Source organism: Prionailurus viverrinus, chromosome B4 (assembly GCF_022837055.1).
Source record: "Prionailurus viverrinus isolate Anna chromosome B4, UM_Priviv_1.0, whole genome shotgun sequence".
Classification (NCBI taxonomy): Eukaryota; Metazoa; Chordata; class Mammalia; order Carnivora; family Felidae; genus Prionailurus; species Prionailurus viverrinus.
In genome coordinates, this window is record NC_062567.1 from 31,824,452 (window position 1) to 31,895,728 (window position 71,277).

At 44.4% G+C, this 71,277-nt stretch overlaps 2 protein-coding genes across 9 annotated transcripts in view; both read left to right on the forward strand.

Annotated features, from left to right (window-relative positions):
• The first annotated feature begins 13,193 nt into the window (after window positions 1-13,193).
• On the forward strand, window positions 13,194-48,561 carry ADA2 (adenosine deaminase 2). Of its 8 annotated transcripts, none has more exons than XR_007154014.1 (12): window positions 13,194-13,284; window positions 16,539-16,906; window positions 19,480-19,705; window positions 21,047-21,257; window positions 31,129-31,256; window positions 32,966-33,056; window positions 34,799-34,907; window positions 37,974-38,131; window positions 38,676-38,878; window positions 39,119-39,258; window positions 41,558-41,796; window positions 47,671-48,561. XR_007154014.1 is itself a non-coding variant. In XM_047866999.1 (11 exons), exons 1-10 carry the CDS (start codon window positions 13,205-13,207, stop codon window positions 39,216-39,218), a joined length of 1,674 nt encoding a protein of 557 aa, XP_047722955.1. In that variant the 5' UTR covers window positions 13,194-13,204; the 3' UTR covers window positions 39,219-39,258; window positions 41,558-42,401. The 8 variants fall into 8 exon arrangements, 6 of the variants coding, with proteins under 6 accessions (XP_047722955.1, XP_047722956.1, XP_047722959.1 ...); XR_007154013.1 differs by lacking the exon at window positions 47,671-48,561 and adding an exon at window positions 42,597-43,137; XM_047866999.1 differs by lacking the exon at window positions 47,671-48,561 and having other exon boundaries at window positions 41,558-42,401.
• Window positions 48,562-64,777: 16,216 nt separating this feature from the next.
• The window catches only part of HDHD5 (haloacid dehalogenase like hydrolase domain containing 5), an 18,695-nt gene continuing 12,195 nt past the window's right edge, over window positions 64,778-71,277 (forward strand). Inside the window, exons 1-2 of the mRNA XM_047868089.1 lie at window positions 64,778-65,026; window positions 71,225-71,277. The exon at window positions 71,225-71,277 is cut by the window's right edge and continues 151 nt beyond it. Coding sequence (XP_047724045.1) covers window positions 64,778-65,026; window positions 71,225-71,277 — 302 coding nt within the window. The remainder of the gene's footprint in view (window positions 65,027-71,224) is intronic.

Here is a 71,277-nt window from a genome sequence, read left to right on the forward strand (position 1 = left end):
CGAGCCCCATGTTGGGCTCTGTGCTGACGGCTCAGAGCCTGGAGCCTGCTTCAGATTCTGTCTCTCTCTCTCTCTCTCTCTCTGCCCCTCCCCTGCTCATGTTCTGTCTCTCTCTCTCTCTCTCTCAAAAATAAATAAATATATATATTTAATATTATTTCCTTCCAGTGGACCTCAGTTTCTCTGCATAAAACAGAGCTGCAAGCACATTTTCATCAGCATCTGGAGAGGGGAGTAAAGAGAGGGTGTGGCCTCAGGAGACAGATGCCCACACCTCATAGCTGGTTCCCTGGGCTCAGCCTGTGCCACCCGTGTGTCTCCTTAGGGGAAGCTGCAGACATGGAGACAGCTGGCGGCACTGCTTTGAGCTCTGGGAGCAAAGGAACCAGGCATTGCCTTCTGAGCTGCAGTGCCTCATTGGAAGCACTGTTTTGAAAGAGTCTCCATGGTTGGTGATGAGAGCACAGGAGTTCATCTCAGTGAGGAGTGGAGAGGACCTGATTCTGTTTGAGGGAGGAGGATGGAGTGATGGGGGCAGAGGAGAGCAAGTATTTTTCTCCTGTTCTCTCTACTTTTCCTTTCTCTTCTCTCCAGTTCATCAACTATCAGGCACCATTTAAATGTGCCTCAAAATAAACCTTCATACTTGGAACTCTTTTCAGCTTGCCTTTGCTGACCCCCATCCTGGGTAAAATGTCACTGAGGAGTGGACGAGTCTGGATGGGCCCTGTGTAGCAGGAGGAGGAAAGCACAAGTTCCTCTCATTTCCTCCTCTGGTGTCTCCCTCCTCCTTCCTCTGGATGTTGCTCAAGGTCATGTCAAATCTCACCTCCTTTATGAGGCTGTCACCAACTCCCCTCCTTGACCCCCAAAGAATTTGGGTCTTTTCTGTGTGTAGATAATGCCATATATTGCAATTTAACTTTTCCATATGGACCCGTCTCCTAAAATGCAGTGGTTTTTAGATCTGGCTGCACATGAGAATCACTAGGGAAGCTTTTAAAAAAATACCAGTACCCAAGACCCAAGCCCAGGGACTATGATTTAATTGGTCTGGGGTGGGGCTTAGATGTGTGTGGCTTACAAAAGTTTCCCAGGTAATTCTAAAGTGTAGTCAAGGTTGAGAATGGAGAGCTGGGACCAACATTCTTATGTCTGCATGAATGGAAGAATTGACCATAGGATCCTATGGAAAGCAAGTGGCCTGAGAGCCAATACTAGCCCCTGGGTAGTCATGGGAAGGAAGGGCAAATAGAAGTGTCCAGTAAGAAGGTGGTGAGGGCTTGTGCAGTGGGCACTGTCAACTCATTCTCCAGAGGTGTGATGTACACATGGCCTCCTGGCCCCTCTTGGTGAAGGAGACTGAGGTACATATGGAGTCCTTGCTCCAGAACCCCTCTTCCCTCTAGTGATCTTGTATGCTTTATTTTTCACTTACTTTCTGTTTTCCTCCCCTAGAGGGCCTTAAGCACAGGGCAGGTGCAGTGGTCCTGGCTCAGTCCCTTACTATGTGACCTGGATGGAGTTTATTGACTTCCCTAGACTTCAGGTTCCTCACCTGCCCACTGGGGATAAACGGCTTATCTCCTGAGGTTACCATGAGCATTACATGGAACAATCCCTGTCCTGGGCTGAGCCCATGGTACAGGCTCAGTGGAGAGCTATTTTTACCTGGTCCCACCTCTTGGTAGCTGCAGAACTGACGAGACACGCTGGCTGTTGAAGCCTTGGGGCCCCAGTGGCCACACCTTGTACAATAGAAACAATAGTATGTCCTTCAGATTTGGGAGGTAACAGGCAGAGCAAAAAAGAGGCTGTCAGGAAGCATGGATTCCTCTGCTCCCTGTTCCTCTTTACTTCAGTTTCTTTCTCTCTGCACCTCTGTCTCTATCTCCTTGCACAGACAGGTGCCTCCTGGGATACCCCCTGAATTGGGGACTAAAGAAGAGGTGGAGAAATGTAGTACAGGGATAAGGAAGTGTACTTTGGGGGAAAAAGTCCTGCTTAAATCAGAGTAACAGAGGCTGTCAGTGAACAGCTGAAAGACCCTGTTCCTGATGTTCCCTCAGTGACAAGAACTGAAGCCTAAAAGAGGTAAGGGAAACTAGGTGGCTTCTTTCATTTACTTATCCACTGAACAAACATCTATGGAGTAGTTGTAAGATGCCGAGCACAGTGCTTGACGAGTGAGTCTCTGCCATCAGAGAAGGTGCATCTTCGAGGTAGAAACACACAGGTACCTGGAACATTTCAATGTGGTGTTAGTGTTGAGGGCTGAGCATGCAAGGAACACCTGACCAGCTTCTGACTTGGTTTTTGTCCTGGGAGAAGGAGCCAAGACTTCTGAGAGTAAAAACAGTACAGCTAAGATTGGAAAATAGGAGTTGGCCAAGCAAAGGGGAATGAAAAATCTTCCCATGTGACTATGTGCTGGGGCCTGAAGGCAACAGGAGCCTGGCTTGTTCGAGGGAATGGCGAGGAATTCGGTATGACTAGCAGGAGATTGTGGGGTGAGCAATGAAGCTAGTGAAGTATTCTGGGAAACCTTTGGAGCATTTTTAGAAGAACGACATGCTGATTTGCTTTACTAATGTCTCTCCTTCAGAGAGGAGAAAATCGTTTGTGCTTTGCAGGCTAGATAAGCAGAATGGAATTCTTGGAGGAGGCAATACTCAGCAAGTGAGGAAGGCCTGGCTGGCTCAGTCGTGCGCCTCTTGATCTTGGGTCACGAGTTCAATCCCATGTTGGGTGTAGAGCTTACTTAAAAAAAATACTCAGTTGGGTAGATATCTGGATTTCTGAGGTAGCTGGCCCTTTCCTACCATGCTCAAGAATCACACAGCAACCACCAGGCCAGGAGGTGCAGGTGGTCCTGCTGTTACCCTGTCCACAGATGGTGTTACCCCAAGAAAGCTAAGGTCCTCACATGTATAGCAGAGAAAATGCTGGCCAAAATGTGCACAGTCACACTAGAGGCCAATTCTTGTCTTTGGATTCAGAACCCACTTTCAAGGTGGCAAGACACATTTATAGGTGTGATTGAATCTCTGAACTTGCCAGAGCAAAGGACCAGAATACAGGCTCATCAGGTATGACAGGTGTAATAAAGAAAAAACTGCCACTCCGCTCTCCCCCCAAAATAAGAAAAGAAAAATAAGAATGGAACAATGAAAATTGTGGAGAGGGCAAAGGTAAATGTTGGTGCTTGCAAAGAGTGTGTTTTGGAGACTAGCAACAAAACAATGGAAGATAAGGTTACTCCAAGACAAGGTCTGGTTCCTAGAGATACTTCAGTGTTTCACCAAAGATGGATAAAATGAAAAACAAACAAACAAGAACATCCAGCCCTTATCGATATGCCATTGGCATTTATCATCACCTCCCAGGCTGTCAGGTGTGATTGTGCAAGATGAGAACTGCACAATTCTAGGGGGCACCATTTACATCACTGACATAGACTTATCTATTTATAATTTTCTGCAGATGGCACAGACACAGGCCATGTAGGTGAATGTCTGTGCTGACTCACCATCTTTTGCAAGACACTGATCTTATTTACCTCTTCTCCATTACACCAGGTTGAGAAAACTCAAATGTCTACTACCTGCAGCAAACACTCAGAATTTTCTTTTCCTCTATACTTTCTTTCACTCATTCATTTGTACATTCCTACCTGCCACTTGCTTGCCTGCAGCAGATGTTTGTGGGGTATCTACTCTGGGCTGGACACTGTGTACTCCTTAAGGACACCACAGTAAACAACCGTTCAGAAAGCCCTCAAGCAATTTCCAATATGAAGAAGTATATTAAATAAACAATCATGGAAATACATAAATACAAAATTATAAATTGGACACATACTGCAGAAGAAGAAGAAAAGGGTATTATGAAGAGTGTAACAGAGGAACTGTATTTAGATTGCAGAGTGTTCACTGAAGATTTCCCTGAGGAAAAGCATTTACACTGAGGCCTGAACAATGAACAGGAGTTGGCCTGATAGAGCAGGGGAGAGGTCATCGCAGGCAAAAGGAATCACACTTGAAAACTCTTAGAAGTGCAAGCGTTCACTACACGTGAAACGCTACAAGAAGGTTGGCCAGTGGGCAAAACGGAGCAAGTGGGGAGAGACAGTGGGGAGATAGTCCCAGGACCAGATAAAACATGGCCAAGTAGGTTGAGAAAAGGAGTTTGGATTTTACTCTTAGTGTAGTGGATTTTTAGCAGGAAGGGCCATGGGGGACATGCTGAGATTTTGTGCTTTTAGATCGGGACAATAAATAGAAAGGGACAAAAGTGGAAGCTATTAATGTAGAGCAGATGAGAGATGTTGGGGCCTCATGTTGGGTTTGCAATGGCAGAGGAAGATGTGGATGACAAGACCTATGCAGGGGGCCAGGCAGCGTCTGGTGAAGGTTGGTGTGGGAGACATGAATTGCATCAGCCATTCCTGGTCTTCTACAGGGGGAGTCAGGTTTCTGACAAAGGCAATTGAGTGGATGAAGGTGCCTTAATGAAGAAGGGAAAATTGGAAGAGGATCAGGTGCTGTGAGGAAAGGAGGTAAAAAAGTCAGTATGAGCAAAGTTGAGTTTTAGATATTAGAGTTTCCTCAGTTACTGTGTGACATATTGAGAGACATGAGCTGAAGGGCTTCTCTCTATAGGTTCCCTTTCTCTGTTTGCATCCCAACAAAAGGGACAATAAAAACAAATATTTAGGGGTGCCTGGTGGCTCAGTCTGTTAAGCGTCCAGCTCTTGATTTTAGCTCAGGTCATCATCTCAGTTTGTGAGATTGAGCTCAGCGTCAGGCTCTGTACAGGCAGGCTTGGAGTTCTCTCTCTCTCTTCCTCTCTCTGCTGCTTCCTTGCTCATGCTGTCTCTGTCACTTTCAAAATAAAGAAATAAACTTAAAAAATTAAAAAAACCCAGAAATCTTTATTGAGAATCTACTGTGTGCCAGCACTCTGCAAGTCATTGGGAATTTGGCAAGGAACAAGAGAACATGGAAGGAAGATGAGTAAGTCCTGGGGATCTAATGCACAGCATGGTGACTATAGTTAACAACACTGTAGCATATACTTGAAAATAGCTAAGAGGTAAATCTTGGGTGTTGTCACCATACACACACACACAATGGTAATTATGTGAAGTGATGGATGTGTTTACTAAACTTATTATAGTGATTATTTCACAATACATATATATATCAAATCATCATGTTGTACAACTTAAACTTACAAATATCATATGTCAGTTATAGCTCAACAGAGCTGGAAAAAAGAAGTACATTTAGAAAAAGATAACACAGAAGGCAGTAGAACAGAATGGGGTTTTATGCCCTTGCCTGGCATAAAAAACTGATTCTGGGCTGTACTTCTGAATGTGTAAAATGGGCAGATTCTCCACCTCACAGAGTTGTCCCGAGGACCACATGAGACAATGCTGGTAATGCATTTGAGCATAGTTTATGGGACACAGTAAGCACTAAATAAATATTAACGATTTTTGAACATGTATTTACTAAGTGTTGCAATCTGACGAAGCAGGTAGACCCTGAGCAAATAATTTCAAGGGTGATGAATTGTTGGATCCCTCAGTCTTACTTTTCAGAGTTTGCTTTTTAGAAACATGAAATGGCTCATCTGTAGGAATTCTCCAGTCTTTGGTTAGTGACCATCTGTTGAGCTCTGCTGGGGTGTAATGTTTGTGGTTTGTGTATGATACCACTCATCTCTCTACTCTGCAAGGTCACTTCATTGGCAGACCCGGCAGCCTGAAAAACAGGAAGAAGGCAGTCTGACTGGGGCCGTGCCGTGCACTCAGGCCCATTGTTTAAGAGTCAGAGGGTTCCACAGGCTGACCCCTACCCTACAGCCCCCTCACCCGCCATGCCATTCTCCCGGAGGCTCTCCAAGCCTTTCAGCTGAAACGTGTAGCACCTCCCTCCATATCCCTAATAACTTTTTATACTGCTATTCTCGATTTATTTTGTTTTAGGCATTAGCTGCAGGCTTCCTGCTGTTGAAGATGTAGGTATCTCTCAGCTCTTCCCCCTACTTCTATCACCACACCCACGTTTTCCTATCTCTCCATCATCCCTATGTACTTATATGATTTTGTTAATTCTATATTCGGTGCTGTATTAATAATCATGTGTGGACACTGCTAAGCTATGTAATTCACCATGATAACTTTTCCTTTTCAGCACAATCTGTATTTCACGGAATTCATAATTGTCTTTTGCTTGCTTATTTAGTTTCTATATCTTTCCCCCTTATTCATCCTCAAATTCTCTTTTCGGAAACCCTTAATGCAACCAAACATATTAGATATCCTACCAATTTCATCCTGACAAAACGCTTCCCCAGAGGCTCTTTTCCCAGCTCCAGCTGCTGGAGGACTGGCTGCCCCCAGGGATACAGCACTGTTCTGGGCTCCGGGCTCTGTCCCTTTCTTGTGTTAGCTGCTCTGTTTCCTGGATCCCCTGAATTCCTTTCTTCTGGTTCACCCTCTTGTTATAGATGGTTTGGAGTTTTTCACTTTGTTCCCAAAGTCCCCACAACTTCACTGTGATGGCCTTGGTGTGGCTCATTTTCATCTGTTTGGTGGGCTTCCCAAGGACCCTTTCTGTCTAGACTCACAGGTCTTTCTGTTCTAAGATGTTTTCTTGAATGGTTTCTTTGGTTTTTCTCCACTCTGCTTTCTCTTTCTGCAATGTGCAGTTTTCATACATTTGATTTTTTTCTTAAAAAAAAAAATCTTTTCCCTTCAATCTTCCTTTTGTTTTACCTTCTGGAAGATGTTAACTTTATCATTCAACTTTTCTCTAGTTTTTCATTTTTACTCTCCTTCATTTTTGCCAAGTTATTTTTTAAAATTTATTTTGAGAGAGAGAGAGGGAGAGAGCACCAGAGAGGGAGGGGCAGAGAGAGAGGGCAACAGAGGATCCCAAACAGGCTCTATGCTGACAGCAAGAGAGCTTGATGTGGGGCTCAGACTACAAACTGTGAGATCATGACCTAAGCCAAAGTCAGACACTTAACTGACTGAGCCACCTGGGCACCCCTGCTAAGTTATTTTTCACCCTTTGACTATCCCTTCTTTATAGCATCCTGTTCTTGTTTCATGGGTACAATACCTTCTTTTACCTTTCTGACACTAATAATGTTAGATGGAGTTTTCTTTGCTTTTCCCGTTCTGTTTCTTCCATGATACTTTTTGCTCTGTCATAAAATAGATTCCTCAAATGTAGTGGCTCCTGGATGTCTGCTTCTATTTAAGAATGGGGTAATGCTACAAGCCCTGTGTACATGGGGAGGGGTGATCTGGTAAATCCCTGTCAGTATCTTTAGGGCTATTCTTGGGGGCTGGTGAAAGCCCCAAGGAAGGCTTTTCCCTTTTCTTGGTTGAAGGCTTTTCCCTTTTCTTGGTATGAAGTTGGTTGCTGATGTCTGAGAGACTAGTAGGGAAGAAAGTCTTGTTTAGTGTGCAATATTTCAATATTATCTTCATTTTTAGCATGATACACCATCCTTTTTTTCCTTTTTTTTAATGTTTATTTATTTTTGAGAGAGAGAGAGAGACAGTGCACGAGTGGGGGAAGGGGAGAGAGAGAGGGAGACACAGAATCCAAAGCATGCTACAGGCTCTGAGCTGTCAGCACAGAGCCCAATGCGGGGCTCAAACTCACAGATGGTGAGATCATAACCTGAGCTGAAGTCAGCCGCTTAAACAACTGAGCCACCCAGGAGCCCTGTACATCATGCTTAACTAGGCCAGAAACTGTTTTACTCTTCCCCAAAACAAATCTGCAGTGCTCTGCTGAAGAGTACAGGAAGAATGTCTCTGGCTATAGGGGTCTGGTTTTGTCCTTGTGTTTAAATGTTCTAGTTTGGGGGCCTGGCTGGCTCAGTCAGTGGAACGCATAACTCTTGATCTTGGGATCATGTGTTTGAGCCCCATGTTGGGTGTACACATTGCTTAAAAAAAAAAAAAAAAGCTCTAGTTTGCATGGCTTTTTTCCTAGGCATTCCTTTGAAAGGTTTCCAGGGGCCCCTGGGTGTCTCAGTTTGTTGGGCATCAACTTTGGCTCAGCTCATGGTCTCACGGCTCATGAGTTCAAGCCCCATGTCAGGCTCTATGCTGACAGACAACTCAGAGCCTGGAGCCTGCTTCGGATTCTGTGTCTTCCTCTCTCTCGGCCCCTTCCCTGCTCGCACTCTGCACTCTGTCTCTCTCTCTCTCTCAAAAATTAATAAACATTAAAAAATAAAGGTTTCCAGTCAGTCCTCTGTTCCTCCTGTTCCCAATCTGCCTTCACCCTACTTCCAGAAGTACCCAAGGTTGTTTCTTAGATGTACTCACTGCTGGTTTAAGATTCTACCTTTTTCTATTAAAAAAAAAATGTTTTTTAATGTTTATTTATTTTTGAGAGAGACAGGACATGAGCAGGGGAGGGGCAGAGAGAGAGAGGGAGACACAGAATCTGAAGCAGGCTCCAGACTCTGAGCTGTCAGCACAGAGCCCCACAAGAGGCTTGAACCCATGAACTGTGACATTATGACCTGAGCTGAAGTTGGTGCTTAACTGACTGAGTCACCTAGGCGCCCATAAGATTCTACTTTTTACATCTTCTAAGTTATTTGCACTTGTTTATCTACCTCCCAGCTTCCAAAAGTATTTTGTTATTTTCTCCATTCCTGTTTTTTTCATATTTATGGGAATATGCTTTTTTAAAAAAAATCTCTTTGGGGCACCTGTGTGGCTCAGTCAGTTAAGCAACCAACTCTTGATTTGGGTCATGATCTTAAGGTTTGTGAGATGGAGCCCCATGTTGGGCTCTGCACTGACAGTGTGGAGCCTGCTTGGGATTCTCTCTCTCCCTCTCTCTCTGTGTCCCTTCGCCACACTCTCTCTCAAAATAAATAGATAATATTTTAAATAAATATACAAACAAATAAATAATAAATCTCTTCACTGTCATTTTAGTGAGGCTTTAGAGGGGAATTAAGGTTAATTTACATGTTTGATCTCCCATCTGTAACTGAAAATCAGTCCATGCATTTATGAATATACTCTGACTCATGAGACAGTTGGAGAAGGTCTCACTTAGGACCCACGTTCCTTGCAAGTTTAGTTATCTGGGTCTCAGTCCACAGTCAACAAGGAGTAACACATTACAGGGAAGATCGCTAGATAAGAGACCCACCAGAAGTAAATATTAACTGCATGGGGAGGAACAGAAAAATCATATAAAAAGTATATACTAGCCCTGCCATTTAGGACAGGGTCAAACAGTGTCACAGTATTACTAAATATAGTGATAGTATGCAATACAAAGTATAATAATAAATGTTCATAATGATGATCTTGACTTATCAATGAAAGGTCAAATTATGTTCATCATGCTCTAAGAAGCCAGAAAAAAAAACAGTTTAAAAAGATTTGTATAGGGAACATTACTTATATTGTATAGTTGCATAGTTACTTTGTAGTTTTAGAAATATTTTCATGTGCATTAATTTAACACACACCCTCACTTACTTGGTAAAAAAAAACTTAGCGGGAGGAATATTGTTATTCTCCCCTTATTGCAGATAAAGGCATTAAGCTCATAGATGATAGATGTTAAGAATTTTTTTCAAAATCAATCAGCAATTCCTTGAAAGAGCTAATTTTTTTGCTTTGGCCATTAAAAGCACAAGCTCCAGGGGGCTTGGGTGGCTCAGCTGGTTGCTTGGGTGTCCAATTCTTGGTTTTGGCTCGGGTCATGGTCTCATGGTTCATGGATTTGAGCCCAAATCGGGGTAGACTCTGACAGTACAGAGCCTACTTGGGATTCTCTGTCTCCCTCTCTCTCTCAAAAATAAATGAATAAACATCATAAATAAATAAATTAATTAATTAATTAAAGCGCAAGCTCCCAGTATCTGGAAAAATCATCTTATGCCCGATAATACCTGTTTCTGTGTCCCACCTTTGCTAATTGGGCTCTCCTACCCGGATCTGCCTTTCTGTCTCAAGGGCCACTTTCCCACAGCAGTGGCTCCCTGCCACCTTGAAGACCTGTTTCCTTGCCAGCAGGTAAGGCAGTAGATGGAAACTGCCTGAGTGCAAGTCCACACTCCACTCATTACTAGCTGTGTGACCTTGGGCAAGTGACCTACCTCTCTCCAAATACTTCAGTGTACTCTCTTGTCGAGGGGGCTAACGATAGTCCCTACCTTATAAGACAACTAAAGGATTAAAATAGGCAATATATATAATTCTCAAGAAGTTTTAGCTATTATTTCCTTTTTTTTTTTTTTTAACTCTGGGGGTCAGAAAACCTTATTTATCTTGTATAAAAGTGGCATATCCAGGGGTGTCTGGGTGGCTCAGTTGGTAAGCTTCTGACTTTGGCTCGGGTCATGTCTCAAGGTTTGTGAGTTGGAGCCCTGCATTGGCCACTGTGCTGACAGTGCTTGCAGAGCCCACTTTGGATCCTCTGCCCCCCATCTCTTTCTGCCCCTCCCCTGCTCAAGGTCTCTTTCTCTCTTTCTCTCTCTCTCTCTCAAACATAAATTAAAAAAAAAAAAAAGTGGTGGATCCAGCACTTCACACCTTCAACCATAAGAAACTCTCCTATGCTTTGCCATGTGTTACACGTCTCAATGGCATGTGATTCATGGTATTGACAGGAGAGGGAAATGTTTTAATGAAAATAGTTCTCAGATATTTATGTAGTCAAACACCATCTTCAATTCTGAAATCCTCTCCTGTCTCCAGTTTAGGGTCATAACCCACCTGTCCTTTCAAACTTCATTTCATTTAGGTTAAGCTTTGTAGTCACTAAAAGATGCTTTGGTTCCCTTTTTCTGCCCTGAAGATTTTCAGATTCTGAACACAAAGCCAGTTCTGTTTCTGATGGTAGTCTTCAATAAAACGTAAAAAGCAGAGCCCTGTTCCATATTTTATGGTCTCCTCATGTGGCAGAATATTCTTCCAGCATGTTCTCACCATTGTACACTGGGGCTTACTGTCATCAGATGCCACACCTGCTCTGCTAAACAGTGCTTAGAGCCACACCCAGCATGTCTGATGGCCCCAGAAGGCAGAGAGGTGTGCAGATCCTGCTGGTCAGTCTCCCGGGTCTGACCCTGCTTGGGTTTGTTGTTTCTGATCCTGTGTCCGGGTATGCACTCGCCCCTCTCCTCCCTGTTTCTGTCTCAAGATCTGGGTCCCCACTCCCCTGGCCCAACCAGCTTCAGCCTGATGCAATAACTCCAGCCTCAAGACCCACAGCCCTCCCTCCCCTGGCTTACTGCACTTCCTGGCCCAGTTGTGAGCTGGAGTCTCCAGAGCCTTTGGGATGTGAACATTAGCTCTTACTCTTAACCAAAGCTTTTGGAAAGAAAAGTTTTATCTTTTTAATTTTTTTTTTTTTTGAGAGAGAGAGAGAGATAGCACAAGTGGGGGAGGGACAGAAGGGGGGGGGGGGGACAGAGAATCTGAAGCAGGCTCTGTGCTGACACCTGAGAGCCCAACACAGGGCTCGAACCCATGAACTACAAGATCATGACTTGAACTGAAGTTGGATGCTTAACCGACTGAGTTGCCCAGATGCACCAAGAAAAGCTTTATCTTTAACTCTGATCTGGTATCCTAAAAAATATTCCAGTGATTTATGTTCACAATTTGGCAATTTGCCCTCTTACCCTTGTACTTTAGTCAATTTTGTCTGTCTTTACTACCTGTTTGTTTCTTTTGATTTCACTGACTTTTGAACAAGTTAATGTTGAACTTGTGATGAGGGAATTCTTAGTTCCTCTGTGTTTTCACTCGCGAATTTCTTGCTGTTTATGAAACAGATGACCTTTTTACTGTTTGGAGAAGATGATGTCAGGGGCCCCTGAAGTTACAGTTGTTCAGGAGATGCAGAAGTGGAAGTGCTGGAGGATTTGTGGGTGTCTTTGGAGGCAGACGGCCCGAGACAGGGCTGGGAAGGAGAGGGGCACATGGCAGGCACGAGCTGTAGAAGTCACTGGTATAGTCTCACATGTCTTATTTACCTTGACCTGGATGATCTATCACGATAGTTATTTCCCGTAATAGTAATGGCTACTGTTTCTTGAGAACTTACTATGCTCCAGGCACTTTGCACACATTCTTCATTTAATTCTCACAGTGCACCCGCGTAGTCATTGCTTTTATGACTTCCACTTTCAGATCAGGAAACTGAAGCATAGAGAGTCTTTTTTTTTTTTTTTTTTTTTTTTTGAGAGAGAGACAGAGAGACAGAGAGCGTACCAGCAGGAAGGGCAGACAGAGAATGACGGAGACAGAGGATCTGAAGAAGGTTCTGTGTTGAGTGCAGAGAGCCCTACGTGGGGCTCAAACTCACAAACCCAAGATCATGACCTGAGCCCAAGTTGGTTGCTCAGTGAGCCACCCAGGCACCCCTGAAGTATAGAGAGCTTAAATAACAAGGCCAAGGCCATACAGCTACGAATGGCCAGGCTCAGTTCTGTCAGCTCTCCCTCAGGAGCCATTATCCCTCTTGCCTCTGGCCGCTCCTCCTTACGCCCTAGCTCCTGCCTCACCCCTTCTTATTTCCTCAACTACTGTGCTTCCAGATCCCTGATTTTCCCCCTAAAACGTACCTTCTATTATATCTACTTTTTTACCCGCTGTTTAGTGGGTTGTCCCACAATTGACAGTCACATTTTAAGGAGGGGTATACTGCCCAAAGTTTATGAGCAGATTTTGGAGTACTTCTTTGTGGCGCTTGTTGTCTAAGCTATGTTCTGGACCCTACAATGACATCTCACGCACAAACACCCATATATCTTCCCCCAAAACATACATAAGCCCACACGTGCATATAAACTCACATAAACACATAGACACATACAAAGATGCATACAACTGCCCCCACAAACATATACATAATCCCCACATGCATAAACCCACATGCACACACATGCACACACACAAAGATGCACACAAAAACCTGCCACAAAATGCACCTGAACACATATAAACACACACATAAATCACCCCACAAGTGCATAAATGCTCACACACGCACACAAACGTAAACCCATACACGCAGGCCTACTTGTTGCCTCAGCTCTGCCAGACTATCTTCCTTGCCTCTCTTTGGAGACCCGAGCAACATGAGGCTGAGAGGAAGTGAAACCTGCCCCAACAGGAAGTGAAAAGAGGATGGTGAGCTTTTCTGGTGCTTCTGACACAGCTGTCGGGGGACTCAGCAAACAGTCTGCAGTTTCTGGAGCTGCTCTGAGGTAACTGGGATCCCCTGGGGTGGGGGTCCAGCTCATGAGGTTCCAGTAGGTAGCTGGGAAGCTGGGCACTCGGGCTTTGTTTCCCTGGCAGCAGCCTCCCTGCCCCCTACCTTAGGTGAGTTTGTGACTTTCGGTGCAGAGGAAGTGCATAGCCTTTCTCTACAACAGGCTTTTGAAAATGGTTGTGGGCCCAAGGACATTCACTCAGAGTCACAGATGCACATGGTCCGTTTCCTTGTTCTTACTCTGGGAACAAACTATTTTTATAGAGTTTTCATGCACCCTCTTTTAAAAGTAAAAGAAACTTTTCATGATGAGAGAGATGAAGTAAGCATAGCAGTAATTATCACAGGGATTATTTCTCCTTATGCTTGAGCAGGCTGGTCCTGGACCAGTGTTAAATAAACTTTTATCTGTCAGGCCAGGAGAAGTTGCTAGATGTGGGGCACACAGCTACTTCTGGTGTCCCTGGAGAGGACAGAGTTGGAGATTTAGGAACTTAGTGGCCTCTGTTATGTGTTAGTAAGGAGAGAGGGAAAGGGGCTGGGGCTGTCGATTGGAAGACACAGCATGAGATGGGTGGGATGGTGACACAAATGTCACTCTCCTCTTGTCCTAGAGGTTTCAGCTGTTGGCAAACACTGTAGCCTCAAGACAGAGTCAAAGACTTCATGAAGTTGAGGGGGTTCCTCAAAAGTCCATCTCTCTGATTCGGGTAGCTACCCTACCATAGCTGTGGTACTGGAGTAAATAGTGTCCAGTTCCTTCTTAAAATCCCCTGTTGGTATCTGATGTACCATTGAATAATTGAATGTTAGCCCTGGAAAGGACCTTGGAGATAATGTATTTCAATGATTAGCAAGCTTTCCATTTTCATCATATCCCTGCATTTCTATTTATTTCATATCTTTCTTTAAATTAACTTGTTTTTAAATTTTTTTATTCAACCTAAACAGTGATATCATGTATCACTAATGATACATGTATCACACTTTGAGGACCACTGATCTAGTATAATTTGCCCTTTTCACAGATGAGAAAACTGAGACCCATAGACACTAAACAGTTTGTCCAAGGTCTCATGGTTAAAGACATCCTAATTTGGGACTGATCCTGAGGTCTTCCAATTTATAGTCTTGATTCTTTCCAGGATACCATATCCTACTATGAAGTATGAAGAAACAATTCCTTTTTTTAAAAAAATATCTATTTATTTCAGTAATCTTTATACCCAACATGGGGCTCAAACTCATGGCCCTGAGATCAGGAGTTTCATGCTCCTCTACCTGAACCAGCCAGGTGCCCCACATTTCATAAATGTAATTCAAATAAATAAGCAGGTAAAGTGCTAACAGTGTCTAGAAGGAGGAGACCACTAAAGGTGAGTTTCTTTCCTTCCGCTGTTCAATCCTTGCTCACTGCCAACCTGGACTAGCAGCTTTTAGGAAGCTTTTAGAATCTTTGAATGCTAATGTTCTGAAATATCAAGATGATATCTCATGGCGTGACTATTGAGTAATTGTGCTGTGATAGGATCCCAGAGAGTCTCATCAATCCAGAGATGCAGGTCTTACATTCTGGTCTAATTTCTTGTATTACTTATTTACTTTTTTCTCCAATCTATTTTTTTCTTTTTCTTTTTTTTTTTCTTCTGATATGTCTGTTATTTGGGTGTTGGATTTCCTGAGCCAATAATCATCTCATTTGTTTCTCTCTTATTTCATCTTAATTTCTAAAAGATGGTCTTCAATTCCATCTTATAATATTGCTAGTAAATTTTAAGATTTCAGCTCTTGTATTTTTAATTTCTAAAAGCTCTTCTCATTCTGTTTATTTAATTTATTTTATTTGAGAGAGAGAGAGAGAGTCAGGAAGAGGGGGAGGGGGCAGAGGGAGAGAGAGAGAGAGAGAGACAGAATCTTAATGACACAGGGCTCCATCCAACAACCCTGGGATCATGACCTGAGCTGAAATCAACCAACTGAGCCACCCAGGTGCCCCTATTTTGAAATTTATTCTTATTTTTTTTTAAGTTTATTTATTTATTTTGAGAGAGAGGGGGATCAAGTGGGGGGAGGGGCAGAGAGAAAAAGAGAGAGAGAGAGAGAGGGAGGGAGGGAGGGAGGGAGGGAGGTTCCCAAGCAGGCTCTGCACTGTCAGCACAAAGCCTGACTTGGGGCTCAAGTTCATGAACCATCAGATCATGACCTGAACCAAAACCAAGAACTGGTCACTTAACCAACTGAGCCACCCAGGTGTCCCTTTTTTTTTTTTTTTTTTTTAAGGAATCTACACCTAGCATGGGGCTCAAACTCATGACTCTGAGACCAAGAGTTGCATGCTCCATCAACTGAGCCAGCCAGGTACCCCTCATGCTGCTTATTTTTTATAATTCCCTGTGGCTGGGGCACCTGGGTGTTTCTGTCTGTTGGGTCCAACTTCGGCTCAGGTCATGATCTCACAGTTCCTGAGTTCAGGCTCTGTATTGGGTTCTCTGCTGTGAGCACAGAGCCCGCCTTCTGATCCTTTGTCTCCTTCTCTCTCTGTCCCTCTCCCTCTCTCTCTGTCCCTCCCCCTTTCAAACACTCTCTCAAAATAAATAAATAAACATTAAAATAATAAGAATAATTCTCGGTAACTGTTTTATGGACACAATATCTTTTCATATCCTTCTTAGGATATTAAGTATGGTTCTTTTGAATTTTTCTTTTATTTCCTTCTCTTGTCTTCCTTCTCTGTACATGTGTGGTTTTGTTTATTTGTTTGTTTGTTTTGTTTGTTTTTAACTTTCTTTATCACGTTAGAGGCTTTTTTATATGTCTTGTGATCTCTTACTCTCTGGTGATATTTAAAAGTGAAACACTCAGGGTGCCTGAGTGGCTCAGTTGGTGGAAGCAACGACTCTTGATTTCAGCTCAGGTCATGATCTCACGGTTCATTCTTTGGCTCTCAAAATAAATAAATAAACATTTAAAAAAAAAAGTGAAACACTAAAAATCTGATTGCAATGTCTTCCTCTACATGTGAGCAGGGCTTGCTGACTGAAAAGGTCCACTTTTTTAAAGAAGGCCTTATGGTGACTTATTATTTGGGAAATCCCTTCATGTCTGTACTTGGAAGTCTTTCTTCTGGGGTCTCAGAGAAGAACCCTTCTGTATGCTGCCTCCTAGTAATCTGAAAACAGAGTGGTAGAAGGAAAATCAGAATTTGATGTTTAAATCTGCACATTTTTGCTGACCTACTCCCTTCTTTAGTCCTGTCAGGTTTCCATCTGAGCAATTTCCTCTTCCAGGCATCCCAATGCCTGTGGATGGCCCATCTGGGTGGCCAGCCCTGCTCTCCCTGCTTTTGGCCGTGGTGATGCCTTTTTTCTGCTCAGCCATATCCATAGATGAAGCATGGAACCAGCTGTTGATGAGAGAGAAGATGATGCAGCTGGGGGGGCAGCTGGTGCTGACCGAACAGGAGGAGCTAGCCAATGAGAGGCTCATGGCCCTCAAAAAGGCTGAGGTGACACAGGCGATGAGGACCCAGAAGTTCCCTCCCAGCATGCACTTTTTCCGGGCCAAGACTCTCATTGAGAAAAGTGAGGTGTTTAATATCCTGAAGAAGATGCCAAAAGGTAGAGGTTTGGAGATGGTGGTTTGGGGGTGCTGGGAAGGTAGGGAGAACTAAACTTGGAGCTAGTGTTGTTATTGGAGCTGTTATTGTTCTAAATGGAGCAGTGAGGGGTGCCTGGTTGGCTCAGTTGGTAGAGCATGTGACTCTTGTTCTGAGGGTCAGGAGTTCAAGCCCCACATTGGGTGTGGAGCCTACTTAAAAAAATAATAGTAGGGGCACCTAGGTGGCTCAGTTGATTAAGCATCTGACTTTGGCTAAGGTCATGATCTCACAGGTCATGAGTTCAAGCCCCATATTGGGCTCTGTGCTGACAGAGCCTGGAGGCTGCTTTGGATTCTGTGTCTCTCTTTCTCTCTGCCCCTCCCCTCTCTGTGTCTTCCTCCCCCCTCCCCCCCCCCCCCCCCCGCTGCTTCCTGCCCCCTCTTGTGCTCTCTCTCTCTCAAAACTAAATAAACATTTAAAAAAATTTAATATAAATAAATAAATAAATGGAGCAGCAAGAACCCCACTTGGCTACTCTGCACCTTTGTTCTTGCTTCACAGACTAGGAAGGGGGCAGTCTGAGGGGGCTGCCACTTCACCCTGGAAACACAGAGCCCTGCTTCCAAGGGGACTCTGCCTCAGACAGGCAGCAGGGAGTGGGTGCCGGGCATTACTGTCTTTCCTGACAAAGCTGATGTGTCCACCCATAAGCGGGTATCTAGGCCCATAGGAACTACTGCTTTCTTCACAGCTTTTCCCACATCTGCTTCTTCTGCCCCGTCTCAGGCTGAGGTACCAGAGTATGATGTGAATGTTTCTCTTGAATAAACACATTTCTAGTAGTGTATGTCTATAGTATATATACATTTCTATGAGAAGTAAAATAATTACCATCCGGCACACGTAAATAGCAGTTTGCAGCTTACAAGGACTTTTCTATACCTCTTATTTTATAACATTTTGGGTTTTTAAAAATGTTTATTTTTTATTTTTAAAAAAATTTTTTTTCAACGTTTATTTATTTTTGGGACAGAGAGAGACAGAGCATGAACAGGGGAGGGGCAGAGAGAGAGGGAGACACAGAATTGGAAACAGGCTCCAGGCTCTGAGCCATCAGCCCAGAGCCTGACGCGGGGCTCGAACTCCCAGACCGCGAGATCGTGACCTGGCTGAAGTCGGACGCTCAACCAACTGTGCCACCCAGGCACCCCTAAAAATGTTTATTTTTGAGAGAGAGAGAAAGAGAGAGGCAGAGGACAAGCAGGGGAAGGGCAGAGAGAGCGGAAGACACACCTGTCAGCGTAGAGCCCGACGCGGGGCTCAAACTCAGGAGCCTTGAGATCATGACCTGAGCCGAAGTCTGACGCTGAACCGACTGAGCCACCCAGGAGCCCCTATACCTCTTTTATTTTAATGTTAAATATGGAAACTAAAAAAACAAAGAAACAACTGTGCAGTTGGTAAAGTCACATCCCCACCTGATGGAGGACATAAGGTTTAGAGAGGTGACATGCCAAAGCTCACATAGCTGTGACACCTAAGTGGCCCGTGTCAAGGCCAGGTGCTAAGAGCAGGAAGAGCAGAGGGACAGTGTATACTGTGACTTGAGGAGTGCTGTAGTCTAGATTGGTGTCAGGTCTGAAAGAAGCATAGGGCATCAATGGCAAGCCTGCAGGCCAGAAGCTGCCTAGATACTGGCTGGAAGCAGGGAATGCAAAGCCAATGCGTGGGCGCTGGGAGCAGGCTGAGAAGACTAAGGACAGTTGTGCAAACAGGACCAGGGTGGGAGCAAGGGCTGAAGCTCATCCCTCCCCCCCACCCCTTTTTAAAGTTTATTTACTTTGAGAGAGAGACACACACACAGCTCAAGCTCATGTGTGGGGGAGAGGCAGAAAGAGAGAGAGACAGAGTCCCAAGCAGACTCTGCGCTGACAGAATTGCTGATGCAGGGCTCAACCTCACAAACTGAGATCATGACCTGAGCCAAAATCAGACACTTAACCAACTGAGCCACACAGGTGCCCCTGGGCTGCTTCTCTCTCTCTCTCTCTCTCTCTCTCTCTCTCTCTCTCTTTTTAATGTTTATTTATTTTTGAGAGAGAGAGAGCCAGAGTGTGAGTGGGGTAGGGGCAGAGAGAGAGAGAGAGAGAGGGAGACACAGAATCCGAAGCAGACTCCAGGCTCTGAACTGTAGCACAGAACCCAACGTGGGGCTCGAACCCACAAACTGTGAGATCATGACTTGAGCCCAAGTCTGACGCTTAACCCACTGAGCCACCCAGGCTCCCCTGGGCTCCCTCTCTTGAATAAGGTCATCATGGCTTCTGACTAGTGAGGGATGCTCCCTTCTTAAACCAGAGCAAAGCAGGCAGTGGCCATCCTGGGGAGATAATGGCAGACATAGGCCTGGGAAGTCTTTGCGCTGGAGTGGGAAAGGTACATGATGTGCAGTTGTGGGGAACTCTGCCAGATAGGCAACCTTGTGATTCTCACTTCTTGTCCATCTGCACTGTCCTCACAGCCCCTGAGCCCTGGAATCTGGATTTCACCTCTTTTGCTTCACTTCTACCCCTGCCCTCCTTCCCTTTCCAGGGGCTGCCTTACACGTCCATGACTTCAGCATCCTGAGTATGAACTGGCTGGTGAAAAATGTCACGTACAGGCCCCACTGCCATTTCTGTGTCACCCCAAGTGGGTACTTGAAGTTCAAATTTGCTTATCCAGCGCCCCCCACTCCTAAACCAGCAGAGTGTTCGGAGTGGGTTTTGCTGGAGAAATATCGAAAGGAGCTACAGAATGTCACTGAGTTTGACAACAGGTGAGTGTGGTTCAGAATGTGTCACATGCTCATCATAGGTAGTGGGTGGTGTACAGGTATGTCTTAGTACAACCCCATTTATGAAAATCTGTCCTTAAAAAAAATCAGGGCACCTGGATGGCTCAGTCAGTTAAGCTTCTAGTTCGACTCTTGATCTCAGCTCAGGTGTTGATCTCAAGGTCATGAGTTCAAGCCTTGCATTGAACTCATCATATATATATATATATATATATATATATATATATCAGGAGGCCTTTTCTTTTAACTTTACAGGATACTTTGCTTCACAAAAGCATTCAAATAGTAATTTTCTGGTTCATTTAAAATTCAATCTGATCTGCAAAAGGTATTAAAAGTGACACTATTGTTGCATCAAATGAGATTTGTCTAGATGCTTAATTTCCAACAAGAGGAAAAGTTCCCAGCTCCTGGAATAATGATGGTCCTTTGGTGGGTGAAACAGCTTGAAAACATGATGAAGCAACTTCCTAACAAATTTGTAAAGTAATATTATAAGTAATAACTGTTTTTTAATCATAGAACCATCTACAGAGTGCTTTTTTGAGATTATTTCCCTTTATGAGTAAGAAATGTGAAGTTCAGTATGGTTAAGGAAGTTGCCCAAGACCACACAGCTAGTAAATGGCTACTCAGGGATGTAAACCTGAGTCAGAGTTATTTCCATCAACAGAATACTATACAGTAGGTAGCTTAAACGATGGAAATTTATTTTCTCACTGGTCTGGAAGCTAGAAGTATAAGATCAAGATATTGGCAAGTTTGGTCTCTCCTGAGGCCTTTGTCCTTGGCTTCCAGACAGCCGCCTTCTCAGTGTGTCCTCACATGGCCTTTCCTCTGTGTGCACACTCCTGGCATCTCTCGTACCAGCCCTATTCTATTTGGGCCCCACTGTAATGACCTCACTTAACCTTAGTTACCACCATAAAGGACCTATCTCCACATACAGTCACATTGAGGGTGAGGATTTCAACATATGGGTTTTAGGGGGACACAATTCAGTGCATAACACCCTCCGAAGAGGCTTAGTCTAGGGTGCAATGGGGTCAGACTGGCCAAACATGCACAGGGGAGCAAGACAGCCTGGTTAGTGGGAACATCCTACCTGAGCTGTGCCCTGAGGAGCATAAAGCAGGTCTCAGGGATGGGGGCCTCCATCAGAAATCCTGGGGTGCTTTCCTTGGCCTCTCATCACTGCTCACTGTGATGCATCTGGGTTTGCTTCTGGGTGGGAGAAGTGAGGTGGGCAGGACTCCTGCAGATGCCTGAAGGTGGTGGCTTGAAACACACTTCTTCAATTTACCCTCTTTGTGTCTTATGCAGACTTCTTCAGACTTTCACTCTGATGACCGAGAACCCTGAGGTGGCTTATGCAAACCAAGATGCTGTCTGGTCCAAGTTTAATAGTATCTTCTTCACAATCTCTGGCCTTGTCCACTATGCACCAGTGTTCAGAGACTATGTCTTCCAGGCACTGGAGGAGTTCTACCAGGACAATGTACTCTACCTGGAGCTCAGAGCCATGCTGTTCCCGGTGAGCCCACCTCTCCTCTCCTCTGCTCTGGCTTGACTTTCAGATGTTACCTTGTAGGTCTTCACAGGCTCCCAATTCCAGTATTGGGATAGGGACTGGATGCTGCCTTCATCTCAAAGGGGACATGTGTCCTTCCAGGGATGACCATGAGCAAGGAAACCTGAACTGTACTTGGCTGGCTCCCACAAAATTATGACCTTCACCCTCACTGCCCTTTTACCCCATCTTCTCTTATGATCTCCACTTCTCCCCTTCTCCCCTTCTCCCGGATACACAGTGCCTCCCAGTTGCTCAACGTTTCCTGCCCTTGGGCTCTGAGCAGTGCCTCATGCCTGGACCTTTCTTGCCCTGTCTCCTTTCATATCAAAATTTAGCTTCCCAGAGTCCCTCAGGATCATGCTTTTGGTACTGGGACAGCTATTGGGTCTGGCAATTGGATCACCCTGGTAGCCTGGGGAGAACGGATTACTGTGCGAGGGTCACCCAGTGAAAGAGGTGGGGATGGAGGCTGGGAAAGTAGGGAGACCACAGGTATGAGATGACAAGGCCACAGGCACAGTAGCAACGATGAGGAAGAGCTCGTGTGCTGGAGGAGGAATCTAGAGGTTTTACTGACTAACTCTGGTGGTGAGGACTCTACTGCAACTGGCTGGTATTCGACTTGGGTTGTCTGGTGGTGACATTGATGGTGACATTGAGGATATAAGAGGAGGGGCTGGATGGGAAGGGAGAAATGGTTTTAAACCTGTAGAATGGAGGTGCTATGAGACATCCCTATGAAGATGTCCAGGAAGTTGCTGAATATATGACTTTGGAACCCAGAGGAGAGAGGGTTCTAGCCTGGAAATACATGTTTGACATTTGTCTGCAGAAAGGTAATCTTTAAAACTGTGAAAGGGATGAGGTTCCCACAGAAGCTGCGAGATGAGAGGAGGAGTGGGCCTGGAAGGGGGCCCTGCGCACAGACATCAGATGGAAAGTTCATGAAGTGGACTCAGAAGGAGCTGTTCTAAAAGTAGGAGACAACTAGGATGGCTTCCACAATAGGGGAGGCCTCACTCAGGAGAGCACCCCCAGGCGATCAGATGCTCCCAGACCATTCCTCTGGGATATCTGTTAGAGAGAACTTCCCTGAGGACTATTTGTGGGAAGGATTTGGGTATTGTGGGAATGGGAAGGATTTCTGAATCCTCACAAACGTTGGAGATGGTTAAAGATTCTAAGACGCTTGGGGAAAGTAACCTTTGTATAGAGCTCTCCCCTATATTGTATCCTAACTAGTCTGCTCATTCACTGAAATATTTATTGAGCGCGTCAACACCTTGGTGACTGACCTTCAAGTTTGTGGCAAGGCCCTCAGGATGGCATTATTTTGGCTTTGTTACCATATTCCATGGTCTTTATAGGTTCAGAAATTGTATTGTTTGTACAGTCAGAAGTGATAGAGCTCCAGAGGACTGACACACATTGAGCAAGTTCATAAGAGACAGATGTATAAACAAGAAAGGCAGAATGCTGTTTTTTGGAGAAAAATCAATCAGACCAGACACTTAGAGCTTCTTGATTGGTAAGTTCTCTCCTTGAAGGCAAATTGTAGCCTTTCCTAAAGCCAAATTATAGCCAGAAATGTGTTGTTGAACCAGAGCCCTCATAAGCCTGGTCACTGAGCTCTGAGAATTTATGGGAGTCCATGACAGTGTTCTTAACCTTGAGAAAAATCCAATGAATTCCCGGGGGGGGGGGGGCGGGGGGGAGGGTGGAAAGTGCTCGAATAAGTTGACTTTATTGAAGACAGTGTTTTCTTTTTCTTTTTTAATGTTTTTTTTTTGTTTGTTTTTTTTTGAGAGAGAGCGAAAGATAGAGAGCACACATGAGCAGGGGAGGTGCAGAGAGAGAGGGAGACACAGAATCCAAAGCAGGCTCTAGGCTCTGAGCTGTCAGCACAGAGCCCAACACGGGGCTCGAACCCATGAACTGTGAGACGGTTCTCACAGTCTGACTGAGAGACTGACTGAGCCGCCCGGGCATCCTGAAGACAGTGTTTTCACATGTATTTATGAAACTTTCTAGGAAACAATATAATGTACAGATTGTGATATTTTTGCATTCTAAAATTTTTTAAAACTTCTCTGTGGGATTCCTAAACTGACTTTACTACCCCTAGTTTGATTTAAAGTGTTTAAGGACTTTCTAATGAAGGATTTACGTGTCCCAAGAACCAGTAATTCCAGTTTGTGGGTCAGGGCTCCCTTTCCCTTCTTCTGAGACAAAGCTTCCTCAAGGCTCAACTCTCCCAACCGACCCACCTTTTCCCTTAGTTATGTTAATACCCTCCTTGAGGTTAGCTCAAGGCCAGGCCCTGGAGGGTCCTGGTGAGCTGGCTCTCAAGTAAGGGTGCCTATCTCCCCAGGATCTGACGTTTGTTTGATAATTAAAGCTTTAAGCACAGTTCTTGGGAAGTGGGAATGGGGCTGACCTTTGTCCCTCAGTAGAGCTTCCATTGGTTTTGGGAGCAGAGTACACAAATGATCCTTTTCCAGGAAGAGAGAGTGTCCAACAACCTCTTAAGAGAAGAATTTCTGTAAGAGATGCGCTGGCCCTGGACCTGGCCTAGGTAAGGTGAAAGAAACTGTGCTTCCTGGAACAATTTATTCCCATGTTTTTTGACTAGGAAATCGTTCTGTCTCCAAGCATGCACTCCCCACCTGCCCCCCATCTAAGCCCCTCCTCCTGTCTGGGTCCCACTTAGGCTGGTTCGTAGGTTGGCCAATCCCTCCTTCACCCCCTTCCCAGGACTGTGTCAGTCTGTATGTCCCCTCTTTGTCTCCTGGTCATGTGGGTATTCAGCACTAAGCAGTTGTTGCCTCGTTATTTATGTCAGATCGTGAGATATTTCAGACTGGCCCCACATTTTATATTGCCAAGAGGCACCAAGAATGATAATCACGCTTGTTGGTTGTGGTCCTTAAACTTGGCTGTTCATATGAATAATTCAGAGGTGCTCTTTAAAATTCGTGTTTGGACCCTGACCTCCCAGGGTTCTAATTCTGTGCTCTTGGGTAGGACCAGGAAGCTACAAAATCAACTAGCCTCTTCCTCTCCTCCTGGTGATTCTAATGCAGATGGTCTGACCCAGACCACACTTTGAGAAAAGGCCTTCTTTGCCTTGACCTTTACAAAGCACTTGAGGTGCATAGCAAGGTTGCATTTTACAGATGTGGAAACTGAGGCTTGGAAAAGCCAGAGTTTGACCAAGATCACGTTGGTGACTTGATTGGGTGACTGGATAGATGCCAGGGTGCTGGACTTGAGCACTAAGGCAGCCAGGCTTCATCTCAAAAGGAGCCCCAGAGAAGGCATTCTGCTGTAAGTCTCATCCTTCTGTAGGGAAAAGAGAGTCCCTAGGATTGGCTGAGCTGATGATTCACCCAGAGTGCTGCTGGCCCCTGCTGGGGGCCAGGGGCGGGGGTTGCTTCCTGTTGGGCCATTCCAACAGCTTTCTCAGCGTGGGGCATGGGGGAGGTAGCCCGTCAAATCCTGGCGGAGCCCTGGGCTCCTTAGGGGGTGGAGGGAAAAGGAGGGAGGGGGGAAACTGTGGAGGGTTTGGGTCTTGGTCGGTTTGAGGGCTGTGACTTTCATCTTGAGCCCGATGGAGAAGCATTTAGGGGAAGATGCTGAGCAATTGGAGGGAGCAGTTTCCTGCTCCATTGCTCCCCCTTTTCTGCGGGGGTATTTTCTCCTTACCATGCTGAGTGGGCTCCAGGACATTTAACTTGGGGACCCTGCCTCGCTCCTAACCTCTCTTCCCACTCTGCCCACCCCCCACCATCCTAGAAGGTGGAAGGCTGCTGGGATTTGGGATTCTGGAGAGGCTGAGGGGGATGGGATGTGACCATTTGTTCTGCTCTGACCCTGGAACAAAGGCCTCTTGCAATAGAGAGTCTATGCCTTAATGCCCCCCATTAGCCAGAGTAGGGGGAGCCATCAACACATTAACAACTAAAAACCGTCTGCACTGGAATTCTTTTACTGAGCCGCACAACCTCCCCCTTCTTGCTAGTGGGGCTAATTCAGGGCCTGGGATGATGTTGATGGACTATCCTGGCTGCTCAGCCTCCTATTGTGTTACTAATGCTTGATAACAAAGGCTACTTGCCTTTAGCAACAGTTGCTAGGCGGGTCTTATCTCCTGGGCTCCAGTCCCTTCCCCCACGGCCAGAATCTGAGGCCCAGACTGGGTCCTGGCCAGTCCTCAGAGTGGAGCTCTTATAAGACCCCAGAGGATTATCAACAGGAGATTGCCCTGCTGGTACTTATTGACAGGGGGTCTTGGGAGAGAGACAGGCAGTGGCAGAGAACCCACGATGGTTGTTCCCAGATGTTTTCTTGGATGCTGTCACTTGTATAACAAACATTACTGGCACTTCTACCCATCCCACCCTCCCCACCCCCCCCACCCCCCCACCCCCGGGCCAAGGTTTTTCCTAGATTTTTGGCAGAGCCTCCACTGAAAATTCCACCTGGCTTGTTGCTGAAGTGACCCCTGTTTCGTGTTACTGGTATAACTGCAAGAATAATGACGATCGAGACTGGAGGGACCCTCTTAACTGCTCTCCTTTATAATAGCATTTATCCTACTATGCTGTGTTCATGCTGTTTACTTCAAATCCACAAAATGGTAGATCTTAACCCCAGCTGTACATTATACATTAGAATCACCTGAGGAGGTTAAAAACAAACAAACAAACAAACAAACAAACCACACCAGAGGTTCTACCCCAGAGATTCTGATTTAATTAGTCTGGGGTGAGACCCAAGCATTTCCCTCTCCCTAGGTGGTTCTAAAGTGCAGCCAGAGCTGAGACATTGAGCCCCCCTAACTGTCACTATCACAGAAAGGGAAAGATGGGCTGCTGTGATGACTGGAGACACTCAGGGTCAGCAAGATTCTGAAACTCAGCAGACCTCCAGCCCTCACTCCCACTGTGGAGTATGACTCAGTTTCTTAAGCTTTCTGAGCCTCAAAATCCTCATCTGTAAAATGAGAACTACCTACTGTTGTAGTTTTGAGGATTAAATGAGATGATGACATAAAAGTGTGGGCATATGCTTGGCACATAGTAGCTGAGTAAATGGCTGGTAAATGAATGGTGCTCTAGTAACTCATCTTTCTAGGATAACTGCAGATTTTGGGTTGTTTTTCTACATCTGGTGATGATAATAAGATTGATGCTAATAATATTATTATTAATAGTTATCATTTCCTTTTTTTTTTTTAAGTTTTTATGTATTTATTTAAGTAGTCTCTACACCCAATGAGGGGCTCAAACTCATGATCCCAATATCAAGAGTCCCAATATCAAGAGCATGCTCTTCTAACTGAGACAGCCAGGCACCCAATAGTTATAAATTCTTTTCTTTCTTTCTTTCTTTCTTTCTTTCTTTCTTTGAGAGAGAGAGAGAGACAGCATCCCAACCAGGATCTGTGCTGTCAGTGTGGAGCCCATTGTGCCCAGTGTTCGTGGGGCTCCAACCCACGAACCATGAGATCATTGCCTGAGCCCAAATCAAGAGTTGGACGCTTAGCCAAGTGAGCCACCCAGGTGCTCTCCTCCTTTTTTATTCTTTTTATTTTTTCTCAGTTGTTATCATTTCTAAGTGCTTTACAAATATTAACTCATCTGATCCTTGCAACGATCCTATGAGGTATGATTGGCTGGGGCAGATTGTATCTCCACTGTGAGCCTAAACCCAGAAGGCTGCCCAGAATCCCCTAACCAGCTGTGAAATTTCCTCCAGTACCATGCTTCACAGCAATGTTCTAATCAGTCTAGCTGTGAGGCCGGGAGGAGTTGCAGGTCTCCCCCTGAAAAGGGTCTCTTGCTCCTTGAAATAGGGGTGCTCTTGAACATTCAGATCCTGTCCTAGGTGCTGCCACAAAGCCTGCAGATTCTTGGCTGGAGGCCAGAAGCCCAAGAACACAAGGCACAGGCGGCCCTGGTGGTGATTTACTGAGGCACCAAGAGACCAGGGGCATCTGTATCTGCTGCCCCAGGAGCCAGATTCCATCTTTGTGGCTTTCCATGCTATGGGAACTAGCAGTGGGATTGGAACCCTGCAAGGCAGGGGTCCCAGATTCTCCAGCAATAAGTACTGCAATGATAGAATTGATGGCTTGGAACTGCTGCCATAGGCAAACCCCCACCAAGCCTCTGGTTGTATCATTTGCATATCTGTACATCCTTGTTTAGTATGCCAAGGATCTTCTTGTAGACAGAATTGTCATTTGTTGATTTTTCTAAAAGGTTCTTTTGTCTCCCTTCTGTTCTGCTGGCACTACCACCCCTCCAACATCCATCTATTTATCCATTCTCCAAAACATGCTGCCTGGGGCTGAGTAGTTTTGAAACTCCAAGTGGACAGTGCTCTTCCTCAGTTAATGCTTATTTATGGAGCTCCTTCTCTGGTGCTAAAGGAGGGGAGGTGGGAAGACCCAGATGACCTGGATCCTGCCCTCAGTGGCCTGCAATCCAGATGGGCTGTGTGGGCACATGATTCAGTAATGACACAGCAGTCAAGGCACAGTGAAGAATTACGTTCTTCCCTTCTGCAAATCAGCTGCGTAAGGCCAAGACAGCTTCAGGTATCAGTTCTGGGATGGGTTAATGCAATTGTTCTCAAACTTTTACACTCAAAAATTTTGGAGGATCCCAAAAAGTTTTTGTTTATGTGGATATTATCTACTATATCTTGTATAATATAGCCTTCATTAGAAATTAAAACTGAGAACTTTCCAAAACACAAGCCTACATAAGCACACAATCCATTATTTGTCAGACTAATATTGTCACACATGATGCAACCTCTGGAAAATTCTGCATATTCAGGAGAGAATGAGAATGTAAAAGACAAATCTTAAGTTGAAATCTTAAAATTTTTATGAGGAGAGTTTTTGATTTTGCAGATTGCCTGTAAAAGTCTAGGAGACCCACAGGGGCTCCCTGACCACACTTTGGGAACTGCTGGGGTACAGCATATAAGCTCTTTCAGCATCAAAGATTTGAAGATTCTAACAGAGTGCCTGGAAGTCTGTTGAAGCCTTGAGCAGTGACAGGAAGAATTCTCTTTTTAGAAATCTCTGGTGAAGGGGCGCCTGGGTTGCTCCATTGGTTGAGCCTTTGAGCGTCTGACTTTGGCTCAGGTAATGATCTTGCAGTTCGTGAGTTTGAGCCCCACATCAGGTTCTGTGCTGACAGCTCAGAGCCTGGAGCCTGCTTTGGATTCTGTGTCTCCCTCTTTCTCTGCCTCTTCCCCACTTGTGCACTCTCTCTCTCTCAAAAAATGAATAAACATTTAAAAAAAATTTCAATAAAAAATATCTGATGAAGTAGGAAAGAACAAAAATAACTTTTTCTTTACTCTCTTAAGGTTCTGTTTTTGGGGCCTGCAAGTTAAACTGGCAAAAGCCATATTAACAGGAGAAAAGGCATACACATTTTATTTGATGTTAATACTTAATTTTTATGTGCATGGAGACCTTTGTAGAAAAAAGTGAAGACCCAAAGAAGTGGGTAGAACAGGTACTTATACACTGTTTTAACAAGTGGCGATAATTTGTGGAGAAATGACAAGGCAATAGGTTTGAGTTTCTGGGGCAGTAAATTGTGGGATAGTAAATATATGGGGGAGACTAATAGAAGATAAGAGTTATGTTAGGTTTGTGCAGACCCATCTCAGAACTGCCCTTCTGTCTCCAATGATAAGGGTCGTTTTCCTGGTGTGGGAGATGAAAGGGGGAACTTGCACCAACAGAAGTTTATGTCCTTTTAGGCAGATAGGAGGAGAGCAAAGATCTCTGTGTTTGCTGCTTAATTGCCTTCCACTCAAAATAATTCTTATGCTGGGGCGCCTGGGTGGCTCAGTCCGTTAAACATCCAAGTTCTTCTCAGGTCATGATCTCACAGTTCTTGAATTCAAGCCCCACATCAGGCTCTGTGCTGACAGCTCAGAGCCTGGAGACTGCTTTGGATTCTGTGTTTCCCTCTCTCTCTGCCCCTCCCCTGCTCACACTGTCTCTCTCTCTCAAAAATAAACGTTAAAAATTGTTTTAATTATTATGCAAAAGTGGCATATTTTAGGGTGGCATGGTCTGATCCCCTTCAGTAAATAATAATAATAATAGGTTATACTAGATACTGAGCTAGCAGTACCTAAAATTCTCTCCTCTGGAAAGTTCTGGCAGCCTTAACATTCAGTAAGCACTGTTGTCCATTCCTAGACCATGCAATCAGGGAAGATACACCTTCCAATAGTTGAGTCCAGAGATTGTGTGAGAGGCCAGGCTTCCCTGGGGCATCAGCAGAGGAAACCAAAGAGCCAAGGCCAAAGGGGCCAAGAGAAGGGGCTGGAAACAGCTGCCTGTTCACCCCACTTCCCCCAACCCAGGCAGCAGAATGGACACCTCCCCAACCCCCCACCCCCAATCCAGAGATGAAAGAACAAAAAAGCTGCTCTGTGTGTTTGGGGAGAAGAGGAGGCAGTCCTGCAACAGAAGGTGGCACCTGCAAGGTGCAGCTAAGAGGGAAAGTGGAGGTGCCCCAGGCTGGCAAGGGTGCTGTGAGGCAAGGGACCTGTGGGAAAGGAGAAAAGGGTCCTGGAGAGCACCCAGCTCCTGGGATGCCAGGATACAAGAATTGACCCCAGTGAGGAGAAAGGATTCCTCTCCATTAGGTGGTGAGATAGTTCGAGGCTCCCACTCTGCCTCTCAGCCTCTGCTCCCTGCACCCTGGTGGGCTCTCGCTCTGTGTGGAACCATTGCTTCCTACACCAGGACACTAGCAATGCTTTCACCAGCGGGGCCGCTGCTTGGCTTGCTTGCAGAGCAGGCTTCTCAGTTTCTTGCATATCAAATCCCCCTTGCCTTTCCAAGTCCGACCTCACCACCATGTCCCCTGAAAAACTTCTCTGATCCTATCCAATTAAAAAGAGACCTTTTTCCTCTGAGATCCCATAAACCTCTATTTAGCACTTAATTCTTCCTCTTTGTATTAAAAAAAGGAATAGAGTCTGTCTGCACTAAATTAGAAACTCCTTAAGGGCAGGCATCTTGTCTCACTCACATTTGTTTACCCCTTCCAATGCCTAGCCTCGTTCCTTGTACACTGCGCGTTTTTAATTGATGTTCGTGGAAATACCTTCTGCATATTATTTCTTCCCATCCTCCTTTGCCCCACAACCTCTTTGGAAACCCCCGCATCCTGTCCTGAATCCTGACCTGCCAATTTGTGCAGGGGTGAGAGCTGACCCAGTGACAGGAGAGGGCAGAGGGAGCGGCAGGGGCCATGTCATTGCTCCAACCCCCTCCAGCCTGTCACCATGGGCTTGGTGTGGCCCAACCTGCCAAGTGGGCACTTTGGAGGGGACTTCTTTATACCCCTGTCCTCTCCACTGTGTCTTTCTACTTTGTCTTACCCACGGTCCAATCCTGGCTCTTCTCACTCTGCCACCTGAGGGGACATCCCACCTAAGAGTGGGAGAATGGGAAGATAAAGTAGGTCTTTGGTCTCCTCTTTTTGGCTGTCCTCTCCCCAGCTGACCTGTTCTTCATTCTTTACACAAATACCTTTCGAGCACCTACCATGTGCCAGGCACTGTTACAGATGCAAGGACCCAGCAATGAATGAGACAGGCAGACACCCTAGCTTTGTGGTATTCAAGAGCATTATTCCAGACATGACTAGGACTTCTGATAAGTGTCAGAAGCTGTTGAAGGCACTGGACAAGGAAATTGTAGAGATTTAGAGATTATTGGCAATGGGAATGAAGTTTTGCTCACCTCTGATGTCTGACCAGGACCATGCTTCCCTCTCAGGTGTATGAACTGAACGGGACTGTCCATAGCCAAGAGTGGTCAGTGAAGACTTACAGAGAAGTGGCTTGTATGTTTGCAGAAAAGCATCCTGGGTTTATTGGAATCAAAATCATTTATTCGGATCACAGGTGAGAGAGAACACGGCTGAAGCTGCAGGATTTGGGAGAACAGGATGCAGGTAGAGCTACTAGACTTGGAAGGGAAGGGGAGGAGAAAGGGAGAAAGAGGGAGGCTGGGAGGCCGGCTTCTGAGACCCACCCTCCATGCCAAAGAGCCATGGCTTTGGCATGCATGTTCCTGCATGACAGCAAAAATCTATCTCTGAAGTCACTTCTAGTTCGAATCTTCACAACCAGACTGAAATGAAGAAGTGTGGCAATTTTCCAAATAATTCTAGGCCTTGACCTCATGTTGGCCTGGGTGATTCAGTTATGGGCATGTTTTTGCCAGTATGTTCAGATAACTGGTCTATTTCTTTGTTTCAGTTGGCTGGTGGGGTTCTGCTTCATGTCAACCATGTGCTGTCCCTGGCTGTGTAGTTGGCCTTGATTGGTGACCCAGCCCTGAGTGACAGCTATCTCAGAGTCTGTGTGTGGATGTGTGACCTGGCAGTGAGAACAAGGACCCACTCTTTCCCCAAGCAAGCACAGAAAGCTTTAGAGCTTAGTTTCCCTTCTTAGTTTTATCCAAGGAAGGCTCTCTGTCAAAGGCAGGCCTGTGTAAGGACTGTGACCCACCTGCGGGGCTGGAGATGCAGGGGTGGCAAACAGATGGGGATCACACTGAGTCAGTGCTTGGGGAGGGGCAGCTCAGCCCTAGAGGTTGGGCTCTGGATGGCAGTCAAACCCCTCCCCGTTCCATTTCCCCTGAATCCCCTTCACCGTTTGTGAGAACAGAGGCCTGCACCTGTGTGCTAGTTGGCCAGGGTGGAGCTTGCGGGCTGGGGCCCCACTGGTTCCCCTCAGAGGCTCTCTGGGGGCCAGTGGCAGGAGGGTGTGAGGGCTGGGTTGCAGGTGGTAAATCCTCCTGTGATCCCTTAGAGGATCTGCAGGAGGGGGAGGCTCTGCAGGAGAGGGAATGGGCAGGCATAGGGAGGGGGCAGGAGAAATGTAGGCCCATAGAACTGAGGAACAAGTGAGCCAGCTGCTGTGCAGAGACCTTTGTCCTGTCACAGAGTTGTGCCAGACTTTTCTTTTGGTGCTTCTGTTGTGCTGCTTGCTTCACCCCTATCCTGGGCTTGAACAGAGAGGGTACAGACAGAAGTAAGACAGTTTGCTTACATGGTTTCTGGAGTGCCCAGGGCCTTGCTGATTCAGCTGGAGGGAGAGGACATACAGTTGTCAGGTCCAGCTGACTCCACAGGGAATTGGGCATTCATACAATTGGGAATTGTAGCATTTCACAGGTGTCCAGTGAACAGAGAGCTGGCCTCTGTACTGCACCCATTCCAGGAGCCTTCGTCTCGGGGATGCAGAGCAAGTTTCGGACAAGACCTCTTTGCTTCATACAAATGTGGACAAATGAAACCTATCCCATGGGTCTCCTTTCCTCACTTGTTGTTCAGACACCAAAGTTTCCTCTAGAACCAGCCGGACTCCTCAAAAGGGTGGATTTGGGTGAAATATCTCTCAGATGTATCCCCTGGAAGGGATCACAACAGCATGGGCAGGATAGGCTCATGTGCTGAGGGTCTGAGAAGTGGTTACTGAGTAATCTGGACTAGACCAGCCCCAGGCACTGGGGGAGCTGCTCCGGGATATGGGGTCCCCCCGGGGTACATAGGTCCGCCAATGCCAAGTCACACTGTCTCCTATGCTTTTCTCTGTCTCTCCCACAGAGTCAAAAATGTGTCCTTCATCATGAAATCCATCCAAACAGCCATGACGCTCCGAACCATGTTCCCCAGGATGGTGGCAGGGTTTGACCTGGTAACAGACCCTACACAACAAAGCTGTCTGAGAGCAGGGCCCAGCAGGCAGCTCTTTGTGAAGGCCCTGGCAGCATGCACTGAAACCTTCTTCAGAGGCTCAGGCTGTCAACCACAGGCCTGGCCAGGGTTTAGCACTGACCTTGTGTAGGGGCCTGCAGGAGGATGATAGTCACAAGAGAAAGGAGAGCAGACAAGGCCAAAAGCCTGAAAAGGGGAGTTCCAGAATAAGGAAGGAACTCAATGAGGTTGGGTAGTAATGGTGGGCTTATTTTCATTTCCCTGCCCTCCATCCTCTTTCCAGCACATGTGGCCTACCTACACCTGCCTCTTAAAACTATAGCACATAGAGGGTGGTCTGGAAGCAGAGATGGGTCTAGCCCTGGGCAAAACTGTCAAGGATGGGAAAGGTGTCCTCTGTCCCTTCATCCATTTGCTTCCTCAGCTATTTTTGAAGCTGCACGTCCATAGTGGTGTCACTGCCTTGACCACCGCCAACCCCCCGCCCCCTCCCAAATCAAAGCCATAGCCGAGTTCTGATAGCCAGAGCACACTTCCTAGGTGGCAACTCATCAGTCTCATTAAGGAAGCTAAATTAGTTTAAATAAACTGGCTAAAAGGCACTCCTGACTCCCTCTTATAGGGAGGGAGTATATCTGTACATTTTACCTGAAACTGGGCTTAAGCTTTTGCTTTCAGAACATCCAGAGCTCAAAGGAGTGGATTTCAAGGAATCATTTTGTTTGCACTGGGATGCCTTCCTGGGATCTCTGGGGGGTGCTCAAGGATCTAGCCTCTCCAGAAAGGGGCAGAAGTTCCTCCCATCTCACCTTTCCCCTCTGTGTGCAGCCCTGACAAAGGGGGCTGAGAAGAAGAACCTCTAGTATAGAACTTCCAGAACAGTTCATTCAAGGACTGTAATGGACAAGTTCTAGAGGGAAATTGGGATAGGAAGGGGGGTAGATAGTTGTTCAAAGGAGTCTACTTGCAAGTTCCAACTCCCTTTCAAGCCTGCACTCCATTCCACTACATTGAATACCTGTATTTGGCTTATTATAAAAATGTTCCATTGCCCCCCAACAAATTAAAATAGGCATTCTGAAGGAGGTACCCATTTTATCCTAAGGCACCCTTACTCTTGGCATGCAGCTACAAGCCCTGGGGATATGTGTGGTTTAGTTTGAAAAGCATAGTTTTGTTGTAGTTACAGCTGAGGCACTGAGTCACAGAGGGACCCTGCCAGGAAACTGACATGTCCAAGGACCCACAGGTAATGGGTGACTGAGCTGAGTCTGGAGCCTTCCTGACTCCTGGTCCAGGGCTCTTGTTCTCTTGCACTCTCTCTCCATTTTCTGTGGGTCTGTCAGTATCTCAATGTCTTGTTTTTTCTGTGTCTCTCTGTTGCTCTTGCTTTCTCCCTCACTCTCTGCCCACAGCAAGGAGCTCAGGGCTGAGCACAGGGACTTGGAAAGTGGTGTCAGAACACAAGGTGGAAAGGGGTGGGAGGATACGAGATAGAGCCTCTGACTGACTAAGCGGGGGGAATTATTTAGGGGTAATAATACACTTTCTTTTCTTTTCCAATTTTGCTGCTGGTCATTTTTAAAAGGCTATGTGACAATGGCCTCAAGTAGTAACGTCAGGTTATAAGGAAGAGTATTCACAGGCTATTGAGGGTACCATCAGCAAATTGAGGCATGGACCAAGCAGACAGCTCCATGTCCCCTCCTCTCTGTCCTGCAGGTGGGGCATGAGGACACTGGCCACTCCTTGTATGACTACAGGGAGGCTTTGATGATTCCCACCTTGCATGGCGTTAAACTGCCTTACTTTTTCCATGCTGGAGAGACAGGTGAGCCATGTGGAGACGAGCAGGACAGAGATGGGATGGATAGGAAAGCTCCTTATCATCACTCAAGAGAACTGATGGGATTCTGGGGCAGTATTGGTATTGTTGATAGTCATTTTATGGCACTTGTCCATTTCATATGGAGAAATATGTATTCCCCCTGGAGAAGGAATAACAATGATAATATAACAGTATCTGGCATTTTACATATATTATTTCTAATTCTCACCCCAGTCCTGCCAGGAAGGTGTTTTTATCCCAATATTATTTATTTTTTATATTTTAAACTGTACTTTATTTTATTTTTTATTTTTTAAATGTTTTATTTATTTATTTTGAGAGAGAGAGAGAGTGTGTGTGGGTGAGCAGGGAAGGGACAGAGAGAGGGATAGAGAGAGAATCCCACACAGGCTCCACACTGTCAGCACAGAGCCCAATGCAGGGCTCAAACCCACGAACTGTGAGATCATGACCTGAACTGAAACCAAGAGTTGGACACTTAACCAACTAACCAATCTCTATCCCCATTTTATAGATGAAGAGCCCAAGGCTCCAAACATAGAGTACTTGGCCCAAGGGTAAAGAGCTAGTCATTGGTGGAATTTGATTTTGAATTCTTTCTGATGATCTCCATTTTATAATCAAGTTGTGCTTAAGAGGTTAATTCACCTGTCCAAAGTCACACAAGGGTAAGTGGCAGAAAAGGGACTACAACCAGGCAACTAGGAGGCTCTGTCCACACTCATCAGTGCTGAAGAGGAGACCCCACCCAGCCCAGACAGCTTGACTAGTATTGTTTATGAAATGCCATTAGCCCAGCCATGCCTTTGCTCCCTAAAGCTCACTCCACAGGTTCATAGGTCGTCTCTCAGAGCTTCCCATATTCCAGTCCTTAAAATATGTAAGTCCTAAGCAAAAGGAGTCCCAGATCATGGCTGCAATTTCAGGTTAAAATGAAGATTTGGGGGGCTTAGATCAGGAGGAAATCTTGCTGCTACACCCCACCTGGTGTCCCTGAGTACTGTAGGCACCTGTCACCCTTAGAAGACCAAGGAGATAAGTGGAGAGCAGTGTGGGGGCTTGGATTTCACAACCAGGCTTAAACCTTGGTTTATCACACCATCTCTCAGAGGAAGGGTATGTGTGCCTTACTCTCTTATTTCCTGACATTTCAATCAATTTAGACCCAATTTAGATCAAAACTGTTCTAGGAAATTTGAAGAATTGTTTGTGGGGGATGGGGCAAGGGAGCAGGGGGATGTTAACCTTGAAGAGCTTGTGGTCTAGTTGGGAAAATCATACTTACCTGTGTGAAATCATTTCAACAGTATGAAACACTGTAATAGGATCTAACCAAATTCCAAGACGAATGGCCCTAGGAGAGGATTTTGCCAGGAGCTGGGTATTTGATACCTGAGACTAATGTTCTTATTTTTATTTATTTTATTTTTTTAAGTTTATTTATTATTTTGAGAGAGAGAGACAGAATGTACATGTGAGGAGGGAAGGGGCAGAGAGAGAGAGAGAGAGAGAGAGAGAGAGAGAAGGAGAGGGAGAATCCCAAGCAGGCTCTGTGCTGTCAGCACAGAACCTACCAACCATGAGATCATGACCTGAGCCAAAATCAAGAATTGGATGCTTAACTGACTGAGCCACCCAGGTGTCCCTAATGTTCTTATTTTTTAAAAGGAAGAAATCTTTGAAAAAAAGTTCTAGATAGGAAACCAGTGAAAATCCACCTAAAACACATGCCCTAAAAAGTAATGGGAATTCTTGGACTTTATTCCTAACAGAACAGTGGAGTTTTCATATTTTATATGTGGGTCAGTTAGGATGCTTTTGGCTGCCAGGAGTGGAATACACACATTCAATAGGTTTTACAACAAGGTCATCTGTTATTTCACATAATAAGCAACCTCTGCTGTTTTCATCAAGTTCAGGGTTTACCTTACTTGGTTGTCCATGAAGTCACATTCAGGTTAGACAAGATGTTTCCTCTAGGGTATCTTCTTTTATCAGGGAGGAAGCCCAAGATCTCCCCACCAATAACCTTCCAGGTCAGCATTAGGACTATCCTAGTTGCAAGGGAAGCTGGGAGAGTCAGGACCTGTCATTTTCACCCTCCAAAGAAAGCCCTGCTAGAAAGGAATGTACAATGGGGATGGCTGGTAAGTAGGCAGCCAATGCTATCTGCCACTACTTTGTCAGTACTGGTCATTGTGATCTGGCAATTGTCTTGCAATTGATATTGTTAAAGATATAAATTAAATAAGTACATACAAGTAACTATAGGGGCACCTGGGTGACTCAGTGGGTTAAGCGTCCAACTCTTGGTTTTGGCTCAGGTCATGATCTCATGGAGCCTGCTTGGGATTCTCTCTTTCCCCTTCTCTCTGCCCCTCCCCCCCCTCAAAATAAATAAACTTAAAATTTGTTTTTAATTATATTGAAAGAGTTTGCAACACATTGTTGTAAAAAATCATGAACAAAATTCCCAGAAAATAGCTCTGGAAACAAATAAAAAATGGAAAGAAAGAATATAGGCTGTGGATTCAGATAGACCAAGGTTTAAAACTGAGTCTTGGGGCGCCTGGGTGGCGCAGTCGATTAAGCGTCCGACTTCAGCCAGGTCACGATCTCGCGGTCCGGGAGTTCAAGCCCCGCGTCGGGCTCTGGGCTGATGGCTCAGAGCCTGGAGCCTGTTTCCGATTCTGTGTCTCCCTCTCTCTCTGCCCCTCCCCCGTTCATGCTCTGTCTCTCTCTGTCCTAAAAATAAATAAATGTTGAAAAAAAAATTTAAAAAAACAGAGTCTTGCTACTTGAGTATGCTCCTTCAATTTACAAAGCCTATGTAAGTTTCAACTTCCTCATCTGTTACATACATACATAAAATAAAGGTTTGCCATACCTCCTCTCTTTTACCTCTCTTTAGCATTGTTATACGAAACTGTGTGTGTGTGTGTGTGTGTGTGTGAACGTTCTTTTACTTGCTTGGGGATCTGAAGCCTTTATCTGAGGATAGTCTATGGGCCAGATCCATCTGACTGGAGACTTCCCCTTTATCCACAGACTGGCAGGGTACTTCCATAGATAGAAACCTTCTGGTTGCTCTAATACTGAACTCTACCAGGATTGGCCATGGATTTGCTTTGACCAAACACCCAGCAGTCTGGGCTGACTCCTGGAAGAAGGACATCCCCATAGAAGTCTGTCCCATCTCCAACCAGGTATGCATGATCCATGGCACCAACCCAATACAATCTTTCTTTCCAACCTCAATCTCTGTTCTGATTCCCAAACTTTCCTGTATGATTTCTAGCTCCTGAACTCACTTGTTTTCTATATTCCTCTGCTGTCTCTCTCCCCTTAATAAGTTATTTAGGAATGGCCCTTTGCCTAATCCATTCATAATGGCAGCAGTTGAGGCAACTGAGGCAGCAGTTGAGGGTCCCCAGTGGGGTGGAATTTGGGGCAAGGCTAAAAACAAAGCTAAAGGGACATTGAGGAAGGCCAGTGAAGTAGGAGGGGCCATAGAATACTTTTGCTTTCACAGCTGCTTGGGGTTCTTTGTGCACCTGCCTCTCCTGCTGTGTTCCAGAGAGCTGCTCTGAGCCAGACCAAGAGAGAGACCAAATGTTTGTGAAGGTGAAGAATCTTGGAGAAAATTGGGAAGAGTATGAGGACTGGCTCTATTCCTTGTATTGTACCCAGAAGTCATCCCAATGTTTTTGGGTCAGAGTTTGTCTTTCTTCTTTGCTTCCTGTTGGGCAGGTTCTGAAACTGGTGTCTGACTTGAGAAACCATCCTGCTGCTGTTCTGATGGCCACTGGGTACCCCATGGTGATCAGTTCTGATGACCCAGCAGTCTTTGGTGCCAAAGGCTTGTCCTATGATTTCTATGAGGCCTTCATGGGTATTGGGGGAATGGCAGCTGATCTGAGGACACTCAAACAACTGGCCATGAACTCTATCAGGTGAGGGTCCTGTGTACTTCCCAGATCCCCAACTCCCTCTTCCACCTCACAACTTGTGTTTATCTCTAGTAGAGGTTTATGGCAGAAGCTTAGAAGGTTTCTTTGGGTTTTCTCCACAACACCTCTGTTTTGTTATTGCTCTCGGATTGGGGAGAAATGTGTTCTGCAAGCATCTGAGATCCCCTCATCTGTTTCCCAACCCTTTCTCCTGGGGCTGACCTAAGTGCCTTTTCTCCGCAGATTCAGCACCTTGATGGATATTGATAAAAAAGCTGCCATGAAAACCTGGGAGGAGAGATGGAATAAGTTTGTAGCTGACCTGGCCGGGAGGCCAAAGTGAGAAGACAGTCACTTATTACCCTATTCCTCTGCTTCCCTCTGTAAGCTGTTTTCACCTTCTGTCAATCATTCTTGAACCCACACCAGTATAGTTTCTACCTCCATTCCTTTATCAAAATTGACATCATGAAGGTCATCAATGGCCTCGACACTGATTATCCTTTCAGGAACACTTAAACATTCTACCAGACTCATCGTTTTGAAATATTCTTTTCTCTCAACCCCAGTGACACCAACGCTCTTGGTTTCCTTTCTCTCTGGCCATTGCTTCTAGGGTCCCTTTGCCAGTTGCTCTTCTCTATCAGATTTCTGTGTCGGATTTCCTCAGGACTTAGTTTTGCCTCTCTTCTATTCATGCCTCTGCTTCTTCTCCTCTTTGTTTTCTCTTACTCTATAGTGTTTTCCTTGTAGTCTCATTCATTCCTTTGCTTTTAAATACTATTTATTTGCCGATGATCCCCAAATTTATTTATTTACTTGGATCCTTCACAAGAATCTCAGAAACCTACTATGTGCAATTCTCAATCTCTCCCTTTTAACCTTTTCCTGGTCTTTCCCATCTTGGCAAATGTCATCTCCATCCATTCTACCCAGGTGTTGAGAGCAGAAATTTTCAGTGAAATTGTTGATACTGCTCTCTCCCCTGTTCCCTGCATCAAAATGTATCTTGAATCCTCCATGCCTCTCTACCTGTGTTGCTATTGGCTGAGTTCAAACCACTATCATTTCTTGTCTAACAGTCTCTTAATTGAGCTCTCTTTCTTCTCTTTGACTTCATTTCATTTTTCACAGAGCAATGGCTTTTTAAAAATTAAATTAAATCAGGTTACACTGCTTACAACTCAGTGCTCTTAGAAAAATCCAAATGTTTCAACAGGGCATGTGGCATCCTGTTTAACCTGGATTCCTTTCAGCATCATCCTACCCCAGTCTCCCCCAGTGTACCAGACGTTGGCCTCACTGGTCCTTTGTTCCTCAAATATCCCAAACCCTATGCTGCATCAGAGTCTTTTCTCATTCTTTCTGACTGGGATATTCTTTCTTTCCACTTTTGTCTGATTCCTGTTCACCCTTAAGGTTTCACATTTCATGTCATTGTCTCAGAAATGTTTCCTAGACCCCTAACCTATTAATATCTCTCATGGCACCTTGCTTTTTTCCTTCATGACTCTTAGCATAATCTGTAATTATATATTTATTTCTGTGTTGATAGTCTCCCTCCCACCAGACTGTAAGCTCCATGTGAGCAGGAGCTAATGATTGTTTCATGTACATTGTGAACACAGAGCCTAGCTCCATGCCCCAAACCTAGTTAGTATTCAATAAAAGATGTGTTGAATGAATGGATATAACTGTATGCATTGAGCCAGTTGCTGAAGCAGGAGGGAACAGAGCAGAGTCTCCCCAAAGAAAAGACCTCATATGATCAAATTCTGGCTCATAGCCTAGTCTTCAGGAGAAGGAAGGCATGAAGCCATCCCTGTCTTCACTTGACTAAAGGATGTGAAGAAGGATCAAAAAATTCCTTAAAAGTCACAGATGGATTCAAATATCTTCTTATCCATCAGCCATCACCTGATCTGAGTTCATAGGCAGCAGCCAACCATCCCTCCATTAGTAGTTTATCACTCTTTGGTTCATGACACTGGGAAAAGTCTTGTTGATTAGGGGTCCTCAACCACAGACTGGTACCCAGATGGAACAAGATGACCTTTAAGATCCTGTCTAATTCTGACAGTCTTTGATTTATTGCCTTAACCAATCCCAGTAGATAGCACATAGGTCCCAGCTCAACTGACTCACATTTAATAAATGGTGAAAATGGGAACTTAGCTGAATGGGCTTTTGTAGCAAGTTGCCATGACAACAGGGGTCTCCCAGGAGCATAAGGTCTCTGGCCTAGACTTGGTGTGATCACTGATTTGGCAAATTAAACCAGCTACAAGTCTTGTCTTCATGCTTGGTTCAATAGGCTGAGTTCTAGCAAAGAACTAGAAACATCAACAGAACCAGACCCTGAGTTATGAAAATGTGGGAAATAGGTTGTAGCCCCCCTGGAACTGAGTAATATTTCTTCTAAGGGTAGTTAAATCTGATTTCACGTATTCCTCCTGTAGGACTTCCCAGAAGGTACACTGACATATGTTTTTTGGAAAAACTTGCATATTAATTGAATTTTTGTAAACGAAATCATGCTGTACCTGGGGTTTACTATTTATTTAAAGGAAATCTGAAGTAAAGTCTTCTGTTAATGAAACGTATTTTTGTAATTTGAATTCATGTAGTCTATATTTATTTATTTCTTAGAGTGAGGTTAAATCCTTTTTTCTTCTTTGCCAGGTGAATTGTCTGGGCTGGAAAAACCTAATGTCCAGGGCACCAAGAGTCCCTGACTTGCCAGGCTTATTGTACAAGTCCCCATCATCTGGCTTATGATGAATGCCTTGGTCCAGCCCCCTCCTCCTGGGTCCTGGAGCTTTTTGTCAGTTGGCACAGCTCCCAGGAAGGGCAGGGAGACTTCTGGAAATTCAAACTGAGGGAATGTTGTTGGAGATGTGAATCATCTTATTTCCCAACAGGTGAGAATTTGGGATCCAGACTCAGAGAAAACCCTGGAGCATTTTTCTTATTATCTTGAAATAATGTGAAACCTTCAGAAAAGTTGTAAGAATAGTACAAAGAACTCTAACATACTCTGTCTAGGTTTCCCAATTATTGACATTTGATAACATTTGCTGTATCATTCTCTCTACGTATCTGTATCTCTTTCAATGTCTGCATGATAGATCCTATTTTTTCTAACCAATTGAGACTTAAGATGCAGACAGTATGGCCCATTACTTATAAACACTCCAGTCTATATTTGCTGAAGACAGTGTCATTCTCCTATGTAACCACAGTTTAACCATCCAAAGCAGGATATTAACATTGATAAGATACTACCATCTCTCCCTGGCCCTTCCAGGCATGTTTCTTCTCTCTGCCCAGAACCTGACCCAGGATCACATGTTACATTTAGTTATCTCTTGTCTTTTTCAGTCTGGAACAGTTCTTCAGTATTTCCTTGTCTTTTGTGATGTTGACATTTTAAAAAAAGTTTTTATTTATTTATTTTGAAAGAGAAAGAGAGAGAGAGAGAGAGAGAGAGAGCGAGCGAGCTTGTGCATGCGTGCAGGAGCAGAGGAGGGGCAGAGAGAGTGAGAATTCCTTGCTGTCAACAGAGAGCCCACCTCAGAGCTTAATCCCACAAACCAGGAGATCATGACTGGAGCTGAAATTAAGAGCCAGATGCTCAACTGACTGAGCCACACACTCAGGCGCCTTGTGACCTTGATTTGAAGAGTACAGACCGGTTACTTTGTAGTGTCTCTCATTTCAGGCCTATGTAATGTTTCCTTGTGAAGAGATTCCAGTTACACATTCTTATGAGGAATACCTCAGAAGTATCTTTGTCCTTCTCAGTGCATCATATCAGGGGACACATGGATTGTGTCCCCTGGAGGTGGTCTGCACCAGCAAGCAACAGCCAATTGTTAAAATTTCAGCCTGTTGTGAAACCAATGGTGGTCTGAAATTGGTCATGATGGGAGTTTTTGTAATATGTATAAATATATTTTAAGTAAGTTCCAGGCCCAACGTGGAGCTCAAACTCATGATACTGAGGTTAAGAGTCAGCCAGGCAGCTGGGTCATTGGAGGAATTTTTACATTACAGAAATCAGCAAATACAAATCAGTGCGCATCCAGCCCCCCCAGCCAGTAGTTAAACATTTATCTGTATACCGAGGCATACAATGTCAATCTGTCCCATTATGATGATGTTCACTTTAATCACTTTGTTAAGGAAATGTCTGCCAGGATTTGACACTGTAAAACTTTCTACTTTGTGATTAATAAATATTTACTGGGGAAACACTTTAACTCTATGTAAACATCTTATTCCTCATCAAATCTTTAACCCATTAGTTTTTGCAGTCACTGAAGATTGTCATCTGAATCTTCTACTACTCCAATCATCACTGTTCCACTTAATTATTGCTGTGTAACAAATTATTTCGAAACTTAATGGCTTAAGAAATAATATAAATTTGTTAGCTCCTACAGGTTTTGTGGGTCAGGGATTTGGAAAGGGACCAGCTAGGCAGTTCTAGTTTCGGGGTCTCTCATGAGGTTGCAGTCAAAATGGTAGTGGAGCTGGAGCAGCTGGGGGCTGGCCAGACATCTTGTTTCTATACAATCTCAGGGCTCAGCCATGGAGTGTCCACATCAGCCAGTGTGGGTGGCTCATGTGTGTGAGGAGGCCAAAGGCTTCAAGAGTAAGTGTTCATGTAGTAAAAGAGAAATGCTATTGTCTTTTCTTTTTTCTCTTTTTAAAAATTTTTTTAATGTTTATTCATTTTTTGAGAGAGAGAGAGAGACAGAGACAGAGCACAAGTGGGGGAGGGGTAGAGGGAGAGGGAGACAGAATCTGAAGCAGGCTCCAGGCTCTGAGCTGTCAGCATACAGCCTGATGCAGGGCTTGAACCCACGAATTGCGAGATCATGACCTGAACCGAAGTCAGACACTTATCCAACTGAGCCACCCAGGCACCCCTGTTATTGTCTTTTCTTTCTTTTAAAAAAAAAAAAATTTTTTTAAGGTTTATTCATTTCTCAGAGACAGAGTGTGAGTGGGGGAGGGGCAGAGAGAGAGAGGGAGACACATAATCTGAAACAGGCTTCAGTCTCTGAGCTGTCATCACAGAGCCCAATGCGAGGCTTGAACTCATGGACAGTGAGATCTTGACCTGAGCCGAAGTTGGATGCTTAACCAACTGAGCCACCCAGGCACCCCTCTATTGTCTTTTCTAATATGACCTTGGAAGTTACATGGTATCACTTCTGCCATCCTTGATTGGTGATATCTCTCCAGTCTAAGCCTTCCCAGTTTCAAGAGGAGGGGACAGAGACCCCACTCTTTGACAGAAGACTATCAAAGTCACAATGTAAAAAGAACATGTAGGATTAGAGATACTGTTAGAAAATATTTTAGAAAATATAATCACCAAATATTGACTTCTTCCATATTTATTAGTTGCCATTCTACTATAAGGAAGAACTTCCTCTATCTATCTATCTCTATCTATCTATCTATCTATCTATCGATCTATCTATCACTAGGATTCATGGATCCTTATTCTATTCAGTGGACCATAATCTAACACTATCATCATTTCTTTTAAGATGCTTACACTGTTCCAGGGTTGACCTTGGGAAGGAACTCTGTTAAGCTGGCTCCTGTGACTCTAATAAATTCTTATGACTTTTTTTTTAGAATTTCCTTACTTTTTGACACAATTAAGTATTTTAGGTTCATTTTGCACTTTCCTTGTCTCGTGCTGGATATGAGCTCTTCTCCAAAGAACTATGATTCCTTTTAGTAGAGAATACTTAGAAGCCTTGATTTGAGCATTAGATGTGCTCATTGTTACTGGTGCATGTGTGTATGCACACATAAATATGATTCATATATATGCATACATAACTATAATTTATATTATGACAAAGAAAATCACACTCCCAAAATGGTGTCACTTAGGCCAAGTCACCATATTGGGGCTTAATACCTAACTTCACTGCAGTTTCAACTTGTGCCAGAAATAGAAGTCTTAACTGGTCAGTCAGGAATTTTCTGATCAGCACCAATGAGATAATCTGCTACATGGGCCCTCTCCATCCCTCAAAGATGAGGTAATCTACCTAATAACAGCCCCTGCCCTTCACCCTAAGGGAAGGTGACCTTGCCTGGAACAGTCTTCACTTTTGTTAATAACTTCTTGCCCCACTGTCTTTCTTATAAAAACCTTCCATTTTGTACAGCTCCTCAGAGGTCCCCTCTACTGCTAGATGGGAGGCTGCCTGATCCTGTGAATTGCTTAATAAAGCCAATTAGATCTTCACATTTACTCAGTTGAATTTTTTTTCATTAACTGTATATATTAAAACTCACATGCGTAGAGGCACCTGGGTGGATCAGTAGGTAGCATCTGACTCTTGATTTCAGATTAGGTCATGATCCCAGAGTCATGGGATTGGGCCCCCCATCAGGTTCCATGCTCAGCACAGAGCCTGTTTAAGATTCTCTCTCTCTCTTTCTCTCTCTCCCTCTGCCCCTCTCCCCCACTCATACTCTCTTCCTCTCAAATAAAACACACACACACATATTTATACATATACATTTATATCTATTTCCAAATTTATCTGTGTGCATTTAAACACCCTGAATTTGCAGGGTGCCTCGGTGGCTCAGTTGGTGGAAGCATGTGACTCAATCTCGGGGTTGTGCATTCCAGCCCTATGTTGGGTCTAGAGTTTACTTTAAAAAAAAAACACAGACAAACCATGAACATGTACCTATACCTCCAATTCCATTCAATACCATGAGTTTATTCTGGCCTCAGCCCTTCCCATGTCTAACTCTGTTCCCCAACAGTGAGAAATCTGGTTCCCCCATCCTCAATGTGTCTTTATAGTTACTGATTCCCTGTCTGTGTTGTCTATCTTTACCCCCCACTGCCACCTCATCTGCAGCTGGCTCTGCTGATACCTCTGGTCCCAGATGCCTCAAGGAAAGGGAGGGGAAGCTATGCACAATAGGGAAGGGAAGGAAAGAGAAACAGATTTGGAAGGAGACAAACACAGGGACATTTTAGAGCATGAAGAGATCATTAAGTGATCATTAAATGAACGGATTCACTGTGGTGTTACTGAAGCTCTCCTTTCAGGGGCTTGCACTTCATGGATCTTTTCTAAGAGAAATTGTGTATTAGTGATTCAAAATTCTTTGTCTTGGGGGGCGTCTGGGTGGCTCAGTCAGTTAAGCATTTGATTTTGGCTCAGGTCATGATTTCATGGTTGGTGAGTTCGAGCCCCACATCAGACTGTGTGCTGACAGCTGGGACCTGGAGCCTGCTTCAGATTCTGTCTCTCTCTCTCTCTGCCCCTCCCCCACTTATGCTCTGTCTCTCTCTCTCTCAAAAATAAATAAACATTTAAAAAATAATAATAAGATTCTTTTTTTTAAAGAAGGTCCTTCAAATATGTATAAGCCCCAGGATCCCACAAAATCTGGATCTGGGGTCTTTCTCTAGGTCAGCTCTTCATTTGGAATAAGGAAAACAAGGGAAGGTATGTTGAGTTGAAAAGACTTGCAAAACTGAGAAAAACATTATAGGCTCTCAGCCTAGAAGGGATCCTGAAAGTTATCTAAACCATCACCCCTTGTGGAAGAGCTGCCCCAAATAATCAGGCCTGCTTAATTTTTAAAGCTCACCAGAATAGGATTCTGTAACCTGCCCCAGTCACCCAGTCTAGAATCCCAGAATGTCCCTTTTCCCAAGGTCAGGAGTTTGAGTGACTGATGTGATCCTTGCCTCTCACAAGAATTGATCACTAGAGGATTGGATATATATAACTGCATCTATAGACCAGCATTAAGTTAGCATGCTAGATTATAAATATTATTTTCACATACATAACATATGTTACTTTGCATAGCTGTTATTCAAAAAATAACTTAACCTTCTTGGTCTTTTCATCTCTGTCCAGGAAGGGTGTAAATAGAGGTGTGGGAGCTGCTGGCTGTCTGGGAGCAAGGTGGGGACCGGGAGAAATTTTGAACTGGCTTTGCCAGAGAAATATCCATAACACTCAATGCTTACAGGTATTACTGTCTCCAGGGCAGAGCTGCTGAGTCTCATTTTGTCCCAGCTTGTAGCCAAGAACCTTTTCCTCCTCTACCTTCAGGGTGTCCTGGATCTAATCTTCCAAAGGGAACTTGCCTGGGGACTGTCCTTAAACCACATGTTAGGGGGATGAGATCTGTCTTGGTCCAGCCAGACCTTCCTGGGGCTAAGCCCCTTCTGGGGTGGGAAGGGTAGGAAGACTGGAATTTTTAGATTCATAGAATATCAGAGCTGGGAGAGGCCTAAAGATCATCTTATCTAACTCTTTGTGTTACAGAGGCCTCAATTAAGGCTCAAGGAGGGTAAACAGCTCCCTCAAGGTCACAGGGTAGGTGACAGCAAGTTTCCAGAGTCTTAGGTCTGGGCTCATACAACATAGGGCTGTTCTCTTCTTGTCTGAAGCACCTGTCAGTAACAGGTTTCCATAAACTCCTGGTGAGCCTAGGTCAGTTCTCTGGTTCAGACGGTGGAGTTTGGGCAGCCTCAGCCCCTTAACCCACCCTCAGACAACCCCTCCACCCGTACCCTTGCTTAATGAGGACAGAACCTTTAGACCTACTGGGAGCAGCGATTTTCCTCCTGGGACAGGCTAACCCCTCCTGTGACCCCTGGCTCTCCTTTGGCGGAGTTCCAGTCCCGGAAACTGGCTTAGTTTCCTGTCCCCCACCAGCAGAAATGGATTGATTCTTGGAGCTCAGGGCCTCCGCCTAAGGGCCTTCTCTTTGTCTAGGGTCTCCAGGCAGAGCGCAGGTCCAGAGAATCTCCACCAGCCCCCACCTCCACCGCTCCCCAGCTTGCAGACAGCTGTGGCCCTCGGAGACCCTCGTGACTGCCATTTAGTGGGAAATGGCCCGAGACAGAAGCATGTGGAAAGCAAATGGCGATTAGTGCGAGACTGAGGATAGCAGGAAAGACCTTTCCCGGCGGGAGCCTCGTCCCGTCACCTGTGGCTGGCGGCGGGGGGACTGCGGCATGCTGCTGACCCCTGGTGGCCACTTGCGGTACCACAAATGCCTCCAAGATCTACGAGCACCGTTTGGTTCCCTTATCCTCTGCTGTCGCCTCCTGTCACTGCTGGGAGTAACCATATAATAAGTTACAGTAGTAATACTTTCTGATTGTAAAACATGCTTATGGTAGCAAATTTGTAAACTTTAAAAAGTATAGATGAAACAAAAATCACCCATACTTCCACTACTGTTACTATTTTGGTCCATTTCCTACCCACAGTAAATAGTCCTCAGGATCTCATTCCAGCACCATCTCCCCGCCCTACCCCCCTCCCTGCTTCTGCCTTATTACCTGCCACTACCTCACTCATATGCTTTGCTTTTGCTGCCTCAGCTCCCCTCCCAGGTAGAAAGGCCTGTTCTTGACTTTGGGACGTCCTACTCTGTTGCTCTGTACAAATTTAGAGTACATAGTACAAGATGAGGGAATAGTGCCATAATAATTTTTAAATTTTATTATATTTAAAATAAAAAATTTTGAATACGTATGCAATATCATTTCAAAATTTAAAAAAATGTGAAAAGGATAGATTGGAAAGTCTTAAGCCTGTCCCAACTTCACCCCATCCTCCTTCCCACCACACCCATTTTTCCCACCATACGTATTAGTTTCTCATGCTTCTTTATGCAAAATAAACAAATGCAAATATGAATATTCTGTTTCCTCTTTTCTGATACAAAAGGCAGCATATTATGCACACTGTTCTCGGCTTTGCTCTTTGTATTTAACAATATGCCCTGGGGATTTTTCCATTTTGGGTCAGGGAATACTTCCTTTTTCTAACTCAGTGTTTCATTGTGGGAACATGCCATAGTTCAATTAACAAAGCCCCTACAAGTTGCATCTGGATTGCTTTCAAATATCTCTTATTATAAATACTGCTGCAATAGAATAAGTACCTACTTTGTTCAGTGAATGAAGAAAAGGCCAAGTAACAAGAGCCTTGTGAGCATTTCCCTGGGTTCATAGACTTGTGTCTCCCCCTGCCCCCCCCCCCCCCCCCCACTGCCATTCTTTCATGACAGCAGCTCAGGTGAGGCCTAGAGAAGGTGCTAAATCATCATCCCTGCACTGGTTGGTGGGAAGCAGGGTCTTGGTTTATAGGTCATAGGCCTGGGCCAGGCAGGTTAGAAGTAGAAATGGAACAAAGAAAAATATGCAAATGAGATTTTTAAGGAAAAATGAGGCATCAGTTTTCTTTTCTTTTTTTTAAGTTTATTTATTTATTTTGAGAGAGACAGAGAGAATGCAAGCAAGTGAGAGGCAGAGAGAGAAACCTAAGCAGGTTCTGTGCTGTCAGCACAGAGCCCGGCATGGGGCTAGAACCCTGAAACCATGAGATCATGACCTGAGCTGAAATCAAGAGTCAGATGCTCAACCGACTGAGCCACCAGGCACCCTTCAGTTTTCTTTTCTATCAGACACAATTTTCTGTAGTACATACGGGGCTCTTGCATCACTGTCTGCTCTGGAAAGGGGTGGAAGGCCAAGGGATCAATGCCTTAGTTGGTGAGCTCTGGTAAACGCTTATTTATTTATTTATTTATTTAGAGAGAAAGCACAGGTGGGGGAGGGGCAAAGAGAAAGGAGACAATGAGAATCCCAGGCAGGTGCTACTCCTGACTCGGGTGCAAGATCATTATGTGAGCCGAAGTTGGATGCTTAACCGACTGAGCCATCTAGGTACCCGGAAAAGGCCTTTTCCCGAACCTCCTCCTTCACTTGCTTCAACCATGTCCTGATGCTTGGAGCTCATCTAAGTTCCCAGACGTCTTTCAGAAAAGCCCTGCTCTTCTTTAGCCCTGAATAACTCATCTAAGGCCAAGTGCAACAAAGGAGAATAGGGGTGCCCGGGTAGCTCAGTCGGTTGAGCGTCTGACTTCAGCTCAAGTCATGATCTCGCAGTTTGTGGGTTTGAGCCCCACATTGGGCTCTGTGCTGACAGCTCAGAGCCTGGACCCTGTTTCAGATTCTGTGTCTCCCTCTGTCTGCCCCTTCCCCACTCATGCTCTGTCTCTCTCTGTGTCTCAAAAGTGAATAAATGTTTAAAAAAAAAAAAAAGCAGAATAGAGTGATGGAGAACAGAACCTCTTCCCAAAGAGGGAAGTGGACTGGGCTGTGCACTCTGCTCTGGATTGATTCCCATCTAGGTGATTGCGCAGACCTGCCTGGACATAGGAGTCGTTTGAAAAGACCAATACAGGAGAGAGAACAGAGTGCTGGGCCTGGAGGTCTGAGCTCTAGCTCATGTGAGTGTGTGTGTGCATTGACCCTTGTCAAACCTGCTCACGGCCTCTAAAGTCAAAGAGCTCATTTTTGTCACTACAGGTGCTGGGCTGAGTGTTTTCTTTATTTTTTTTTTAAAAATTATTGTCAAGTTAGCTAACATACAGTGTAGTCTACGTTTCAGGAATATATTCTCATGATTCATCACTTACATACAACACCCAGTGGTTATCCCAACAAGTGCCCTCCTCTATCCCATCACCCATTTCCCCCACCCCCATCAACCCTCAGTTTGTTCTCTGTATTTAAGAGTCTCTTATGGCTTGCCTCCCTCTCTATACCTTATTTTCCCTTCCCTCTCCCCATTGTCTTTCTGTTAAGTTTCTCAAATTCCACATATGAGTGAAATCTTATGATATCTGTCTTTCTCTGACTGACTTATTTTGCTTAGGATAATACCCTTCAGTTCCATCCAGGTTGCTGCAAATGGCGAGATTTCATTCTTTTTCATCACTGACTAGTATTCCATTGTGTATATATACCACATCTTCTTTATCCATTCATCATTCGATGGACATTTGGGCTATTTCCATTCTTTGGCTATTGTTGATAGCACTGCTATAAACACTGGGGTACATGTGCCCCTATGAATCAACACTCCTGTATTATTTGGATAAATTCCTAGTAGTGCTATTGCTGAGTTGTAGGGTAGCTTTATTTTTAGCTTTTTGAGGAATCTCCACACTGTTTTCCAGAGCAGTTGCACCAGTTTGCATTTCCACCAACAGTGCAAGAGGGTTCCCATTTCTCCACATCCTTGCCAGCATCTGTTGTTTCCTGAGTTGTTAATTTTAGCCACTCTGACCAGCGTGAGGTGGTATCTCATTGTGGTTTTGATTTGTATTTCCCTGATGATGAGTGATGTTGAGCATCTTTTCATGTGTCTGTTGGCCATCTGGATGTCTTCTTTGGATAAGTGTCTATTCATGTCTTCTGCCCATTTCTTCACTTGATTGTTTGTTTTTTGGGGTGTTGAGTTTAGTAAGTTCTTTATAGATTTTTGATACTAACCCTTTATGTTATATGCCATTTGCAAATATTTTCTCCCATTCTGGAGCTGTGTGTTTCTTAGAGACCTTTCTGGCTTTGACATTCTGTTCTCCTATGCTCTTAAGGAAGAATTAACACTGTAGGAAGAAACCATGTTCTATAGGAAGGCCAATAGGAACAGTGCATGGGGGAAGGAGATATCATCCTTTTGGGAAAAAAAAATCAAACCCTGAGTTAATCTTGGAAGGAAACCTGGTGAGGACAAGTTGGGTAACCATACAGCCTGGTGATCTGAGATGAGGACCAACTCCTTCTCTTATGCTCTGCTTCAGGAGTAATATGGCAAAGACTGATGTTGTCTCATGGTATATGTTACCCCTGTATCCTTAGAAATAGAGACTTATGATTTTCAGTTGGACACATGGCTGCCTGAAATGAAGATTACCATTCCCAGCCTCCTTTGCAGCTGTATGTGGCCATGTGACTAAGTTCTGATCAATGGTCTGTGAGTAGAAGTGTGTATATAACTTGTGGGAGGAGTCCTTAAAGGGACCAACTGTCTTCTATCTCTTCTACCTTCTCGCTAGCTGAAATGTTGATGTGATGATTAGAGCCCAGGCAGCCATATTAAGCCATGAGATTAAAGCTAGATGTTGAGGTGTATGCTGAAAAACCAATGGAAGAAGTCTGGATTCTAACACCTGTGTATCACTCTGCCAGCCTTGGATTGACTACTTCTAGCCTTTATTTACATGAGAGACAAAGAAATGTTTCTTATGTTGAAGCTATTGCCACTTCGGATTTTATGTTTCTCATAGCTAAACTCAATCCTAATTATACCAAATATAGTACCTGGAAGTTGAGTGCAGCATGTAAAATAACCTAAAATATGGGGCTTTTGTTCTGTGGAAGCAGAGAAACAGTAGAGGCGTTATAAATCACTGGCTAGTAGAAAGCTAGTAGCATGACTCAATATAGATCTATTCAACCTGTTGTCTGTTTTCCCTGGAAGACAGATCATGCACCAGTCAAGGCTATACATAACATTATACAGAGAGGAAAGAAAAATTCACAATATTGGTATTTGCTGGCTTCTTCTTGCCACTTTCAGGAAGGTCAACTCTAGACAAGGGTGGACACTTGGTAAGCAGAGACAGATGGGAATGAGAATACTGCTTTGCTCAGGAAGGTGCTTTCTTCAGGAGACCAGTATCTAAGTTGGTGATGTCAGGTTGAACAGGCCAGCTGCTTCCATATCTCAAACTGCTTCCAGCCTCAGCAGGATAAGACGAGTGCCTCCTCATTCAAAAGTAGAGGGGCGCCTGGGTGGCGCAGTCGGTTAAGCGTCCGACTTCAGCCAGGTCACGATCTCGCGGTCCGGGAGTTCGAGCCCCGCGTCGGGCTCTGGGCTGATGGCTCAGAGCCTGGAGCCTGTTTCCGATTCTGTGTCTCCCTCTCTCTCTGCCCCTCGCCCGTTCATGCTCTGTCTCTCTCTGTCCCAAAAATAAATAAACGTTAAAAAAAAAAAAAAAAAAGTAGAGAGACTGCAGCAGACATGGACAGAGAGGACTGAGATTTTCAGTCCTCTGCCCAAGCCCTTTCTGCTCAAGGCCTACATTTCCTCCAGCCTCATGGAGGCTGCCATTAACTTGACATAGAAGGGACTGTCAAAGCTCAAAATCCAACTGGTAGAAGACCAGAGTCTTCAGGCTTAAAAAGTATAACTAGGCATGATCTTTGCCATGGTGTTACTCTCAGTGGAATGAACTGGACGCTTACTAACTTTTTGAGTTAATTGTATTTCCCCAAAACTATAAGCCACATATATTTGGAAATAAAAATAAATATACTATATATATGTATATACATACATACATACATACATACATATGTATGTATTTGTGTGTCCCCCAATTCTTATACAAAGTGTAGCCTAATATGTATACTTGACTTTTTTTTAACTTTATACTATATACTCAGGATTAATCCATAATCTGCAGAGTGATGTCACTCATTTCTTGGTTTGACTACACAGTGCTCCATTGTGGAGATGTCCTGTGGTATATTCAACCAATCCCCCATGGTGGATACTTAAGTTGTTTCTTTTTTCTTTTTTCTTAATTGCAAGTAATGCCACAATGAAAAAGTCATGAATAAATTAATTTGTATTTCTACAAGTTTGGGAAAGAGTCTCAAAATGGGATTGATGGGTCAAGGAGAAAATGCATATGTAATTTTGTTAGATATTGAGAAATTTCCCTCCCTAGGGGTTGTAGAATCCAGCAGTAAATGAGAATGCCTGTTTCCACATGGTATTGCCAACAGAGTATGTTATCAAACTTCTTGATTTTTTACAATCTGATAATAAGAAATGGTATCTCAGTAAAATATTAGATTGAATTTCTCTTATGAATGAAATGAACTTTTCATATGTTTAAAGTCCGTTTTCATTTCTTCTTCTGTAACTTGTTTGTCTATATTTTGCCCATGTTTCTGTAGGGCTTGGTTTTTGGTATTTTCCTTTTGCTTTTCAGGAGTATTATATAGTAGGGATATTCAATCTTGAGCTGTGATATCAAGTGAAATCATTTTTTCCCCACCTTTTCATTTGTCTTTTGACTTAACAGGTAGGGTTGTTTTGTTTTGTTTGCCATGCAAAAGATTTTTAATGGTATGTAACTGAATGTATCAATCCTTTGAAAAAATTGCCTCTGAATTTTGGTTCATGAGGTTTCCCTACTCCCAGGTTATAAAAAAATGAACAGAGGGGCACCTGGCTGGCTCAATAGGTAGAGTATGTGATTCTTGATCTCAGGGTAATGAGTTTGAGTCTCACCTTGGGCACCTTCTTAAAAAAAGAAAAAGTTTAAAGAAATGGCATAAAGATTCTTAAAAAAAAAGTTTAAAGAAATGAACACATCTTCCCTATATACAAATCAGGGTGATGCCAATTGGCAATGAGATATGATTACATAGAGAATCTAAGCATCTCCACTGCTAGGAAGGGGTGTGGGATTAAAAAGAGGGAACCAGAGGTTGAGTATGAGAAACTCAGCTTCTGCTCATGGGGCCTCTTCAGAATTGTGAAGCCCAGCATTCAGGAAATGGGAATTCTGGTACTCCTGCTACTCTGTCTAACTCAGAGGGTTAGAGGAATGTCTACCCCAGTGGTTCTCAACAGGGGCAATGGTGCCCCCACATTTTGGCCATGTGTGGTAACATTTTTGGTTGTTCCAGCTTGGGAGGCAGGGTGGGATGGGGTGCTATTGACAGAAATGCTGCTAAGCATCCTACAGTGGACAACATGGCCACCCACAAGACTTATCCTGCTCAAAATGTCAGTAGTGCCGAGGTTGAGAAATCCTGACTCTACACTTCAGACCCTGGCATCAGAGCTCGCAAGCAAAGCAAAGCTAGGGGAGGGCTAGGATGGTTGTGCACATGGTTCTTTCTTTCCATTCCCGTGGGACTGCAACCCTGTCTTCCATTTATGAATGCTCCATCACTAGCTGCTCGCTGTTGCTGTCCAGGTTCTGCAGGGAGGTAGATAATGGTTCTGATTTCTTGGTGATGACTGAAGGTCAGTTCAGCCACACCTCTGGATCTGTCTGCCTGTGATCCCTACCCCCCCCCTCCTTATTTTTTTTGTTTCTTGAAATTTATTTGGAGAAAAAACTAGGTTTGACCTGTAGAACATTCCCAGTCTGGAACTTGCTCATTGCATTCCTACAGTATTCTTTTCTTTTTTTTTAATTCCAATATAATTAACACACAGTGTTATATTAGTTTCAGGTTTACAGTATAGTGATTCAATAATTCTATACATTATTCAGTGCTCATGATGATAAAGTGTGTTCCTAATCCCCTTCACTTGTTTCACCCATTCCCCCACCTACCTCCCCTCTGGTAACCACCAGTTTGTTCTCTATAGTTAAGAGTCTAGGGGCACCTGGGTGGCTCAGATGGTTGAGCATCCAACTCTTGGTTTTGGCTCAGGTCATGATCCCAGCATCATGGGGTCAAGACCCATGACCAGCTTCACACTGAGCATGCTTGAGATTCTTTTTCTCTCCCTCTCCCCCACTTGCAAGCACTCTCTCTCTCTCTCTAAAATACATGAAAAAAAATTAAGAGTCTGTTTTTTGTCTCTTTTTTCTTTGTTCACTAGTTTTGCTCCTTAAATTCCACATATGAGTGAAATCATATGGTATTTGTCTTGGTATTATTTCACTTAATATTATACTCTCTAGCTCCATTGGTGTTGAAAGTGGCAAGATTTCATTCTTTTTTCCCCAATGTTTATTTATTTTTGAGAGAAAGAGATAGAGAGAGAGAGGGAAGGACAGAGAGAGGGAGACAGAGGATCTGAAGCAGGGTCCATGCTGTCAGCAGAGAGCTTAAGGCGGGGCTCAAACTCATGAATGGTGAGATCATGACCTGAGCCGAAGTCAGATGCTCAACTGACTGAGAAAACCAGGCACCCCTCTTTATTTATTTATTTGTTTGTTTATTTATTTATTTATTTAGAGAGCACATGTGAGCAGGGGAGGGACAGAGAGAGAGGGGAGGGACAGAGAGAATCCCAAGCAGGCTCCACTATATCAGCTCAGAGCCTGATGTGGGGCTCAATCCCACAACCCTGGGATCATGACCTGAACTGAAATCAAGAGCTGGAAGCTCAACCTATTAAGCCACCCAGGCATCCCTGTACCACTTCTTTATCTGTTTATCTATCGATGGACACTTGGGCCGCTTCCATAACTTGGCTATTGTAAATAATGCTGAAATAAACATGGGTGCACATATCTTTTCAAACTAGTGTTTGCATATTCTTTGGGTAAATACTAAGTAGTGGAATTAATGGATCATATGGTAATTATATTTTTAATTTTTCGAGGCACCCTCATACTGGTTTCCACAGAGGTTGTACCGGTTTGCATTCCCACTGGCAGTGCACAGGGGTTCCTTTTCCTCCACTCCTCACCAGCACCTCTTTCTTGTGTTTCTGATGCTTTCTTCTGCTTCCTCTGGTCTACTGTTTATTCCCTCTAGTGTATTTTTAATTTCAGTTATTGAGTTCTTCATCTCTGATTGGTTATTTATGTTTTCTATCTCTTTGTTAAAGGTCTCACTGAAGTTCTTTCCTCAAGTCTAGTGAGTGTCTTTATGACCATTACTTTAAATTCTCTATCAGGCATATTACTTACCTCTGTTTCGTTTTGTTCTGTTGCTGTGATTTTGTCCTGTTCTTTCCTTTGGGGCATATTACTCTGTTTCCTCATTTTGTGTAACTCTGTCATTTCTTTTTTTTTTTTTTTTTTTTAATTTTTTTTTCAACATTTATTTATTTTTGCGACAGAGAGAGACAGAGCATGAACGGGGGAGGGGCAGAGAGAGAGGGAGACACAGAATCAGAAACAGGCTCCAGGCTCTGAGCCATCAGCCCAGAGCCTGACGCGGGGCTTGAACTCACGGACCGCAAGATCGTGACCTGGCTGAAGTCGGACGCTTAACCGACTGCGCCACCCAGGCGCCCCTTGTAACTCTGTCATTTCTATGTGTTAGGAAAGTCAGCTATGTCTCCTACTCTTGAAAGTAGTGGCCTTGTGAAGAAGAGGTCCTATAGTGCTCTGCAGTGCAGTGTCCCCCGTTCACTAGAACCTGGTGCTTTAGGGCTGTGTTGTGGGTATGTTCTCCTATGTGTGTTGTGTGTGCCCTGCTGTTGTGGCTAAGCCACTTTTGCTATCAGTCTAGTCAACTGCATTGCCTGTTGTGAGTAGGGTTTAGTCCCTGTGTTGTTAGTGGGCCAGTCTGGGACCACTTCGGGTTTGAGTTGAGTCACACTAGGTGTTTTCCAGAGCTTCTGGGTGTTCTCCCTGTGTTGTCCTCTGAGAAACTTTCCATGGTGGACATGGCCTGCAGTCAGACCAGATGTTTTCCCCCATTCCACTGCTGGGGCTGCAGTTAAACTGGTGTGTGTCATTTTCTTCCCCTCTCCCTGGGGTAGTAGTCATTTTGAGGGTGGTGCTGGCTCCTTTTGGGGCTGCTCACACACTGCCAGGCTTGTGGTACAGGTTTGGACGGACTCTTACCAAGGGCATGTTGGAGGAGACAGTTCCATAGGAGAATGCAGGGATGGGCCACATGGTGCCAGCAAGGTCCTAGCCAACCATCTGCCAGGGGGAACCTGTAGCCACTGGGGAAAATTCCTGCCGAGGCCAGGTTGGAGGAGTGGGTCTACAGAAGAGCACAGGGGCAGGGCATACAGTTAGCAAGTTAAGTGGAGAATGTTGCCACTGCACCAGTTCCTGTGGGTGTCTGTGCCTCTTGGCTGAGGTGGGGGAAAGAAATGGTTCCGGCTAGCTCTTTTGTTCTTGGAAAGGTCTCCCAGTGATCCCTGCTCCTCCATCACACACTCTGAGATTAGTAAATATAACTTCCCATATACTCCAGGCATTTTTCAAACTACTGATTCTATGCTGTATCTCAATGGGGCTGTTCGTTATGCTGTCTCTTAAGGGTGGAGACTCTACCCTCTTGGCTCTCCCGAGCTGAGCCAACTCATTTTTAAAGTTCAGGTGTTAAGCCCTCCTGATTGTTGGGCCCCTCTAGTTTTGAAAGCCAAATGTTTTGGAGATTCATCTTCCTTGTGCAGGTCTCCCCATGCCTGTGGTGCCCAGTTGGGGATCTGCCACTCTCTCTTCTCTGTGCCTGTTGTGTCCCTCTCAAATGCAGACAGTCCCTGGGTCCAATTAGCTCCTGACCACATTTCCACCCTTCTTACCCTCTTCGATATGGCTTCTTTATATTTAGCTCTGGCATACTTTGGTTGTTTTCTGGGCTATTTATACTGATGTGGGTGTTACCAAGTGGTGTCCATGGAAGGAAATGAGCCCAAGAGTATTCTTTAACATGTTCCTCTGGCCTGCATATTTCCTGTAAATTGACAATTGGACTTAGAATTTTTTTTAAGTTATCTCTATACCCAATGTAGTACTCGAATTCACTACCTCGAGATCAAGAGTCATGTGCTTCACTGACTGAGCCAGCCAGGAACCCCAGACACTTTGAGTGTTGATAAGACATAGGTGTGATTCTTCCCATAGGGCTGTTTCATAGACAGTGCCCCTAGGTCTTTGCATTTCAGTGAAGAGCAGCCAGTCTAGGCATTCTGTGACTTGTGCAGGGCTGGAGATGCAGGGGCAGCAACCAGGTGAGGATCACACCGAGTCGGGGCTTGGAGAGGGGCAGCTCCTCCATTTGCTCAGCTACTCAAGAGCCTGGGCTTTGGAGGGCAGTCAGACTCCTCCCGGCCCCATTCACCCTGAATCCCTAGCCCTCCTTGTGAGGGCTTGGAGCTCACAGGAATGGAACACCTGTGTGCTAGTCAGTCAGGATGGAGCTTGCAGGATGCGGCCCTGTGGGTTCTCCTCAGAGGCTCCCTGAGGGCCAGTGGCAGAAGAGTGTGAGGGCTGAGCTGCAGTGGGTAAATGTTCCCCTTAGGGCTCCTCAAAGGAGGGAATGAACAATGAACTAACTATATTTGGAGCGGCCTGGTGCTGCCCTGACCCAGAAGTACAGGGAAGCCTGGGGATCCAGTCCAGGGAAGGTCTGAGGAGCTGAAAATGCCTAAGAAGGGCTGGTCTGGGTACAGTGGTTTTACAATTAATTGATCACAGCCAGTTACAAATCTCTTTGTTCCTTCTCTACTTCCACTGCTTTACTTGACTAGTCTAAAAATTAAAAAAACAAAAAAAGACAAAAAGAGCTCAGGAAGGGCAGGTAGCAGGAAGTCAGAGGAAGGGCCACAGGCTTTGAGCAGGGGGTGGTAGACCCCTGGGGCTACTGAGAATCCAGCCCAAGGGTTCACTTGGAATCACATGCTTCCAAGATGTTTAGGATTCTCCGTTCTGTTGTTTTTTTCCTCCTCCTTCACTCTTCTGTGTGTAGGATTTTTAGCATTTTTCTTGATCAGTCTTGTCTCTTGCTTTTCTCTCTACTCTTCCTCTCCAGTTTCCCCCTTCTTTCGTTTACCCCTCTCCTTTCCATTTAATTGCCATCCCCACCTCAGAAATCAGCTTGCATTTCACATGGAAATGTTGGACAGAGCACAGGTGTGGCAGGGGGAACAAGGTTGGTGTGCCAAGCTGAGCTGCCCGCTTATATCCTGAGTCTCTGAGGAGCCCTCTCCTCACAGCCTGCTCTTGGAGCACGACCCGGCTTGGTATTCAGGACAGCTTACACACACTCTGGGTCAACAAGCTTCTCCGGCTGAAGTGCCCTGGAGCAGGTGGTGAGTGACAGGGAGAGAACAGGAAAGGGAACAGAGCACATGGCAAAGGCATGAAACACTGGCAGTGCTGGGGACAAGGAGCATCTGAGCAGGAGCATGGGGCTGTGAGGAGAACCCATCAGTGTGGACTGATGGCTCCGTGAGTTCTTCATTTTCTTCTACAGATGGGACAAAGTGTCAGAAAGTCACCCCTCCACCCTCTCTGCAGCCAGGGGTAAGGAGGGCAAAGGTCTGGAGGAGTGCACTCAAGGATAAAGTACTTTAGCCTGGGGGGTTTCAAGTTTTTCTTTAATTTGTTTATTTATATTAATGTTTATTTATTTTTGAGAGAGAGCGCACAAGCAGGGAAGGGGCAGAGAGAGAGGGGGACAGAGGATCTGAAACAGGCTCTGCACTGACAGCAGTGAGCCCAGTGTGGGGCTTGAACTTACAAAGCATGAGATCATTACTGAGCCGAAGTACGATGCTTAACTGACTGAGCCACACAGGTGCCCCTAAAGTTTTTCTTTTTTCTTTTTTTAAATTTTTTTCAATGTTTATTTATTTTTGAGAGAAAGAGACAGAGTGTGAGTGGGAAAGGGGCAGAGAGAGAGGGAGACATAGAATCCAAAGCAGGCTCCAGGCTCTGAGCTGTCAGCACAGAGCCTGACACGGGGCTCGAACCCACAACCCGTGAGATCATGGCTTGAGCTGAAGTCGGGCACTCAACGGACTGAGCCACCCAGGTGCCCTGCCCCTGAAGTTTTTCTGTAAATATCACCTGGCTACAAATTAGGGTCACATAATTCATCTGAGACTGGGTCACCAGGTTGGTGCCAGGAAAGCTCATACAGGTCCTGAGCCACTGAAGCACCTCCCTTTATTCTCTTTTTATGTGGAAAAGGACACCCCTATTTTCAACCAGGTACAAGGCTACATTTTCCAACTTTCTTTGACACTAGGTGTGGCCATGTGATTAAGTTTTGGCCAGTGAGGTATAAGCAGATGTGGCACACCTGGGAGGTATTGTGAGTTCCGTTCCAAACCACTGAAACAAAGTGAATATCACAATAAAGCAAGTCAAGTAAATTTTTTGGTTTCCAGTGCATTTAAAGTTAGGTTTATACTATACTGTAGTCTACTAACTGTGCAGTAGCACCATGTCTAAAGAAAAACCCCTGATATACCATAATTTAAAAAATACTTTATTGCTAAAAATGCTCACTATCATCTGAGGTTTCAGCAAGTCATAATCACTTATCACAGATCACCATAACAATATAATAATATGAAAAATTTTGAAACATTGCAAGAATTACCAAAATGTGACGCAGAGACATGATGTGAGCAAACGCTGTTGTAAAAATGGCACTGATAGACTTGCTCAAAGCAGGGTGGCCACAAAACTTCAGTCTGCAGAAAATGCATTATCTGGGGGCACCTGGGTGGCTCAGGTGGTTGTGTCTGACTCTTGATATTGGCTCAGGTTGTGATCTTGCAGTCGTGGGATCAAGTGTTGCATCAGGCTCTGTGCTGTCAGCACAGAGCTTGGGATCCTCTCTCTCTCTCTGCCCCTTCCTCGTTTATGCTCTTTCTCTCTCAAAATAAATAAATAGACACTTCTCTAAAGAAGACATCCGGATGGCCAACAGGCACATGAAAAGATGTTCAGCGTCGCTCCTTATCAGGGAAATACAAATCAAAACCACACTCAGGTATCACCTCACGCCAGTCAGAGTGGCCAAAATGAACAAATCCGGAGACTATAGATGCTGGAGAGGATGTGGAGAAACGGGAACCCTCTTGCACTGTTGGTGGGAATGCAAATTGGTGCAGCCGCTCTGGAAAGCAGTGTGGAGGTTCCTCAGAAAATTAAAAATAGACCTACCCTATGACCCAGCAATAGCACTGCTAGGAATTTATCCAAGGGATACAGGAGCACTGATGCATAGGGCCACGTGTACCCCAATGTTCATAGCAGCACTCTCAACAATAGCCAAATTATGGAAAGAGCCTAAATGTCCATCAACTGATGAATGGATAAAGAAATTGTGGTTTATATACACAATGGAATATTACGTGGCAATGAGAAAAAATGAAATATGGCCTTTCGTAGCAACGTGGATGGAACTGGAGAGTGTGATGCTAAGTGAAATAAGCCATACAGAGAAAGACAGATACCATATGGTTTCACTCTTATGTGGATCCTGAGAAACTTCACAGGAACCCATGGGGGAGGGGAAGGAAAAAAAAAAAAAGAGGTTAGAATGGGAGAGAGCCAAAGCATAAGAGACTTAAAAACTGAGAACAAACTGAGGGTTGATGGGGGGTGGGAGGGAGGAGAGGGTGGGTGATGGGTATTGAGGAGGGCACCTTTTGGGATGAGCACTGGGTGTTGTTTGGAAACCAATTTGTCAATAAATTTCATAAAAAAAAAAATAATAAAAAATAAAAAAAAAAACAAAAAAAAAACAACAAAATAAATAAATAAACATTTTATAAAATGTATTATCTGTGAAGTGCAGTAGAATGAGGTATACCTATGTAAGACTTCTGGAAATTGTACCTGTAGGGAGATGGCATACCCTTTTTTGTCTCTTTTTTCCTGATGCCTGGAATATGAACATAATATCTGGGTTTGAGCAGTTATCTTGGACCATGAAGTGGAAGCTGTGCAGTGAAGACAGTAAAGGAGCAAAACAGGAGCCTGGGTAGCTAATCAGTTGATGGAGTCACAATACCAAGCCTCACTGTTCTTTCCCAACTTAGTTTCTATGAAAGAAACAAATTTCTACTTTATTTAAGCCCTACTCTTTGGAGGTTTCTGTTACTTATAGCCAATCCTAGTCCTAACTAACACAAAGTATGTGCGTAGATATGAGCAGGCTTATGCACTCAGGTGTACATACAAATATATGTGAGCAAGTTTATAGGGACAGCAGGAGTATGGGTATTCATTCATTTGCCTACTAATATTAATTGAGCACCCATCAAGTGCAAGTTACCACAATATGACCTATGAGGAAGACAAAGGTGAATCAGAGAGGCACCTTGCTCTCAAGGATTTTTCTTAATCGTTTCTGGCTTATGAACTCCTAGAGAATATAAGGAAGACTTACCAATATTTAAACACACACGCACATACACAAATACCCAGAGAGTATTAATTACAATAGCCATATCGGAACCTCCCAGATATACGTGTTCTGTCACCTTTCCTGAAACAAACCAGGTTACTTCTGATTCCTGCCAGGGATGGCTCAAGTTTCATGGAGTTCAGTGCACAGGTGGGGAAGATAGAAAGCAAAGCAGATCCAGATACAGAACACAGTGACCCAGGTTGCAAAACCTCTGGAGATGGAATAGCAGTGATTATGATATAATTGTGATCATCAAGTGTATTAGTTACCTCTTGCTGTGCAATAAATTACCCCCAAACTTACTGGCTTAAACAACAAACACTTATTATTTCCTAGTTTTTGAGGGTTAGAAATTCAAGAGTGACTTGGCTGGGTAGTTTTGTCTTACAGTTGTTCATGAGGTTTTGGCCAAGATGTCCATGAGGGTTGGAGGACCTGCCTGAAAGATGGCTTTCTTCACATGACTATTGGTGGGAGGGCTTCAGGTTTTTATCCTGTGGGCCTTTCCAGAGAGTTGGCTTGAGTGTCTTTAAGTGTATTTGAATGTCTTTAAGTGTATTTGACTTCCTTAGAATGAATGAGCCAAACAAGAACAAGGTAGAAAAGCCACAGTATCTTTTAGGGCCTAGCCTTGGCAATCACAGTGTTACTTCACAGTGTTACTTCTACTTCATTTTAAAAATTTATTTATTTATTAATTACTTATATTTATGCATGCTTCATTTTATTTATTAAATATGCATTAAGTCCGGGGCACCTGGGTGGCTCAGTCAGCTAAGTGTCCGACTTCAGCTCAGGTCATGATCTCACACTTCCTGAGTTTGAGCCCCGAGTAGGGCTCTGTGCTGTCAGTTCAGAGCCTGGAGCCTGCTTCGGATTCTGTGTCTTCCTCTCTCTTCTCCTCCTCCACTCATGCTCTGTCTCTAACAAAAAATGAATAAACGTTAAAAAAAATTTAAAAAAATATGCATTAAGTCCAGCCCATACTCAATAGGAGGGGAATAAACACCTTTTTAGAAGAGGATTGTCAAATAAATTGTGGACATATTTTAAAATCATTACACCAAGAAATCTTGTACCTGCTAAAGCAGTTTCTAGGTAGTTTGATAGCAGTAAGAGATTAGGAACATTTCAGTCTTGGAAAGCCACATACCCTGGCAGAGTTTATGAGTTGGGCTATGATAGGTTTAGTTAATGTGAATCAGTCTGCCAGATCCTGCTCAGTTGCACCTGAACTGACAAAATTAAGATCTTGGCCTTCAAAGTTGAAGATCAGAGGATATTGCCAACTAATCTCTGAGTTAGCACAGTCTCTGTCCATCCCTGACGTCCCCCTTGTTTCCTCTTACCTAATGCTAAATATATTGTGGACTCAGCCATTCTTGGTGTAACTATACCCAGGGGACAGATCAAAGGTCTAAAAGGGGGCATCTTACACATTTCAAATGGTACAAACACCCGTGCTCAAAAGCAAAGGTGTTCGCTTAGTTATCTGACCCTCTTTTGGTACAGTTATTTTCTCCCTTGTATTCTAGTCCTGATTCAACCTCCCTACAAAGTGTAAATTTGCAGGATTATTTATGCATATAGTCTCCCCAGGAATTAGCACACAGCCGGGCAGGAAGGAGGACCATAGCGAATATTTACTGAAAGACTACAAGAATGAATAATTGGTATCCTACAAGAATTCCTTGATTGGTGTTCCGGGAACTTGAACATCAAAAGAAAACTTCGCCTCTCCCTCCCCCTTGCAAATAAGGATTGATTCCCTCCACACAGTTTCTTTTCTCTCATAAAGTCACCGAAGGTTGAGGGAGCTGGGACTTCAGTCTGAAACGCATGTTCCAGGAAGTCCGCAGGTACATAGGCCTGTCACCCCAAGTGTCCGTCTACTAAGGGCCAGACTTGGCCTGCGCCTCTTCGCTCCAACAGAACCCCCACCACGGCCCGCCGGGCAAGAACTTTCTGCACCTGGTTGAGTCCCGGCCCCTGTTCCTGCAGCTGCCCCTGGCCTGCCCCGCCCCGCTCGTGCTCAACTCCGTGCCCAGCCTGACTCAGAACTCAGTCCCACCTCTAGCCCCAACTGGCTCGCGCCTCACCGGGCTTCCAGACACGGACATGAGACTACAACTCCCGAGATGTCTCGGGCACCGATCGGCCCGAGAGCTCCCCGGCCGCTGATTGGCTGCGCAGCGGGGACGTGGGCGGGGACGGCCGCGGGCCGTGGCGACTGTCTGCACGTGCGCGCGACGGGCGGCCGGATGGCTGTGCTCCGCAGCCTGGCGGCGGTCGGTGCGGTGCCGGGGCTTTGGTGGGGGGCGGCGCGCGCGGCGGCGGGGCTCCGGGGCCGCTCCCCCAGAAGAGGTTACGCCGCGGACTCCGCACAGGTGAGAAAGTCCAGGTTCCCACCGAGCAGGTCCTCAGGGCTGGGGATGGGGCCGGAGCCGCCGGGAGGGAGGGAGGGGCCGGGCCACTCCGGCATCCCCGGCCTCCTGGGAAATGGCTTTTACTAGGCCACTGACCTCGGTGCGCTTCGTTCTTTCCCAGAGCACGAGTGTCCCTGGCGCGTCCCGCCTCCCCCTCAGTCAGGGCCTTCGGCCTGAAAGAAAAGTTACTCCAGCTAGAGAATGAACAAAACAAACCCAAAACGCGCACCAGGATTGTTTCTTGGCCGTTCGCTGCTTTCGTCTCCAAAGTTACTCCGCAATTTCTGTGTTTCTGTTTTCCTGGTCAGAGTGTGATTCTTGCATTTCCTCTGTGATTTTTCAGGATGAGAATCTTTCGGTTTTGATATTTCAGCTACATTTGAAAGAGATTCGGGGACTCGCGATAGACTCCTCTCTGGGATCCGCGCCTATATAAACGGACAGCCCAGAGATAAATGTGGGTTTTGTGCGACTTTTTTACTTTGGTTCCATTCGCTTGTGGGCCGTGCTTATAATGAGCCTCTGTTACATGCAGAATGTAGGGGAAGCTCTGAGGGGCTAGAGGAAGAGAACTGGTGCAAGGTCCCCAATTTGTCCCGGTGCTTAAGTGATAATTCCACAACTTTGGAGGTAGATATAGCCCTGTAGTAAGGAAGCTGAAGCTTGGAGTCAAGTTTTTAAGTACTTTTCTTTGTAAGGTCAAACAGCTGGTGGACAACTGTGCCAGGACCCTAATAAGGCAGGTAGTCAGATCTGTCACCCTCACTTCCCCCTGGGCCATTTGTCTTTTTTTTTTTTAAGAGGATCACTTCGTTTTCTAAAATCACAATTTCTGTGTGTAATGATGATAATATTATACATTTATGTAGTGCTTTCACGGTAACCCTTTGATAATTTTAAATACTTATTTTTAAAAACAGCACTTTGTGCCACACACTTCACAATTACTAATATATACAATTTTTATGACAACTCTATGAGGTAAGTACTGTTATTCCATTTTACAGATGGAGGGACTGAAGCACAGAGAGGTTAAGCAACTTTCCCAAGGGTGTACAGCTGGTAAGTGGTAGAATCCGGAATCCAGGGCAGTATGGTGCCAGAGTCCTAGCTCCTAACAGCTATGTTATCACTGTTCTCATTTTTGCATATGGAGCAGCTAAGATTCAAAGAAGTTAAGTGACTTGACTAGTGCCACAGAGCTAAAAGTGGCCATGCTGGAAGCATGGAATGAGACTATTTTGGTAAAAGGACTTTTTGTCTTATAACGATTGTATTGACTCTAGCGTCTTTGCAGGTGATATTTCCAAGTGACTTTCTGATAGAGTAGAAAAAGGGAAGAAAGGCATGTAGCGTCAGCATTTCAGAGTACTAGCTTTAGAATTGAATCCTGCCTGTACTGTTTACTAAATGACTTAAGGCAAATTACTTAGCTTCCTAAGGTTCAATTTCTCCATCTATGTATTGAGGATATTACTTACCATGCAGTGTTTTTGTAAGAATATCTGTAGGGTATTTTCTCTGGTATATGTAGGGTACTTTGCACAATGACTGGCAGATAGTAAGTTCTCTTAAATGTGGAAGTGATTGGAGTAGACAGTAAAGTAGACAGTTCTAATGCTGTTGTTGAAAACATACCAAACCAATTCCAGGTTAGAAGCAAAAATACAAAGGAACATCTTAGTAGTCCCTTCACTTCAAACTAATCTTAAAACCACACATTTTGGGGCACCTGGGTAGCTCAGTTGGTTAAGTGTCTTGACTTCGGCTTAGGTCATGATCTTGCGGCCGGTGAGTTTGAGTCCTGCATCAGACTCTGACAGCTCAGATTCAGGATTCCATGCCCCTCCCCTTTCTCTGTCTGTCTGTCTGTCTCTCTCTCAAAAATAAACATTAAAAATAAAACCCAAACCTAAACCATACATTTTATCAGTGCCACAGATAAGAACTTTAGGATTTGGCCTAATACCCAGGACTAGTTAAAAACAAAAGATAACAAAACAAGTGATAGCAGAAGAAAACTCAGAACACAGATACAGAAGAGAATGAAAAGAAAAATGAAAAAAAAAAAAAAAAGAAAGGAGAAGGTCTCTTTCTATATAGATAACTTCGTTTAAAGAACTTAATAAACTATTTTTTAGAAAAGTTTTAGGTTTACAGAAAAATTGAACAGAAACTGTAGAGGAATCCTATATATATTCCCCCTTCCCCCGTTTCCTGTGTTACTAATATCTGGGTGTTAATGTGGCACATTTGTTACAATTCTACCTTCACTTTCTTGTTACTGAGTGCTTGGTTTCTCTGTATACATTCATCTAAGGGTTGGAGGTGTATGATTACTCATTTATATAGTTAGAGATGAGGGAGCCTTAAAGACATTGCTAAATTGTCCTGAAAAAGGTTTTCGGTAGCAGGGTCTGTGGATTCTTATTTCTAAGAGAGCAACTTTTGTGGCTATTTAGGATATGGGCATTAAAACTATGTATGGTTAAATTTTGTAGCCATCAGCACAAATGAGACATTTTATTTTTTTTTAACTATGTAAGTTTTCAAAAATCCAAAACCAGTAATATGAACCCATATAACCATCTCCCAGATTTAGCAGTTAATGACAGTTAATGACTTTAGCAGTTAATGACTTGCTTTGTTTATGTTCCTCCCTCTCTTTTTTTCCAGTGTTAAGCTTTTATTTTTTGTTTTTTCCAGCTGTAAGATTTTAAAATGAATTGCTGATTTCTTATCACTTTACCCTCAGATTCTTCTGTGTGTACGTCTAAGAAAATGACATTTAAACATAACTACAATGCTGTCATACCTAACAACATTAGTAATTCCTTAATATAACTTAATATCCTATCCTTTTATTTCAATGTTTATTTTTGAGAGAGAGAGAGAGGGAGGAAGGGGCAGAGCGAGAGGGAGAGGGAGAATCCCAAGCAGGCTCCGCGCTGTCAGTGCAGAGCCCTCTGCAGGGCTTGATCCCACGACTTTGAGATCATGACCTGTGCCGAAATTGAGAGTTGGACACTTAACTGACTGAGCCACCCAGGCGCCCCCTAAACAATTTTTTTTTAATTTAAGTAATCTCTTTCCTCAATGTGGGGCTTGGAGTCATGACCCGAAGGTCAAGAGTCACATGCTCCACCAACTGAGCCAGCCAGGCATCCAAAGAATGATTTTTTTTAAAAAAAGGACAACGTTCAGAGTGCCTGATTGGCTCAGTAGGAGGAGCATGTGACTTTATCTCAGGGTTGTGTGTTGTAGCCCCATGTTAGGTGTAGAGATTACTTAAAAAAAATAAACTTAAAAAGGACAATGTTCAACTTTATAAGTTCCAAGAAATACATATTGAGAGAGATACCATTATTTTTAAACTTTTAAATTAACAGGACCTTTGATAATTAACAAACTCTTTGATACATATGAAAATTATTATCCGCAAGCATAAAGTGCATTACCAGTGGCCGTGTAAGTTGACACGTTTTTATTTTTTTACTTTAAGCTTTAAGTTTGTTTATTTATTTTGAGAGAGAGAGAGAAAGAGAGAAAGAGAATGAGCAAGGGAGGGGCAGAGAGAGGGGGACATAGAGGATCCGAAGCAAGGAGAGCCTGATGCGGGACTTGAACCCATGAACTGTGTGTGATATCATGACTTGAGCTGAAGGCCGATGCTGAACCGACTGAGCCACCCAGGTGCCCCATTTTTATTTTAGTATTTATTTTTTTTTTATTTTATTTTTTTTAATTATTTTTTTTTTCAACGTTTTATTTATTTTTGGGGGGACAGAGAGAGACAGAGCATGAACGGGGGAGGGGCAGAGAGAGAGAGGGAGACACAGAATCAGAAACAGGCTCCAGGCTCTGAGCCATCAGCCCAGAGCCCGACGCGGGGCTCGAACTCACGGACCGCGAGATCGTGACCTGGCTGAAGTCGGACGCTTAACCGACTGCGCCACCCAGGCGCCCCAGTATTTATTTTTGAGAGAGAATGAGAGAGCGCATGTGAGTGAGCGCACAAGCAGGGGAGGGGCAGAGAGAGAGAAGGAGACAGAGAATCCAAAGCAGGCTCCAGACTCTAAGCTGTCAGTGCAGAGCCCAATGTGGGGCTCAAACTCATGAACCATGAGAGATCATGACCTGGGTTGAAGTTGGACGCTTAACCAACTGAGCCATCCAGGTGCCCTGATACATGTTTTTAGAAAACGTTTGTCAATAGGTTACACATCATTAAAATGTTTGTACTCTTTTTTTTTTTTAAGATGATTTTATTTTATTTTTAAATGTTTATTTATTTTTTATTTTTATTTTTTTTATTTTTTATTTTTTAAATTTTTTTTTTTCAACGTTTTTTTTTTTATTTATTTTTGGGACAGAGAGAGACAGAGCATGAACGGGGGAGGGGCAGAGAGAGAGGGAGACACAGAATCGGAAACTGGCTCCAGGCTCTGAGGCATCAGCCCAGAGCCTGACGCGGGGCTCGAACTCCCAGACCGCGAGATCGTGACCTGGCTGAAGTCGGACGCTTAACCGACTGCGCCACCCAGGCGCCCCTGTTTATTTATTTTTTAGAGGGGGGAGGGGACAGAGATGGGGACAGAGGATCCGAAGCAAGCTCTGTACTGACAAGAAGCCTGATGTGGGGGCTTGAACTCATGAACTGTGAGATTATGACCTGAGCCAAAGTTAGTCACTCAATTGACTGAGCCACCCAGGAGTCCCAAAATGTTTGCATTCTTGACTTTTTTTTTTTTAAGTGTATTCATTTATTTTGAGAGAGAGAACACAAGCAGGGGAGAGGCAGAGAGAGAGAGGATCCCAAGTAGGCTCCATGCCCCAGCGTGGGGCTTGATCCCACAGACTGCGAGATCATGACCTGAGCTGAAATCAAGAGTCAGACACTTAACCGACTGGGCCACCCAGGTGCCCCTGCACTCTTGACTTATTACTCCTACTTTTATGAATCTAGCTTAAGGAAAAACCAGTAATCATGAAGAAGTTCTTTATAACATTATTCATAGTAGCAAAAATGTAGGAAAACGTAAGTATCCAAAATAGGGGGAAATATAATGTTAGTAGAGTATGCACTGAGAATTATGTAGCTAGAAATGATGTTTAGGAGATAGAACTATGTATATTGATATGGAAAGATAAATAAGAGATACCAAAAGGTATCTAAAAAAAAAGGTCAGAAGGAAAAGAAAATAAAATATAATGCCATTGTGTTAGTTAACAGATAAGAAGTTATTACTATAGATTTATAAAAAGTTCCTGGAAACATACAAGATAGGAAACAACACTAAGTGGAAGAAGGAGACAAGAAACTTGAGAAATTTTTTATATCATCTATAGCAATTGAATTTTTTTTTTAACTTCGTGTGTGTTGTAATAAAATTATAAAAGATGATTATGAAGGCTGTTGTAACAGATAAAAATATTTGAATGTCAAGCAAGAAGAACAGGATGTAAAATCGAACATATAAAGTGTTGTTGTAGCTATGTGATAAGCATAAGAATAGAAAAAGAAGAGTCTATGGTCATACCACCCTGAACACACCCAATCTCATCTGAAATCAGAAGCTAAGCAGGGTCAGGCCTGGTTAGTACTTGGATGGGAGAAAACAAAGAGATGAGATTGGTTATGTTAAAGTGCTGGAATGTTTTTGAATTTCTGTATTTTCCACTTAAAAATTCTTTTATGTTAATTATGTAAAGATAGTTTTAACCAAATACTTATATCCTTAAAAATACATGACAAGGGACTAATTCATTTTTATAGATGGATTTGCCTTATCAGAAATCCCATGTCCTCATTTTCTTTTTCTTTTTTTTTTTTTTTTTAATGTTTATTTATTTTTGATAGAGACAGAGCATGAGCAGGCAAGGGGCAGAGAGAGTGAGACACAGAATCTGAAGCAGCTCCGTGAGCTGTCAGCACAGAGCCCGACGCAGGGCTCGAACTCACAAACCACAAGATTATGACCTGAGCTGAAGTCAGATGCTTAACCGATTGAGCCACCCAGGCGCCCTCCATGTCCTCATTTTCTATTCAAAGCTCTAGGTGACCTGGGGATAATGAGGCACACCACTTTGTAAGGGTCTTTTCCTTCTTCCCCTTTGCCTCTTGACTCACACTGTGGTGATTCTCTTTCCACTGTGCAGAGCGTGCCCACTTTTGGGTTCCTGTTGGACATCGATGGAGTGCTGGTGCGGGG

Bases quoted from the DNA above. Each gene is read 5' to 3' on its own strand.
- ADA2 (XM_047866999.1), top strand. From the start codon at position 13,205: ATGGTGAGCTTTTCTGGTGCTTCTGACACAGCTGTCGGGGGACTCAGC. The intron at 19,706-21,046 runs GTGAGTGTGGTT...TGTCTTATGCAG, and splicing joins GTCACTGAGTTTGACAACAG to ACTTCTTCAGACTTTCACTC. The intron at 38,132-38,675 runs GTATGCATGATC...CCTGTTGGGCAG, and splicing joins TCTGTCCCATCTCCAACCAG to GTTCTGAAACTGGTGTCTGA.